At 38.0% G+C, this 72,089-nt stretch overlaps 2 protein-coding genes and 1 non-coding gene across 7 annotated transcripts; all 3 read left to right on the top strand.

Moving 5' to 3' along the window:
* The first annotated feature begins 40,886 nt into the window (after window positions 1-40,886).
* On the top strand, window positions 40,887-69,312 carry LOC140500928 (nuclear transport factor 2-like). Of its 5 annotated transcripts, none has more exons than XM_072604010.1 (5): window positions 40,887-40,990; window positions 47,370-47,482; window positions 54,483-54,554; window positions 65,597-65,695; window positions 67,672-69,312. In XM_072604010.1, the coding sequence occupies exons 2-5, from the start codon at window positions 47,384-47,386 to the stop codon at window positions 67,783-67,785; spliced, it is 384 nt and encodes a 127-aa protein (XP_072460111.1). In that variant the 5' UTR covers window positions 40,887-40,990; window positions 47,370-47,383; the 3' UTR covers window positions 67,786-69,312. The 5 variants fall into 5 exon arrangements, with proteins under 5 accessions (XP_072460111.1, XP_072460115.1, XP_072460113.1 ...); XM_072604014.1 differs by lacking the exon at window positions 40,887-40,990 and adding an exon at window positions 41,554-41,655; XM_072604012.1 differs by lacking the exon at window positions 40,887-40,990 and adding an exon at window positions 41,959-42,043.
* Window positions 59,998-60,100, top strand: LOC140502870 (U6 spliceosomal RNA). The gene has a single exon (XR_011966605.1). It is a non-coding gene; the product is annotated as a U6 spliceosomal RNA (small nuclear RNA).
* On the top strand, window positions 62,240-63,172 carry LOC140500927 (small ribosomal subunit protein uS11-like). Its single transcript, XM_072604008.1, has one exon. The coding sequence runs from the start codon at window positions 62,284-62,286 to the stop codon at window positions 62,728-62,730; it is 447 nt and encodes a 148-aa protein (XP_072460109.1). The 5' UTR covers window positions 62,240-62,283; the 3' UTR covers window positions 62,731-63,172.
* Window positions 69,313-72,089: the final 2,777 nt, after the last annotated feature.

Below are 72,089 nucleotides of genomic sequence, written 5' to 3'. Positions count from 1 at the left end.
GTTTTCAACATTCATTTCTACAAGGTTTTGAATTCCAAATTTTCTCCCCATCTCTCCCCTCCCCCCACCCCAAGACAGCATGCATTCTGATTACCTCTTCCCTCAATCTGCCTTCCCTTCCATCACACCCTTCCCTTCTCTTACCCCATCCCCTCTATTTTCTTGGAGGACAATATAGATTTCTATACCCCATTGCCTGTGCATCTTATCTCCCAATTTCATGTAAAAATAGTTTTAAAATTCATTTCTAAAACTTTGAGTTCCAACTTCTCTCCCTTCCTCCCTCCCCCCCAATCCCCACTGAGAAGACAAGCAATTTGATATATGTTATACATATGTAGTTATGCAAAAGATTTCCATAAATGTCATGTTGTGGAAGACTAACTATATTTCCCTCCATCCTATCCTGTCCCCCATTTATTCTATTCTGTTTTATCCTACGCCTCTTTAAAAGTATTTACTTCTAATTATGCCCTCCTCCCATTTGCCCTCCCTTCTATCATCCCCCCACCCCCATCCCCACTTATCTCCTTCTGCCCTACTTTCCTGTAGTGTCAGATAGAGTTTCATAGCAAATTGAGTATGCATGTTACTCCCTCCTTAAGCCAAATGTGATGAGGGTAAGGTTCACTTTTTCCTTCTCACTTCCTCTCTCTTGAAAAAGCTTTTTCTCGACTCTTTTATGTGAGAGATAATTTGTCCCATTCTACTTTTCCCTTTCTCCTCCCAACATATTTCTCCCTCATCCCTTAGTGTTTTTTTAGATATCATCCCTTTCTATTCAACTCACCCTGTGCCCTCTGTCTACATGTATATAATCCCTCCAACTACCCTAGTATTGGGGAAAATCTCAAGAGTTATAAATATTATCTTTCCATGTAGGAATATAAACAGTTCAATTTTAGTAAGTCTCTTATGATTTCTCTTTCCTGTTTATCTTTTCATGCTTCTCTTGATTCTTGCATTTGAAAAGCAAATTTTCTATTTAGCTCTGGCCTTTTCATCAAGAATGCTTGAAAATACCCTATTTCATTGAATGACTATTTTTTCCCCTGAAGCATTATACTCAGCTTTACTGGATAGGTGATTCATGGTTTTAATCCTAGCCCCTTTTACTTCTGGAATGTCATATTCCAAGCCCTGTGATCTCTTAATGGAGGAGCTGCTAGATCTTGTGTTATCTGGATTGTTTTTCCACAATACTTGAAGTGTTTCTTTTTGGCTGCTTGCAACACTTTCTCCTTGATGTGGGAGCTCTGAAATTTGACTACAATATTCCTAGGAGTTTTCCTTTTAGGATCTCTTTCAGGAGGCAATCAGTGGATTCTTTCAATATTTATTTTACTCACTGGTTCTAGAATATCAAGGCAGTTTTCCTTGACAATTTCATGAAAGATGATGTCTAGACTCTTTTTGATCATGGCTTTCAGGTAGTCCCATAATTTTTAAATTGTCTCTCTTGGATCTATTTTCCAGGTCAGTTGTTTTTCCAATGAGATATTGCACATTGTCTGCTATTTTTTCATTCCTTTGGTTTTGTTTTATAATTTCTTGATTTTTCATAAAGTCATTAGCTTTCATCTGCTCCATTCTAATCTTTAAGGAATTATTTTCTTCAGTGAGCTTTTGGACCTCCTTTTCCATCTGGCCAGTTCTGCTTTTTAGGGCATTCTTCTCTTCATTGGCTTTTTGGACCTCTTTTGTCATTTGGGTTAGTCCATTTTTTACAATGTCATTTTCTTTAGCATTTTTTGGGTCTCTTTTAGCAAGCAGTTGATTTGTTTTTCATAATTTTGTTGCATCACTCTCATTTCCCTTTCCAATTTTTCCTCTACTTCTCTTACTTGATTTTCAAAATCCTTTTTGAGCTTTTCCATGGCCTGTGACCAATTCGTATTTTTTTTGGAGGCTTTGGATGGAGGAGCTTTGATTTTGTTCCCCTCTGTTTGCATGTTTTGGTCTTCCTTGTCACCAAAGTAAGATTCTATAGTCTGATTCTTTTTTTTTTTTTTTGGTTTTTACTCATTTCCTCAGTCATTTACTCAACTTCTGAGCTCTTTGTCAAGGTAGATCTCTGCTTCCAAGAGGGTGGGGGGTGTACTGTCAGTCACTCAATTATCCCCACAATCCGTAGGGCTAGAGCTCCAGAAACAGTCACTGTTTCTGCCCCTGCTGCTGCTGTGGCTGCTACAGGTTCCCCTGCCTCCCTCCCCCTCTGCCACCCTGGGGCTGGGGCTGAACCACTCCACTCTCCCACACTGGTCCCACAGACTTTTTCCACTCTCCTTCCAATTTGTCCTTGGCATTTTGGAATCCTGAAATCTGGAAACTGCCACAGGTGTGAGAGATTCAGTCTCCTCAAAGTCTGCTCAGGTCCTTTCTGTGCCAATGTGGCCGTGCTAGACTGTGCCCTGCCCCCTGTGTGGCATCATAGACACTTCCCAGCAACCTTCCAGGCTGTTTTGAGAAGGAGATTTGCTTCACTCTGTCATTCTGTGGGTTCTGCTGGTCCATAATTTATTTAGAGCCATTTTTTTTTTTACAAGTATTCAGATGTGTTCTAGAAAGCGTGTACTGTTACTCCTAGGAGAGACAGTTATTTGCCAGAGCACTACTCCTTAACTGGGGGCTCAGAGAAAATGAAAGAGAATTATTCTTTTTTTATGACACCGCAGAGCAGAGGAAAAAAACCATGCTTGTATACACCTAAACAGTGAGTCAGTAATCTGACTTGAGGACATTGTGATTCTTTGGACTGAGATGGGAACTTCACTGTTTTTCTCCTCATGGTTTCTCTTTGCTGAGTTTGAAAGGAAAAACTCCATGAAGAAGGGAGGAGGAAAAGGAAAAATCTGGAGACAATAGTCATACCCAAGGGGAGGAGTAGTCCAGATCACAAAAAAGATAAGGGTAAGTATAAGGGAATGACAATCTATTCACCAACATAGTAAAACAACATACTATCATCACTTGTATTTTTGTTATTCAGTCATTTCTCAGTCCTTTTTGACTCCTCATGACCCCATTTAGGGCATCTTGGCAAATGTATTGGAGCAGTTTGCCATTCCTTTCTCCAGTTTATTTTACAGATGAGGAAACTGAGGCAAACAGAGTTAAGTGACTTGCCCAGGATCATGCAGCTAGTAAGTGTCTGAGATCAGATTTGGACTCAGGCAGATGAGTCTTCCTGACTCCAGGCCAAGCACTCTATCAACTGTACTACCTAGCTACCCTATCACATATTCAAGCCTAGGTCCTCTGATTTCCAAATACAAACCTCTTTCCAATGCACCACATTACTGAGCAAAGAGAAGATAATCAAGAGTTTTGACAGCTGAATGAAATATTTAGTTAACCTAAGAACTATGTGATTCTTATTACCTTCTACACCATTTTCCATTACTCTGTCACTATTACTGCAGATATAGAAAGGGCTACGCAGGCTATACAGTATACACACAGAGATTCATATGTATATATACACATATAAAATATACATACATACATAAACACATGTATGCATGAATATGTATGTGCTTATATAGCTATAGATATTACATATATTACATTAAATTGATATACTTAAAAGATTTTATTAATGTCTTTTCTTTTTTTAAACATCATCATAGCTATTCCCATTCTGTCCCTCTCCTCCTCCCAGAGAACCATTCTATATAACAAACAGTATTTTTTTAAGGAGAAAAAAACATCAGCACAACTGATTGATACATTAGAAAATCCCCAGAACTTTTGTAAATGTGAATCCCCTGTGGACATCCCACTTCTATAAAGGGGTGTTTTGAAGGAATCTTCTCAAATGAATATTTTTTTTCAAGTCATTCATGATCTTTATAATTTTGTTATATTCACTTTGAATTTTTTGGTATATGATGATCTGGTATGTGTTCTTTCAGTTTTCATAGTTGTACTTATCATGTGCATCGTTTCCTCGGCTCTGCTTACTTCATTCTGAATCAGTTCATATAGATCTTTCCATGCTTCTCTGATTTCATCACACACATCATTTTTTTTAGAGCATGTAATATTACATTGTATCAATGTATATTCTATTAATGTACCATAATTCTTTTAGTTATTTCCTAATCAATTGCCATGTACTTGTTTCCATTTCCAAATACTGCTATAATTTTTGTGTGTGTGAGTGTGTGTTTGAATATGGGGACTTCTTTCTTGTTGACATCTTCCTTGAGATATAAGCCCAATTATAGTCTCAGTTTCAGAGTGCAAACATTTTAATCACTTTATTTTACTAATTCCAAACTGCTTTCCAAAATATTCGTACCATTACACAGCTCTACTAACAATGTATTAGTGGTACATGCCATTTCACAACCTCTTCAACATTCACTATTGCCATTTTCTCATCTTTTCCAATTTGCAAGGAGTGTAATAAAACTCCAGGATTGTTTTGATTTGCATTTCTCTTACTATTAGCGACTTGAGACTTTCAAACTGCATTGAAATGTAGTTGATTTTTGAGGGGTTATGTGGTTATGAATACTTTGTATTCTTTTGAGAACTGTTCATATCTTTTGACTACTTATCTATTGGGGAATGGGTTTAGCCATATTTTATATATATACATATATATATATACACACAAATTTTACATATATATGTTAATTATTTCTATATCTTGGTTACCAAACTTTTATCAGAAAAATCTGCTATAAAGGTTCTTCTTCCTATTTGACCATTTCCCTTCTTATCCTAGGTGTATTAGATTTGCCTATGCACCATTTTATATTTTTGTCTATTTCTTGGGTTGCTATTGCCAAAAAATACTTCTAAAAAAATTCTTTATTTGGTGATTGTCCCACTGTTTTCTTGTTATTGAATTCATAAAAAAGAATTTAAAGTTTAATAATATTTTATTTTTCCCCAGTTAGATATCAAGAAAATTTTTAGCGTTCATTTTTATAACATTTTGAGTTTCGATTTCCCCCCTTCCCCTCTTCTGAAAGTGGTAGGCAGTTTGATATAGTTTATACATGTGCTATCATGTACCACTATATGTAGTAGTGGCATTGCTGACTCAAAGGGTAGGCAGAGTTTAGTTGCCTTTTGGGTATAGTTCCAAATTGTTCTCCAAAATGGTTGGATCAATTCACAACTCCACCAACAGCATTAATGTCCCAATTTTCCCACATCCTCTCCAACATTTATCATTTTCCTTTCTGTCATATTATCCAATCTGATAGGTGTACAGTGGTACCTCAGAGTTGTTTTAATTTGTATTTCTCTAATCAATAGTGATTTAGAGCACTTCATCATATGTCCACAGATATCTTTGATTTCTTCATCTGAAAGCTGCCTGTTCATATTCTTTGAGCATTTATCATTTAGGAAATGGCTTGTATAATTATAAATTTGACTCAATTGTCTATAATGAGGACTTTACGAGAGACACTCATTGTAAAGATTTTTTCCCAGATTTCTACTTTCCTTCTAACCTTGGTTGCATTGGTTTTGTTTGTATCAAAGCTTTTTAATTTAATACAATCAAAATTATCTATTTTATACCTTGTAATGTGTTCTATTTCTTTTTTGGTCATGAATTCTTCCCCTTCCCATAGATCTGACAGACTGTTCCGTGCTCTTCTAATTTGCTTATGGAGTTACCTTTTGTCTAAATTATGCACCCATTTTGACTGTATCTTGATATACAGTATAAGACATTGGTCTATACATATTTTGTGTCCTATTTTCCTAGCAGTTTTGGTCACGTAGTGAGTTCTTATTTCTAAAGCTGGGGTCTATGAGTTTTATTAAAAACTAGTTTACTATGATCATTGACTACTGTGTCATATGTATTTAATCTATGCCACTGATCCCCCACTCTGTTTCTTAGCCAGTGCCAGATAGTATTGATAAGATATATATTACATATACTTTATAATATAGTTTGAGATCTGATATTGTTGAGCCCCTTTTTTTGTATTATTTTCATTAATTCCCTTGATATTCTTGACCTTTTGTTCTTCCAGATGAATTTCATTATTGTTTTTTCTAGCTCTAACTTGGTAGTTTGATTGGTATGGCACTGAATAAGTAAATTAGTTTAGGTATAATTGTCATTTCTATTATATTGGCTCAGTCTACCCTTGAGCACTTGATATTTTTTCAATTGTTTAGATCTGATTTTGTGTGAAAAGTGTTTTGTAATTGTGTTCATATGGTTCCTGGGTTTGTCTTGGCAGATAGACTCCTTAGTTTTTCATATTGTTTACAGTTATTTTAAATGGAATTTCTCTTTCTATCTCTTGTTGCTGGGCTTTATTAGTCATATAAAGAAATGCTGATGATTTATGTGGGTTTATCTTATATCGTGTAACTTTGCTAAAGTTAATTATTTCAATTACTTTTTTGGTTGATGCTGTAAGATTCTCTAAGTATACCATCATATCATCTGCAAAGAGTGATATTTTTGTTTTCTTGTTGCCTACCCTAATTCCTTTAATTACTTTTTCTCTTCTTATTGCTATAGCTAACATTTCTGGTACTACATTGAATGATAATGATGATAATGGACATCTTTGCTTCACCCCTGACCTTACTGAGAAGGCATCTAGTTTATCCCCATTACAGATAATGCTTGCTGATGATTTTAGATAGATGATGCTTATCACTTTAAGGAGCACCCCCTTTATTCTTTTGCTCTGTAGGAATTAATAGGAATGGGTGCTGTATTTTGTCAAAAGCTTTTTCAACATCTATTGAGATAATCATGTGATTTCTGTTGGTTTTGTTATTAACATGGTCAATTATGTTGATGGTTTTCCAAATACTGAACCAGCCCTGTATTCCTGGTATAAGTCCTACCTGGTCATCGTGTGTGATCCTTGTCATTTGCTGTAATCACTTTGCTAGTATTTTGTGGTGGCATGTGGGAGGTGGATATTGGTGTTTATCTGCTCCGCGACACTGGGGCTGAGGATCTCCCACTGGTTTAATGAAGTGAGGCTTCCTGCTGGCTTGCTGGGATGCTTCCTGCCCTGGAATGTGCTTCCCTTTTACCTGAGTGAGATGGACCTTTCTTGATGAACCTCTAAGTCTCCTGGATTAAAAGACTGTCCTACCCCATCCTTCCACTGGTTTCTCTGTTCCAGGATTTGTTCAGGGGTGCTATTTTATGGTTGTTTGGAGGTGAATATGCAAGAGTTACAGCAATTTACTTCTTACCCTGCCATCTTGGCTCCCAGAAATCCTACTCTATCCCACTGTTAATAAGATTCCTTTGGACTTAGGCTTGTTATCAGATAGCAGACAAAATTCATTGCTGAGTCTTTATTCAAAGGTTTTCTGTTATGATAGAACCTACCAGAGTATATGTTCCTTTGACACAATTTTAAAGGTTGCAGAGTCACCTAAATACCATCATGAGACTTCAGAAGAGGACTTTTGTGGAGGAAGGTGATTTCTAGCATGGGGTAAACAAAAAGGAAAGGAGATTGAACTATTAAATCTCCAAGCTAAGGAAACATTAATTCTATGCCTCTTTCACAACTAAAAGATCCTTAGTTGAGAAAATTTCAGTGAGTTTATATATTTTTTTCTGACTGCATTGCCAAGCACAACAGTGCTGAGAGAAAAACTGGTTATTTATGATCTATCAAGTATAATCAATTTATTCACTAGAACATTCACACACTGAAAAAATGTACTGAGAAAGAATTTAAATGTGCAACAAAAAAAAGGTGCTTAATAAAAATTGATTGACTGATTAACTTTATCTCAGCCTAGACAGCTGACACTGTATACTATACTATACTATACTCGTATATACTATACAAGTGATACATCGGTATAAGATATTTTAGGTTGTTGCAGTTTTGCATCATCGCTACATATGAAAGAAGCTATTCAAGAATCTGCCTAATTTTGAAACTTATTTCAGGAGTGAAAGTAGTGATAACAAAAACAAGCAGTCTTCTATGTCTAAACAGCTCCCCACACTCTAAAAATAACTCCAATTCATTTTGTAAATGTATTTTACAGATCACTCTTTTCAGTTCAGACTTTAGAGTCTCTGTGAGCACACACCTGTGTTGACTCCTTTAGAATTCATTCAAATATAGTGCCATGCTCAGTTTGAATAGCACTTTGATGATAAGTTGAATACTGATTTTTTTTCTCTTTCCTTTTAAAAAGGAAACAAAAAAGATTTAAAAAAGATAATCTTAATAAATTTGCTTCTGTAGGTCTTTCCAGACAGTCAATAGACATCAGTCAGTAGATCTTGGAGATCTGGGATAATAGATTTGGAGTTGGAAGAAACTTTAGAGCATCATCTTTAAATTACTAGTTGAACATCTAGTTCAACTCTCTTATGTGGAGATAAATTATGACCCATAGAAACGAAATTATTTTTCTAAGGTTACGTAAGTCATTTATTTTCAGAGTCTGACAATACCTAGGCTATTGCACCAACTGTCAACTCTGAAAATACCAAAGAGCTCACAGAGGTTATACACCAACTGTTAACCCTGAAAAATGAGATAAAATAAAACCAAGAGATCACAGAGGTTATAGGCAAAAAGACTTCTTTATTCCATTGGAAGAGGGAAACCAGACACATGCCAGAGTCTGCTCTACTACCAAGGAGACCCCAGGCTGGTGAGGCTAAGCCTTGAGGCAACAGCAGTGGTTAGACAAAGAAACAAGCAATCAACTATAGTCATGGCAATGAGGGGATAATGGCAACAATGAGGTAAGTTTGATTCAAAGCAGGGTTTCATGACCAGAACACGATTCCAGCAGGTACTTGTTCAAGCTCAGAGACCACCTGGGGCTGGTGTGAAACAATTCTGTGATTTTGATGCAGCTGAGTTCATTAAGAGGGTGAAGGAAAAGGATTGTTGTCATACCAAGTTCAGGACACAGTTTGCTTTAGTTCTGGGAAAACATGGTGCCTCCTAACACCAGAAAGAGAGGAGGGAAAAGAGAGGGGTGGTCTTGGCATGGAGATTCAGATGGTATTAAGTAGGAAAGCTGGAATTTGAACCCAGGTTTTTTAACTCCACATCCAGTTTCTTCTTCAGGCATGTAAGTTATCCAGGTATGCTTCTGGAAGAGACTGGTAAGTTCCTTTTCCCTCTCATTTCTTCCTGACAAGGTGTGAATTCCCTTTGCATCACAGATGAAGTCTTTGGGCACTGACTTGAGTTCCTGGGTATTCTCCTGACTGAATTCCACCCTTGACTTTGGCCTGTGAAAGAGGGGTTAACCAAGGGAAGGAGAGGGGATATCCACAGATTTGGATTTGATTCTCTTGAGACATGCATGTGTAAACCTTTGGTTCCTTCAGGGAACAATGTATGTTAAGGAATCAGCATCAGATAGAAACAGAAGGAGGCACCAGTGCTGACCCTTCCATAGTGGAGCAGAACTGGAACCACAGGGGTAGACTGAAGCGGAAACAACAGGGAGGTTGTTTCTCAATTATCAAACATATCAGCACAGGACAGGAGTCCAGCAAAACTGAGTGAAAGAGAAGTGCAGGACTCCCTGCTGCAGCTGCAGCAGCTGCTTCTGAGACTATCAGTCCACATATTAAAAGTCACCTACTTGAACTTCCTGGAGCCAAGATGGTAGAGTGAAATGTAAGTGCTCATACTCTCCCCTTGCTGACCTTGAAAAATCCAGAGAATACTGCCCCAGGAAAAGTCCTGGAATAGTGGGATCAGCCAAAACAGCTGTGGCTGAAGGGGACCAGTACAGGACCAGAGCTGTCCCAGACAGTTCCATCTCAGTGAACCAGAAGGAGATCTTGGTCCCCAGGGGTTGGAACCTGTAATTACCAACACCAGGACCCCAGGTGGGCCTTAGCACAGGAAGACACCAGCCACTGAGCCTGCTTGTGCTCTAGTTCAGGAGAGGAGGAGACCTCCTGCAACTAGACCACCTCAGCCCCACACTTCACGCAGTGAGCTTCAGGGTAACTCTGGAGAATCTCAGAAAGACTTCACCTGGCCTCTGCCTTGGCACATATCAGCACCAGGTAGGCTGCACCATTCTAACTTCTAGCTGAAAGAACCAGAGCCCACAACACACAAAGCCTCAAACTCTCAGCACAAGAAATGTGGGACAGAGTCCCCTGTGCCCCAGAAGCATACTTTAAAATCCACACTTTAATAAACTTTAAAAGCCAGGAAAAAGGCAATCATCATGAGCAAGAAGCAAACCAGAAAAGCAAAGATCATAAAATCTTACCAGGAAGACAAAGACCAAGATACGAATTCAGAAATGGACAGCATTGAGATTGTACTCACATCTGAAACTTCAAAAGAGAATATGAACTGATATCAAGCCCAAAGAACATTCTTGGAAGAACTCAAGAAGGATTTTAAAAGCCAAATTAGAGAGGTTGAAGAAAAATTGACCAATGATTTTAAAAATACAATTGACAAAATGGAAAAAAAAAATTTCCTAAAGAGAACAGGTCCTTAAAAAGGAAAATTGGGCAAATGAATAAGGAAGCACAAAACCTAACTGAGAGAATTGGTCAAATGGAAAAGGAAGTAGAAACACAGAAGGAACACAGGGAAAAAAGAATAGTTCTTGAGGGAAATGACACTAGAAATTTTGAAGTAGTTCTAAAGGAAAACAAAAGAAGGTTCAGAGAGTTCCTCCTGAGGGAGAGGACAGGGATAAAAGAGAAATACACAGAAAGAGATGTAGGAGTAGTGAAAGAGCTATAAACCCAAAGAGACATGAAAGAGAAGGATCAGCATCACAGGAAGCCACAAAGTGAAAGAGCAGTGGGGACCTATTCTTCGTTAGTACTGTGAGTCATGTAAGACTGTGGTTTCTGACAAAAAATACTCAATAATTGGGGAAAGTAATTGGTTTCCCTAGCAATGCTCACTTCTAGTGCTCTAGAAATCATATCTTACATTGACATTGTACTGCTACACCTTATCATTTCCATTAAAGTCCTACTCTGATATTTTCTCCTGGTACTGAGGTCACCCTGAAAACTTGAGGGTTTGTCATTCTGAGTCCTTGAAGGATATGTCATTTTTTAAATTAAAAAAAAATGTACTAGTAGGGGCCTGGCCCTGGGCTAGGTGCTAGGAGAACAAATGGGAAGAAAGAAGCAAACCTTATCTTAAGGAAATTACTTTTCTATCAGAGGAGTCAGGAGGCAAATATATAAATATTTGTAGAATAAATGTAAAATGAATAAAGACAAAATTAGAACAAGAGAGCTAGGGAGGAAGGAAAGAAGGGAGAGAATGATCAGTAAGCACTTTATATAGAAGATAAGACTTAAGCTGTGTCTTGAAAGAACAATGGGATTCTAAAAGGCTAGAGGAAGTTCATTCCAAGCATGGAGGATAGCCAGTGAAAGGCACAGAGACAGGAGATGGAGTGTTGTATGTGAGAAAAAAAGAGAAAGCCAATTAGGCTAGAATGTAGAGTGTGAGAAAGAGAATAATATATAATGAGGGTAGAAAAATAGGTGAAGGGCTTTAAAAGCAAAGCAGAGGAATTTGTATTTTATCTCAACCTCAGTAAGAAACCAGTGGAGTTTTTCAAGTAGATTACCACACTCAGATCTGCACAAATCACTCTGGCTGCTGAAAACAAGACAGATCAGAACAGGGAGAAAATTAAGGCAGACAGATCAGCTAGGAAGCCAGTACAATAGTCCAGGCAAAAGGTGAAGAGATCTTGAACTAAGATCGTGGCTATGTAATTCAAGAGAAAGGGTCAAGTGTGAGAGATGTTAATAAAGGTAGAAAGACCAAGACTTAACAATTAACTGGATATGCAAGGTGAGGGAGAGCAAGGGGCCAAGGACAACACCAAATTTATGAACCAGGAAGACTGAAAAAATGGTGATGTCTTCAGTAGAAACAGACATGTTTGGAAGAGATGTAGGTTCAAGCAGAAAGATAAGGAATTATATTTTGAACTAGTATTTAAACTCTAGCAGCTCCTGTCAACCTGGAAAGGCATTTACCATGGTTCTGGTGATAGAGACTATTCTGTGTTCTGAGGGCCATTCTAAGTCAGAGAAGCTCATCTCCAAGACAATAAAGGGACAAATTTTTCAGTCACAACAAGTTTCTGAGACTGTCTTCTAAGCCTATAGGAGCTGAGATTTGTATTGGTAATGAATTGGTAATGAATAACTTACATAAATAAAATCACAGATGCTTAAAGGCTACCAGGGACTTGACCAATCAATCTTTGGATAGCCAATGGCAAACTGCCTTCCAATTTCAATGGGAAACCTCTTCACATTTTCTAAAGTTAAAGGGGGGTGGTATAGATATATTTTTGCCCTTCATTTAATTCATTAACCCCTTATATGGTCTAAGATATCTGCACAACCACTAAGTTTCAGAAGTATCTTTCAAGTACTGGGTTCTCTGGACTCCAATTCAGTTCTTCTTCCATTTTACCATACTGTCTCTCATTGTTATCAATTGATTATCAATCAAGATAAGATTGGAGAGGTAAGGGGTTGTCTCATGCTTAGGACAGTGTCTTAGAGAGAGGTAATGTGGTTAATAGATAGAGAGCTGTACTTGGAGTCACGGACAGCCTCTATGAATGTCAGTTTTCTCATCTATAAAATGGAAATAAAAGTGTACATTCTATTTACCTCATCAAATTAAATGAAAACATTTTGCATACTTTAAAGCATTATATCAATGCTTTCAAACACTAGCATCTGGGACAAGAACTCACTGTTTGGCAAAAACTGTTGGGAAAACTGGAAAATAGTATGGCAGAAATTAGGCATGGATCAACATCTTACATGGTATATACCATGATAAGGTCAAAATGGGAACATGATTTAGACATAAAGGGTGAAACTATAAACAAATTAGACGAACAAGGAATAGTTTTTAAACAAATTAGAAGAACAAGGAATAGTTTACCTGTCAGATCTATGGAGAAGGGAAGAATTTATGACAAAACAAGAGATAGAGAACATTATGAAATGCAAAATGGATCATTTTGATTGCATTAAGTTAAAAAAAAGTTTTGCACAAAGTCAATACATCCAAGATTAGGAGGGAAGCAGAAATCTGGGAAAGAATTTTTACAGCCAATGTCTCTAATAAAGGCCTCATCACTAAAATATATACAGAACTGAGTCATATTTGTAAGAAAACAAGTCATTCCCCACCTGATAAACGGTCAAAGGATATGACTAGGCAGTTTTCAGATGAAGAAATCAAAGCTTATCTATAGTCCTATGAAAAAATACTCTGTTGCTATTTATTAGAGAACCACAAGTTAAAACAACTCTGAGGTTCCAACCAGACACATACCAGATTAGGTAATATGACAAAAAAGGAAAATGATAAATGTTGGAGATCTGGGAAAACTGGAACACTAATGCATTGTTGGTGGAGTTGTGAACTGATCCAACCATTATGGAGAACAATTTGGAACTATGCCTAAAGGGCTGTAAAAGTGTGCATACATCCAGCAATACCACTTCTAGGGCTGTATCCTAAAGGGATCATAAAAAAGGGAAAAGGACCCACATGTACAAAAATACTTATGGTAGCTCTGTGGTGACCAAAAAACTGGAAATCAAGGGGATGCCCATCAATTAGGGAATGACCGAACAACTTGTGGTATATGAATGTAATGGAATACTACTCTTCTATAAGAAGTGGTGAGCTGGGGGGTGTGGCAAAGCCAAGATGGCAGAGTAGAAGGACCAACCTGCTCTAGCTCTCCCCTCACAGCCCCTGAAATATTTGTAAAAAATGACTCTAAAAAAATTCTAGAGCAGCAGAAGCCACAAAATGACAGAGTGAAACAGATTTCCAGGCCAAGACAGAAGGAAGGCCAAACAGAAAGGTCTATCATATCAGCTCTGAGGGGAGCACAGCTCAGCATGGGTCATGTGGACTGGAGCAGGCTTCAGGGCACTGAATAACAGGTAACTGGTGTGGTTCCCAGATTTCTCAACCCACAAATGCCAAAGATACCTTCAAAGGTCAGTAAGAAAGTTCTTTCACCTAGGTGACAGGGGAGAGAGGCCCAGCCCTGATCCTAGGGCAGCAGCAGCCACTTTTGGAGCCCTCGGTCTAAAAGACCCTGGGAGAACCAAGTGGCTGATCTGGGTCTTAGTCCTGACTGGCAGTCCTAGGTTGAGGAGGAGTGCTGGCATTGGTACAGCTGGTAGCAGCTATGGAGAGGGAATCCTACTCAAAGTTCCAGGGCAGAAAATAGTGCTTTTGGTTGCTCACAGAACAGAGCACAAGCCAGGAAAGAAGTAAACTCCTCTCCCTTGATTGTAACACCTTGGAGGAACTGAGAACTTACAGGTCTCTAGAGATATCTCAGAGAAGAGCTGCACAAAACCTCTGAAGCCTAGGGTAGTATACCCTCCACTTGACAAAGGACTCAAAAATCAAGCATCTGGTTGGGAAATGTCCAAAAGGGAGAAAAGATAAGACTATAGAAGGTTACTCTCTTGGTGAAAAGATATTTTCTTCCATCCTTTTGGATGAGGAAGAATAAAGCATACAATCAGAGGAAGACAGCAAGATCAAGGCTTCTACATCCAAAGTCTCAAAAATAAATATGCAATGTTCTCAAGATATGGAAGACTCAAAAAGGATTTTGAAAATCAAATAAGAGAGGTGGAAAACAAATTGGGAAGAGAAATGAGAGTGATGCAAGAAAATTGTGAAAAGCAAGTCAACAGCTTGCTAAAAGGAGACCCTCTCAAAATGCTGAAGAAAATAACACCTTTAAAAATAGACTAACTCAAATGGCAAAAGTGGTCCAAAAAGTCAATGAGGAGAAGTCAATTAAAGAACAATTGGTCAAATGGAAAAGGTGGTTCAAAAGCTCACTGAAGAAAATAGTTCTTTAAAAATGAGAATAGAGCAGATGGAAGCTAATGACTTCATGGGAAACCAAGAAATTATAAAACAAAACCAAAAGAATAAAAAATAGCAGACAATGTGAAATATATCATTGGACAAATAACTGACTTGGAAAATAGATCCAGGAGAGATAATTTAAAAATTATTGGTGTACCTGAAAACTACGATTAAAAAAAAGAGCCTAGACATCATCTTTCAAGAAATTATCAAGGAAAACTGCCCTGATATTTTAGAACAAGGGGTAAAATAGAAATGGAAAGAATTCACCAATCACCTCCTGAAATAGATCCCCAAAAGGAAAACTCCTAGGAATATTGTAGCCAAATTCCAGAGTTCCCAGGTCAAGAAGAAAATATTAAAAGCAGCCAGAAAGAAACAATTCAAGTACTGTGGAAATACAATCAGGATAACACAGGATTTAGCAGCTTCTACACTAAAGGTTTGAAGGGCTTGGAATATGATAATTCAGAAGTCAAAGGAGCTAGAATTGCAACCAAGAATCACCTACCCAGCAAAACTGAATATAATACTTCAGGGGAAAAGTAGAATTTCAACGAAATAGAGGACTTCCAAGCATTCTTGTTGCAAAGACCAGAGCTGAACAGAAAACTTGACTTGCAAATCCAAGAATCAAGAGAAACATGAAAAATTTATTATCCACGGAGCTAAATTATCAGGATACAAATAAAAATAGTGAAAAAATCCCTGAATTCAAGAAACTTCCATTCTAAAGGGGAAGATAACACATATAAAGAACTAGTGGACAGGGAAGGGAATTTCAGTGCAGAAAGGCACAGTGATGATGAGGATTCAATAGAACAGTCCATTAGACTATTTTTTTCAGAGACAAACGCAAAGGTGACTTGATTATGGTTGTAGCGCACTCTTAAGTGACCATCTCAACCCTTATTTACATTAATGAGGCAGGTCCCTAAAGGATGGCTACTACATCCCTTCAGAGCTCTAGGTTTAGCACTGAGGGATTGGGGTTATCTCCCTAATGCCAAGCCCTCACCAGTATGCCTCCTTCACAAGATTCTTGGTTGATATATATTAGCCAACCAGACTTAAGTAGCTTTTAGAAAAGTGTATTTACTAATATGGGAAAGTAATAACAGTTGCTTCAAAATATTCTCCCAAAATACTCTTCCACCAATAAATGCAGAGTCTGAGGAGAAGTGCGCTCAAGCTTAGAAAAGACATCTAGGAAAGGGGTAGCATAGCTCCTGGTTTCAGAAAGTCCTTTCCTCCTATTCATGGGTTGTTCAAGAAGTTTCCCTGAAGCATGATGTGGTCTCTTTGCTAAGCTCTTTATAGAATTGTGAGTCCAGTCTGTCTTTGACTCTTAATGATAAAAGATACTTCAGAGTCGATCTGGGCAGAGTTTTTAGATACACATGAGAAGATAAGACTTCTAAAATCCTTGGGATTTTCTGAAGCTGAAAGTCCTCCTCCAGTCAAAGGAGTGGGGGTGGGGAGGAGGAAACCTGGCCAAGTTCGAAGCTAAGGATTCTTCTTCCCTTCCAGTTATTTTCTCCTTAGAGGGTTCAGCTAGAATTCCATACTAACTAATTTTTCAAATGAATCCTTTCTCAACTGAATTGATAATTGCAGATGACCTTCAATGGTCATCTATGACCAAGTTTCCCAGTCTATTGGAAAAGACTTCTTGTCTGGCAATATTTCATTCCTTCTACTAACTTTCCAAGATTTTTCACACTAAATCAAAGGTCTTTTGACTGGTTGATTGGTTGATTGAATGTGTTATCATTCAGTTAAAGTATCAGAACTAAAATAGAATAGAGTAGTTTCAACCCTACCCTTATGTTGTTGGTGTCATTCACTTATTTCTGACTCTTTGTGACCCCATAGCACTCCAGGCCCATTTATCCTCCACTACCTCTTGAGGTCTGTCCAAATTCATGTTTGTTGTTTCCATAATACTATCTATCAACCTTTGCCATACCCTTTTCTTTTTATCTTCAATCTTTCCCAACATTAGGATATTTTCCAATGAGTCCCATCTTCTCATTATGTGGTCAAAGTATTTAAACTTTAGCTTCAGTATTTGACCAGTCTGAATTAATTTCTTTAAATATTGACTGATTTTACTTCCTTGGTGTCCAAAGGTCTCTCCAAAGTCTTTTGCAGCACTACAATTCAAAAGCATTGAATTATTAACGTGTATAGCACTCCACTTTTCTTATAGCCCAACTTTCACACAGCCATATGTTGCTATAAAAAACATAGCTTTGACTATATGGACTTTTGTCAGCAAGGAAATGTCTCTGCTTTGTATGTTGTCCAGATTTGCCATAGCTTTCCTTCCAAAAAAGCAAACCTCTCTTAATTTCATGGCTGCAGTCACCATCTGCAGTGATTTTTCAACCCAAGAACATAAAATCTGACACTCCTATTTCTTCTCCCTCTATTTTCCAGGAGGTGATGGGAGCAGTCACCAGGATCTTTGTTTGTTTGTTTGTTTATGTTAACCTTCAAACCAGCTTTCACTCTCCTTTTACCCTCATCAAGAGACTTCTTAACTCCACTTCACTTTCTGTCAGAGTGGTATCTTCATATCTAAGATTTTTATTTTTGGTTGCAACCTTAATTCCAGTTTTTGATTCATTCAACCTGGTATTTTCTATGATGTACTCTGCATATAAATTAAATAAATGAGGTGACAATATCCATCCTAGTCATACTCCTTTTCCAGTCCTAAACCAATCTGTTGTTCCATGTTTGGTTCTGACTGTAGCTTCTTGGACTGCATACAGGTTCCTCAAAGACAAATGAGATGATCTGGTAATCCCATCTCTTTGAGGACTTGTCACATTTTGTTGTGATTCACAGTCATCCACTTTAATGTGGTGTCAATGAAACAGAAGTAGATGTTTTTCTGTAACTCCCTTGCTTTCTCCACAATCCAGTAAATGTTGACAATTTGGTCTCTAGTTCTTCTGCCTCTTTGAAAACAAGTCTGCTTTTCTGATAATTCTCAGTTTACATATTGCTGAAGCTTAGCTTGCAGAATCTTAAGCATAATCTTGCTCGTATGTGAAATGAGGGTAATTGTTCAGTAATTTGACCATTCCTTGGTATTGCTCTTCTTTGGGACTGGGACATAAACTGATCTCTTTAATCCAGTGGCCATTGTTGTGTTTTCCAAATTTGCTGACATATTGATTGCAGCACTTTAATAACATCATCTTTAGGGTTTTAAATAGCTCAGCTAGAATTCTATCTCCCTGCAAGATGATGAAACTGAGACAAAGAGGGTTAAGTGATCTGGCCAGGGTCACACAATGAGTATCTAAGACCAGGTTGTCCTGACTCCAGGCCTGGCATTCTATCCACTGAGCTACTTATAGCTCCCTACTCTTTACACAAGGAAGCATTCAGTTAGGGTGGAGGGAACTGAATGGAAATTATTGTGGTATAAAAATAAAAAATAATAATAAATCTATTTTTTAAACCCCAAGGAATGGTATGAATAGCTGTAGGAGTGAAGATCCAGGCTAAGAGGTCATTATCAGATCAGAGGGCACAATAAGGGGAACACTGGAGGAAGTGACTGGATCACTCAACCTATCTCCCCAAACTTCCAGTTTTAATAATAATAGCTAATATTTATATACTCCTTTAACATTTGCAAAGTCTTCACATAAATTATCTCATCTGAGTCCCACAACAACCTTGTGATAGAAGGGATATTATTATCATCTCCATTTTGTACAGAAGAAAACTGAGTCTAAGTGACTTTTTCAGGGTCACACAACAGGTGTCTGAGGCAGCATTCAAAGAGCTTTTCCTGACTTCAGGGAAATATGGTGACTGCTTGTGTTCTCTACTCTCATGCTGTAACAAAGTGCTGATATCTCTCCTCCAGACTCAGTCATATCAACAAGGCAATGAGTCTGGACATATCAAATAACTATTAGTAGAGTAACCTGGATCATTAGGCATACCTCTTGAGAACCTTCAACTGAAGAATTGGAACACTTGGAAAATCTTGGTATCTAACAAAAACTTTCTTGCTCAGCCTGGGAAATCAACATTCTCTTCATAATTTCCCTCTGCTTGCAATTAGATCTTCCAAGTGGAGGGCTTCAGCAAAATGCTTGATAACCCAGCTCTACTGAAATGAGAGTCAGGAAAAGGCTACTCAAGCTGGAAACAAATCAGTGACAGAAAGAGATATAAATCACAGCTGGTATTTATTCTCTGGGGGAGCAGACAATTTATTTTCATATAATACTGACTTGCATGCAGAAATATGCTCAACAGTAGCTGCACAGTGCAGTCTGGGGGTCTGAGCTTTGGAATTTGCTGTTTTCAGTTTTCGGCGTAGTCTCAAATCCCGCTCAGACCCATGGCACAGAAATATAATACATCTGCTGCTGTTAGTCGCACACATCATTACCATCAGTTCATTTTCTGAACATCCAAATGTCCATTTTTTTTCAGAGGACTGGAGTATCAGTTAACCTGATATGTTTGCCTTCTAAGCAACTTTTCAAAAGCACATTAATCTCAGCAGATATGACAAAGACAGTTCTCTCCCCTGCTGGATCAGCAGAAGCAGAGTAATAACCACTGAGAAATGACAAAAGATTTGTTGCAGGTTCCAGCCTGAATTCTATTTATAGCTCAGAGCCTACCAGTGCTATATTTAAAGGCATGCATTTGCATGTGCATGTGTGTGTGCGTGCATGCATGTGAAAATTCTTAAAACTGCAACATTTTAAAGGAGAGCATTTTAATTAGCTAGGTGTCCACAGAAGGCTGCAAACATCCTCTTGCTTTAGAGGCTTGGAATCGACCTTGACATTTGTTCCGTGGGCTTGACTGTAGCCAGGGAAACATAATCCTCATCATGGTCAGTGAGTAGGTGGAGTCTGGAAGATGGGATTTTGTGGTTGCTAAACTGTGCTTTTTTGTTGTTGTTTTTTTTTTACAGAGATACTGGAGGTGTTTCACTCTCTTCTATAATGAACTAATATATGAGAATGTTCTACTGATGCAAACTAGACTGTAATCCTTGCCTATCCCCATCCATGCCACTGGAATCTGTTGTAACAGTATGCTCAGAAGCTCAAGCAGAGTGACTCACCCAGATCCTCTAAGTAGCTCTTCGTCTCTGTCTCTCTGTGTCTGTCTGTTTCTCTTTGTGTCTCTCTCTGTTTCTTTCTCTCTGTCCTTGTCTCTTTCTTTTTGCTGCCTGTCTCCCTCTATCTTTGTCTTTTTCCTCCAAATGGGCAGATTTAGTGTGGGCCTTCACCTAAGAAACTCTCATAGGAATATTTGTGTTACTCATTTAAAAGTTTGCTCATTCTGCATTTTCCTAATAAGAGAGCTTTGTATTAAGTACCCCCACCTGTCTCACTGGAAATTCAGAAGGGGGAAAGTGGATGACATTTTAAGATTTGGCTCCCCTTCCCCCAAAATAACAAACCTAACATAGAAATAATAACAGCTTACTATAATGCCATAGGAGTAATACCTGGATTATAGATTTTCTGTGTTATGGTGAGAAGTGCTCAATATATCAGGAGACATAGGATAATTAAATGTATGAGTACTGACATGTTTTGTAATGGGCAATCTAATAAACAAACCTTAGGTATATACAAGCTATCGGAAAAGACAGAAAATATCAATAGATACATGACTTTATTCATATAAAGCATCTTTATTTAAAAAGTAGTTGCAAGAATTACTGCAAACAGTTTTATTTTACAAATATGGAATAAAAATTTCTGAGTAAATGCTTAAAAGTGGCAAAACAGAGGCAGAGACTGTTACAATTCAAAGAATTACAGACATGGGCCCAGGACAACAAGACCCCAGGGTGAGCAAGACTCAACCTTCTGAAGGCAGAGCGATAGTAATGACATAGTAACGACATAAAACGTAGAATAAGGGCCCTATTTAATTTTTGGCTACAGCAGCCCGATCACCTATACTACTATTAATGGCAAAGCATGGTATAGTGGAGAGAGCATTGGCTGGCTCTGGAGTCAGAAGATATGTATTTGATTTATATCTCTACTATTTACCACCTATATAACTTAAAGCAATTTACTTCCTTTGTCTCTGACCTAATTTCTAAAATAAAGGTATTAGACCAAATGATTCCTAAATTTCATTCCACATCTCATCTGACCTTCTCATTCCAGCCAAGCTTTTGCCATCCACTCTGCAGACACTCTCTTCTAACCACTGAAAACCATTCCTTGAGTAACTTTAGAATCAGTTGCTCTGAAGGAATCTTGACTGGAGATTCAGCGAGTGTACAGGTATATAGCCTACTATATCTACTCTAAGTCATGCTTTATTTCCCAACTGACAGTCCACCCTAACCATCTCTTTGTCTTCCACCTTGCTACCTCACAATATCCCAGTCCCATGTTTTTGTTTCCCAGTGGTCAAGCAATCAAATCAATACCATTGCTATTGGAAAAGACCATGTAAATTGTCTGTTCTGTGACTGTATCCACTATTCCTGTGATTTCTCAAATCAAAATACCCTTGCTTGGTCAATAATCCCTTATATGTTGTCTCCCTCATCTAGAGTGTAAGTTCCTTGAAGACAGGGGCTATCTTTCTTTTGGATTTGTATCCCTAGAGCATAATAGCTCTTAGCACATAAGAAGTGCTTAATAAATGCTTTTTTAAATTAATTCATTCATTAAATATCTAAATCTATGATCACATGAGTACCACTTGAATCTTATTTTTCATATGCACTTTATCTGAATTTTAGGTTGGCCTTGCATAGAGGTGGATTAAATTATTTACCTACCTAAAATGCTTTGATGATCAGTTCACATGCAATAGAATATAAGGTTCTTGAGGGCAGAGACTATTTTATTTTTTGTCTTAGTGTCCCCAGTACCAACTGAAAAACTTGGCACATAGTAGGCTTTTAGTAAACTCTTGCTGAATTAATGTACACATGAATAAACAAAACTGAAAAAATGCTACTGTCCTAAAATATCTCCCCTACTGGTCTTCAAACTGTCTGAAATACACTGTTAAAAATTAATTCTTTTGTTTTTGTATTTCTTATTAAAGTAAAATACCCAGAGCCATAACTAGCAAATATTAAGCTTGGGGCAAGCACATTGAGAATCAGGTGAAAACCTGAGAGAGACATCAGAATGTCAGTTTCATACCACACCTCTCCTTAGGCAAAGGCTCCCAATGATCCAGAAACATGACAAGATAAGGCCCATTTTAGAGAAGTGCCTCCCCGACCTCTACTCTGACTCTCAAAAAGCAGGATGGGGAAGATAATAGCTTCCATTTTAACTTGTTATGTTTGCTAACTATGCTAACCTCAGTTTGTACCTGCTAAAGAGAAAAAAGTGTTCTGAGTACACTCTAATTTGGGGTCTTTAGGGATAATGAATTTTTTTTTAGCTTTTAAGTACAAGCAGTGTAACAACTCTAGGTAAATTCTACCCTGCAAATACCTCTGGGAAAGATATTTTGTTCATCTTCAGCAAATAACTCCTAAGCACACATTTATTTATTATTATTTTTATTCTACTACCACTAAATTTTTATTTTTAATATAATTTCATTTATTGAAAAGTAGAGAGCTAGTTGTAGAGTCCAGATGTAGCCGTCTGTAAAGGAAGGCTTTGGGAGGAGTTTAGTACTTCACCTCTAGCCCTCCAATCAGAAGGGAAAGAAAGCTGAAGACTGGGAAAGTGTTTCTGCTACTGTTCCTTCTTCCTTTTCAAAGAGGACCAGTGACATTACAGTGTGATATCTTGACTTATGGGTGAATTAGATTTAAGTGAGGCAGAGTTGCACAACGTTGTCTGCCTTACTCAATTCCAGAGTCATCTGTCCAGTGGCAAGACAAAAATCAAGATGATTGGTGATGTCCCAGAATACAATGGATGACCTTGGTGTCTTTGAGGTCTGACCAAGCTCCAAGTGCTCCACAGTGCCTGCTTCAGCCACCTTTATGGCCATTGGAACAAGTTCTCATTCTCCCATTCCACATGTGGAAGTTTTCACATGCTTGGTAAAGACATCCTCCTAACTCACAATGGGTTTGAGACTTGTCAGTTACCCTCAACATTTAGCCTATTGTCCATGCTACACCTTCTTGGAGTCACAGGTGAGAGCTGGGTGACCAGTGAACATCAAAGGTGGATGAGCAGCCCTAAAAATCAATCAGCAAGCCCTCACACCAGCGTTGAATAGCAGATTTCAGGTGACCACCTTATCCTGAGAGTGGCATCATATTCTTTGGAGTTCAAACCAAACCTGGAAAGTCCAGGTCCAGCTCTCCAGCCTTGGGAGGAGTTTTTTGCTCCACTCTCCAGCCCTCCAATCAGAGAGGAGAGGAGGCTGAGGGAGGTGGGAAGGTGTTGAGTATCCAATATCTAGGTATATCTGGAAAAGTTTTCCATAAAAATTAGCACTTGAACTAAATAAACAAACAAACAAACAAAAAAAGGATTCCAAGGAGCAGAGGTTAGAAGACAGTGTATTCTAGGCCTGAAGAACAGTCTGTGAAAAGGCAGAGAAACAGAAAATAGCATGCTGAGTCCGAGGAAGATCAAGCAGGCTAGTTCTATTGAAATATAGAGTACATAGAGAAGTAATGGAAAAAAGTCTGGAAAGGGAGGTTAGGACAAAGTTGCTTGATGGTGCAGGTAATAATTTATGGGACTTAGAATCAGTAAGTCTTGATTTCAATTCTTACCTCAGGTACCTGAGCCTAGGTAAGTCTCTTTCAGGCTCAGTTTCTTCTTCTGTATAGTGGATATGATAATAATAGCACCAAATACCATATAAATGTTAGCTATTATTAAATGCCAAGTTTAAGAGCTGGCATCTCAACCTAAAGGCAATAAATAGAAAACCACTGAGATACCTGAGTAGGAACATGATGCTGTCACTACTGTGCTTTAGGCAGCTAGGTGGCTCAGTAGATAAAGTTCTGGGCCTGGAGTCAGGAAGACCTGAGTTCAAATGTGACCTCAGATGCTTACCAGCTGTGCAATCCTGAGACAGTCACTTAACCTCTGACTGTCTCAGTTTCCTCAACTATAAAATGGAGATAATAACACCTACCTCCCAGGGTTTCTGGAAGGATCTAAATATGTGCCCTATGCTTAGCACAGTACTTAATAGGTACTTAATAAATCCATTTTAACTCTTCCTCACTTGCCCTTATTTTGACAGCTGTATAGAGAATTTATTAGAGAGAATAGGAGGGAGAAAAAAAGAGCATGGAAGAGAGAAGTGGAAATGCATTTCATCTGCTTCACAATTTTGCTTAGGATGAGCTCCGTCTGAATCATTCTGCAGAAGACTAGTGAGAGCATATTGTCCGTACACATAATCATTTGGCAATTTGTTTTAGCAATTGGCTTAAAATTCATTACACTGTCCTTCAGAAGCACCCACAGTCATTAGAGTTTTATGTGACTGTTCTAGGCAATGAGCCAAAACTGACTCAAAGGCCAAGGGATAATGGCAGCTTTAGTGACAGGACAAGGGAAGAAGGAGGTCCAATTTTAATCAGAGGAGTGCCCCACTGTAAAACCCAATTAATTCCAATTAATGAAGAAGGAAGCTGACCTGAACTTTAGAATTTGTTTAAAGAGATGCAATTTTGCATACTTTTAAGAAAACCCTGTATAATCATTCTCAATAAACTGGAAACAATTGCTGGTACAAGTCCTGCTTTAATGATTTATAATGAGTTTATAGACATTGCAGCCCCCAGGGAACTCTAAGAGGACTGACCAAATCACAGTGATGCTCTTTGGAGACTGGGTTAAGCAAATAGCAAATGTTTAACAAAGAAATACTGGTTGAAATAAAGGAATTCATTGTTTAATAAGGCAAAGGTCAAAAAGAAAGAGATTGTTTCCAAATGAACATGAGCAGAAGAAAGGTGGAAAGAGTAAGAAACGGTAACAGTGATCACATGACCATATTTTGTCTGTCCTGGAATAAAGAAACTAGAAAAGACAAAGATGTGTTAAAAGTAATTATTTAAGTCCACCGTTGGTGAAACTTTGCTATAACCTCAAACTGCTGCCATTATAATCTCGGCATGCATTTAATTCATTGCTGCTAGCAGCATCCAAAGTGGAAATATATGATGATAAAACATTCAATATAATTCAGCAAGCAAAATATACCAGTTGGTCTCTATCATCTTACTATAAATGAACATATAAGAACAGTGACTTTTGTTATTCTGAAGGAATTCCCTAATGTAATTAGACATATATTTTTTAAAAAGGCAATCTTATTCCACTTGAAACTAATATACTCCCAACTAATTGTTCTTGTTAGGGCACAGTGAATCTCCTACTCTTCTTCCCTTGTCCTTTCCATTTTGTTGAGCAGTACCATTTAGTATGTACTAGCAACAACAACAGCAACTGGACAGCTTTAAGTCATCAGGTCCTATGAAACAGCTTGAGAAGGCCTAGTTGTAAGGTGCACCTTTGGAGGAAGTACCCACCTCAGTGAACTCACATGTCCCTGGAAGTTGAAGCATCTGCCATAGGAGGAGGAAAAAATACTTTTGTCCTATTAAATACTCTTTGGTTGGTATTAACATACTAAGAGCTAAACATTGTATATCAAGAAGAAGACATACCGAGCAATCACCCATCCTCCAAGTTTTGTAGCTGCCACAAGATTAAATCTCTAGAGCTCTGTGCATTTCTTTGATAAGAGTTTAAAACACGGCAGTTTAAACTGATAAGAGAGACTGTTCACATTTTTCTAACAAAGCCTGGAAGGCAGGTATTCCTAAGTGCCATAGCAAGCACTGTTACTGCCTCTTAAGAGGAACTTTGCAGCTGACAAAGCTCCCAAATAGCATACTCTGTGCTTTAGATCTCTTTAGTGTGACAAAATTTTGATTGAGTGAAACAAGCCCTCTAGAGTATCTGTTATATTCACATCCCAAGCACTGAACACAGTGCTTGGGATATAGTTGTTACCACTTGTTAATGCTCATTGATTGATTGGTTCCCACAGTTTTAGTTAAGCAACAGTAACTACATAGAGGAACTGTCAAATGGGACTTACTTTCAAAGCAGAGCATGGTTCTTGAAAGAAAATGCAGAGAAAATAAGATATATTGACATTCACAAAAGATTCATTTATTAATTTTTTTGGATCATACTCTTTTAAAAAGTGTTATAAATACCCAAATTAAGTACAAAGGAAATATAATGGAAGATGCTATCTGCATCCAGAAAAAGAACTGATAAATAGAAGTATGTATAGAATAATTTTACATACACACACACACATATACATATATATATATTATATTTACTAGTAACCATTTCTAGGGCAGGGTAGGAAGAGGGAAAGGAAAAGGGGAAAAAAAGAAATTTACATGATACTTTCATTATATATTTAAAAGGAACAGCAAATTGTACATAATAGATTTACAGTTTCATGTGCAATCATCTTTTTTGTTACATTATGTTATGGAAATGCTTGTTTTATTCCACAAATTAAAAATAAAATAAAATTTTCAAATGTAAAATGTTATTGATGGTTTTTGTTTTTATTTTGCAGTCTTTTCTGGATATATCCTTCCTCCTCTGAAAGCCTCTTCCCAAGCCACACACATTCCTCTCTTTTGTTCACATTATAATCAAACCCAACTCTGTAACAAAGAAAAACAGTTAAGCAAAAACATCAGATGCAGTAACTATGTCTGATAATGTATATAAACAGTTTGCCCTCATAATTCCTTTTTACTTTCTAAGGAGAGAAAAGAGGTGTGATTTCTTTTCTTGTTGTTATTGTTGTTACTTATTTTCTTCCTTTTTAAATAGCATTTTATTTTTTCCCATCACATGTAAAGATAATTTTTAACATTCATTTTTACAAATTTTTGAGTCCCAAATTTTTCTTCCTCCTTCTCTCCCTTCCCCGCTTCCTAAAATGGTAAGTAATTAGACATAGATTGTATGTGTATAATCATGTAAAATATATTTCCATATTACTCATGTTGTGAAAGAAGAAACAGATCAAAAGAAAAAAAACTGTGAAAAAATAAAGTGAAAACAGTATGCTTCGATCTGCATGAAGACTCCACAGTTCTTTCTCTGATGTGGATAGCATTTTCCATCATGAGTCCTTTGGAATTGCCTTGGATCATCATATTGCTGAGAAGAGCTAAGGCATTCAGAGCTGATCTGTGACTTATTTTCTTTATGTGAAACTAAAGCTATTGTGTGCAACTTGCTTTCCTGCTTATCTGTGATCCCTTTTGGTCTTCCTTTGTTCTTCTTTGTGTACTTTTAGAAAAATGTTTCAATGACCTTCCTTTTTTGCTTTATTTCATCTTTTCTTTCTCTTTCTTTCTTCCTTCCTTCCTTCTTTTTTTTCTTTTTTTGCATCACATCCCTAACCCTTTTGCTTTTCCCCCACTGGGAAACAAAAAAGGAAAAATCCCTGTAATAAATATGAATAGTCAAGCAAAGCAAGTTCCCACATTGGCCATGTCCAAAAAGTATGTCTCATTATGGGTCTTGAGTCTATCACCTCTTCATTCATTCATTTGAAAAGCATTTATTAATCATACTCTGGCTGCAGAGTACCATCCTGGAGACCAAAAGTCCCTAATCTCAGGGTGCTTACTGTTAATTAAGGGGATAAAACATGACGAATGTATCATAAAGTTCCTAGAGAGTGCCAAGAGAAGCTGGCATTTCAATTTTGATCAACAAACATTTATTAAGTACCTAACTATCTGCTCAGTCCTATGCTAAGGAACTAGGATAACAGTCCAAACAAAACAGTCCTTGCCCTCAGGGAGTTTATCGTCTTTTGGGGAAACAATGCATATACATGCAAGTAAAAACTGAATTCAAAGTGAATTCAAAGTAATTTGGTGATAAAGGGGGAGAAGTACTAGTGGCTGTGGGGTATCAGGAAAGGGGTTAGGCAAAAGGCCTGAGCTGAGCTTTGAAGGAATCCAGGGATTCTAAGAGGCAGAGATGATATTGTTCTTCAGTCATTTTAGTCATATCTGATTTTTTCTCCATGACCCCATTTGGGGTTTTCTTTATGAAAATACTGAAGTGGGACCATTTCCTTCTTTGGTTCATTTTACAGATGAGGAAACTGAGGCAAACAGAATTAAATTACTTGCCCAGGGTCACAAAGATAAGTATCTGAGGCAAGATATGAACTCAGGTCTTTCTGACTCTAGAATATTATATTCCAGATACAAGAGACAAGATACCAAGATAGAAACTGGAATTTCACATGTGGAATGTAGGCCTATTTAGCTGGAATTTAGAATATGTGAAGGGGAACACTGGAGCCTAATTGTAAAAGCCTTTAAATTCCAAACAGAGGAGGAACATTTTTATTTTATCTGAAGAAAAAAAGTGAGCCACTGGAACTTTTTGAGGAGGGAAATGACTTGGTCAGATCTGTTTAAAATATCACTTTGGTATCTCTATGAAGGATGGATTGGAGGAGAGAGACTAGAAGCAGGAGACCAATTAGGAGATTAATGCAATAGTTCATGCAACAGGTGATGAGGGCTGACCTTGAGCTAATGAGATGTGTTCTGAATAAAGAGACCAATGTTAGGATGTTTTGGACAGAGAATGAACAAACTTGGCAACTGATTGGTATAGGGAATGAAGGAAAATGGAGAGGTGGAGAACCTTTCTGACTGGAAGGATGGAGGTGCCCTTGACAGAAATAAGAAAGTTAAGTGGATCAGGTAGGTTTAGGGCAAGGGATGATGAGTTTTCTTTAACTAGGAGGAGCTTGCAATGCTTATAAGACATTCAGATAGATATGTCTAATAGGCTAATTAATAATGTGGGAGAAGAGCTCAAGAAAAAGATGGGGACTAGATATGTAGCTTTGGGAGTCATCTGAATAGAGATGATGATTGAATACAGGAGAGCTAATGAGATCCCTGAGAGATTGTATGATGCCAGAGGAGTAAAGGGCCCAGGAAAATGCCTTAAGTGCCCCTAGTGAGGATATAAGATACAGATGAAGATTCAGTAAAGGACCTTATTGAGGAGTGATTGGACAGACGATAGAAGAATCATGATGGATAAGCTTCACAAAGATCTAGGGAGAAAAAATCATCTAAGAGGAGAAGGTGTGGGATGTTGTTAAGAAACGTAAAAACAGAAAAGACCATTGGATTTGGCAATTAAGAGAAGACTGGGAACTTGAGAAAGAGGAATTTTGGTTGAGTGATCAGGTCAGAAGCAAGATTGCAAGGGGCTGAGAAAAGAGGAAATAGAGGAAATGAAATTTGTTTTTCCAAGAGTTTTGGCTATGAAGGGAGGAAAGATATAAGATGATGGCTTAAGAGGATGATACAATCACTTAAGAGTTTTTTTAATTGTGGCGGGAGAAATTCTCTCCACATGCCCCATCCCATGGGGCATGCTCAGAATTACCATTCCTAGGTCCAGTGATGACATAGGTGGTTTGGGGTTTGTTTCCAATCATGTGGTAGCCTACCACTGAAAGGACTTTGTGTTTCAGTGTGACTCAGCAAATCTTTAGTGGTCCCCACACTAAAGGGATATTTGAGTTAAAAGAATAGATAGTTTTTAGGTTAACCCTCTTGACTACAACCCTCCTGTAGAGGAGGATGGAGGGATGGGCCGCATCTATTGGCCATTCTGACACATCTGCCATATGAAATGTGGACTCAACTAGGTGAGCTTATGTCTGGTCCTTTAGTAGTCTTTTCTGATTTATACTTCATTTCTTGCTTAGGTGATTCAGCATCATTCTCAAGGTGGAGATGTTCAGAGTTAGAGTACACCATTAGTGTTCAAGAAGTCTGGAGGCAACCGGCTGGACTGGTTAATTTTGGCAGATGCAAGAGTACTTGACCACTGAAATGGCTAAGCAAGAAGTTTAAAGGAAGTCTGGGTTTGGAGTGGTGTGATGGTGGAAAGACAAGGTAAAATATAAAACACCTAACCAGCAATCCTACACACTACTTTAATGGATTTTAGTTTCAGCCTCCCAGTGGTTGTAATTTAAATTACCCAATCTTGTTTTAATTGTTGTTTGTTAACGTATACCTTTTCTGTGTTAGAATAAATTTTTCCTATACCAGATTCATGTTGTACATTGAATAGTTTTTAAACTCTCCTCTTTTGGGGGAAGCACTAGACATAAGTTTATAAATAAATCTTTCCTGGGGGTACCAGAATAGAAAACTTAACTATCCAAAGAATATGCGAAAAGATGCCCCCCTCCCCCCATTAGAATTCCCCAGGACTGAACCCAGTCCATACTGCATGGCTGGGTACAAATGTATACAATAGGAAGTGAAAACAGTACCTCCAGTTCCCTGACTCAGCAGTGGTTCCTTAAGGCTAGATAAGGATGAGAGAGAACTGGATATGCCTTTAAGCATCAAGAAAAGAGCCAGTAAATAGGGAGAAATTAAAGATTAGAGAGAGAAAGGGAAGATTATAGGGAAAATATGCCAGAAGAGATAGGAAAGGATAGGATCTGGCCTTTAAAGGATTGGTAGGAATTTATCAGCTTGGTGGTACAATATATAACATGCCCAGCCTGGAGTCAGAAAGACCAGAGTTCAAATCCAGTCTCAGACACTAGCTGTGTGACCCTGAGCAAGTCACTTGACCCTGTTTGCCTCAGTTTCCTTATCTGTAAAATGAGCTGGAAAAGGTAATGGCAAACCATCCTAGTATCTTTGCCAATAAAACCCCAAATGGGGTCATGAAGAATCAAACACGACTGAAACAAATGAATAACAAAGGAATTTAACAAAGACAAAGAAGGGTATGAAGAATATTCGTGAACTGTTCAATGAGAGCCCAGACCTTAGGAGCATGAGCAGTATACCCTGCCTGATTCAATCTGCCATGTAGAGTCTGGAAGAGCCTGCATCTGGAGGGGCCTGGCTCTCCACTTCAAAGCATGTGTTAAGGTATTCAGTGACTATTTCCAGTCTGCATGCAGTATGTTAATAAAGGGGTCTTGTGGAAGACAGCCTCCCCTGTCCTACACTCTTTCTATGGAACTTAAAGAAACTTCTTTAAACCCATGACTAATTATACCCAAAGAGTTATTAAACTGCCTATACCCTTTGACCCAGCAATACACCTAATAGATCTGTTTCCCAAGAGGATTAGGGAAAATGGAAAAGAAGCTACATATTCTAAAATATTTATACACCTTTCTTTGTGGTGGCAAAGAACTGGAAATTGTGGGGATGCCAGTCAATTGCGGAGTGGTTAAATGAAGTGTTGCGTATGTTCATGATGGAATACTACTCTACCATAAGAAATGATGAGTTCAATGATTTTAGAAAAATATGGAGAAATCTCAATGAAATAATGAAGAGTGAAATGAGCAGAACCAAGAGAACATTGTACATAGCAACAGCTATGTTGTTTTAAGAACAACTTTGAGCAACCAAGTCATTTTGACTATTCTAAATATCCAAATTAACCACAAAGATCCTATGAAGGAAGACACAAGTTTAAATCCAAAAAAAAGAAGAGACATACATGTGTGTGCATATATGTGTATGTATGTATATAGGACAGGTATATATATATCTATATATACATACAGATTTGTGTCTAATGATAGCCATCTCAAAGTTTGGGGTAGGAGGGAAGGGAAAAAAAGAAAGTCACATGATAACTATGTTGTATATTTGAAAAGAATGGGAAGTTGTACATAATGGATCTGCAGTTACAGGTGCAATCCTCTGGTTTTCTACTCCACTTTGTTATTGAAATGCTTGTTTTATTTCTTAAATTCTGAATAAAATAAATAATTTTTAAGAAGAAGAAAAAAGTAAAAAATAAAACTCATGATCAACAGGAAAGAGAGAGTAAAGTTCTCTTTTGGAGTCTTTTTTTACACACTTCCATTTCTGGCTCAGCAGCCAACCAAAAGACCCTTTCATCACTACACAATAAGTGGACAGGAAATTTTCATTGAATACCTGCACATGCCTTGTGGTGAAATACCAGGCCCCTTCATTCTATGCCATCATGAATTTGCATCAAGCAGAGCACACTGTGCATGCTCCTAAGGACTGAACTTTCATTGACCAGTTCCCCATTGTGAAGGTAACTGTAAGCAAAGATGCAAAGACAGCACAGAAGGGGCAATGAGTCAGCTAGTTTGACTAGAGTATAGAGCACATGGAGGGGAGCAATATGAAATAAGCCTGGAAAGGCAGGGTGATGAGAGTTGTGGAATGTTAAGGCTTGAATGGTAAGCAAAGGCATTTGCATTTTACTTAGAAATAGCAACAAGGAACTAAGATTTTTGAGCACAGGAGTAACATTATGTTTATCCTTCATTTTTGAAGAAGACCATGCCATCAGAGAAATGATGATATGACTTGCATTTGACTTTGTATTGAGTAAGGGAGGGCTGTGCAGGCCACCAGCCTCACTTCTCCTCCAGAGCCATCTGAATCCAGTGACCAGATATCCATCAGGATGACTGGAGATGACCTAGGATGCACTGGGACACCTTGGGCCCTTTAGGCCAAGGTCTTTGCAGGTACTCACTTAGGGTGAGGCTATGCCCATAGTAACATGGCCATCTTATGAATACAAGAAAGATTGCTCTAACAGTCGTATGAAAGATTAGAGGGAAGAGAAGGAAGATAAGAAAAATTTTTAGGCAGCTAATGTAATAGTCCAGATAGATGATGATGAGGCTCCTTATTGGATGATGGTAGCAGGGAAGGAGAGAACGGGGAGGATGTGAAAGAGGGTGTAGAAATAGAATCTGCAGGACTTAGTAACTAAGAGGCGACAGAGAGGGAAGAGTGAAAGACCACATTATAAACATGGAGCACCTTGTGAAAGAATGAGAGAAAGTTGTGTATTGTGTAATTAACAGTCCTATAAAGCACAGAATAAACCATTTTGGAGGTGTTAAAAAGAGTGAAGTCAATCTCTTGGAGAAAACTTTATATATGGGCCTGATTTAATAGCCACTGGAAATAACTATTGTTATCCTTCAATCTTTGGGGTCTTAGCATAACTCATTAGAAGTGGCTGGAGATTCAAATATGGTAGCAGAAATTTTTTTGTCAGCTAATGATGTCTAATGAGATGGGAGAAAATATAACAAGCTTTTTTCCACTGACCAAACCATATATTTAAAAAAAATTACTGAGTAAAAATGCAGACTTTGGAAAGATACATAATTAGTTTGAGTTAGTCCTGAGGGGCCTGGATGAATGTAGAAAAGAAGGTGGGATGGGAACAATAACTAAAAATCAAAGAAAATCTAGGTAAAAAATTATAATGGAATAAGAAACTAAACTGGCATTATCAGGGTCACTAATAATTCAAATTTTCTATTAACCAAACTATGGCATTTGTGGACCTTTAAAAAAAACAACAGACCAGAACCCACACATTTCAATATCTTTGACCACTGCCTCCCTTAACCAACTCACCTTCTTAACACTCACTCCTTTTTTTTATCCCCTTCCCCTCCTACTTCCCTGTTAGGTAAGATAAATGACTATACATGGCTATATGTACATATACATACATAGCATGTATACATGTGTATGTGTGTATTTTTCTCTCCTTAAACCAGTTCTGATGAGAATGAGTCAAGCGTTACCCGCTCCCCTCCATTTCACTCTCCATTGTATAAACTCTTCCTTGCACACTATTTTTGATAATTTTCTTATTCTTCCTTTCCCTTCCTCCTTCTCCCAGTACATCCGCCCTCTTTCATCTTTTCATTCTTCTTTTGAAATCATTCCAACATAATAGACATACCTATACCTTCTCTCTAAGTAGACTCCTTCTAACTGCCCTAAAGATGATAAAGTTCTTAGGGGTTACATATATCATCTTCAGATATAGGAATCTAAATAGTTTAACCTTAAATCCCTTATTATTTCTTACTCATGTTTACCTCCTTATGCTTATCTTGAGTCTTATGGTGAATGTCAAATTTTCTATTTATCTTTACCTCTAATATTTTCATCAGGTATGCTTGAAAGTTCTCTATTACATTAAATTTTTTTTTCTCCTGTAGGATTATCCTCAGTTTTGCTGGGTAGATTATTCTTGGTTGTAATCCTAGTCCCCTCACCTTCTGGAATATCATATTCCAAACTCTCTGCTCCTTTATATAGAGATTCTAAATCTTGTGTGATACTAAATGTGGGTCCACAGTATTTTAATTTTTTTTTCTTTTTGACTGTTTTAGTATTTTTTCCTTGATCTGAAAGCTCTGGATTTGAGTTATAATATTCTTAGCAGCTTTCACTTAGGAATTTCTTTCAGGAGGTGATGGGTGGATTCTTTCAATTTCTACTTTGACCTCTGATTCTAAGATATCTGGAGATTTTTCCTTGATGATTTCTTAAAATATGATATCTAAACTTTTTTTTATCATGGCTTTCAGGTAGTCCAAAAAATTTTAAAGTATCTCTCCTCAATCTATTTTTCAAGTCACTTGTTTTTCCTGTGAGACAGCTCATATTTTCTCCTCCTCCTCTTCCTTTTCCTCCTCTCCTTCTTCTCCTTCTCCTTCTCCTTCTAGTTTTCTTGCAAAGTTCTCAATTCTTTTCCCAACTTTTCTTCTACTACTCTTATTTGATTTTTAAAATCAGTTTTTTCTCTTTAAGAAAAAAACTCTTTGGCTTTTCTAGAAATTCTTGTTGGACTTGAGTCAAGTCTTCATTTTTCATTAAGGCTTCTTCTTTTTCTTCCACCACTACTTCTACTTCTTCTTTTCTTCTCCTCATTTCTTTCTTCCAATTTTGTTTTATTGTTCTTGATATCTTATGGAGTCATTTGATTCTACTTGTCCAATTCTAATTTTAAGAAGTTGTTTTCTTTGAAATTTTTTTTCTTTTTAGACAAATACTAAAACACACAATAAGAAAAGAAAAAAACATTATAAACTTAAATATTGACCTTAAATACAAAATAAGAAAAGAAAAAAGCATGTCATGTGCACACAAGAACATAGGAGGGGATTCAAAATATACAGCAATAACTTATCATTTCAAGACAACCTATATATTAAATACAGTGTGTTAAACTGAAAGCTATAAATTTTTTCTTTGCTTCCTTGTAGGTTTTCTTCTGTTCTCTACTGAACATTTTTTACTTTGTTCTTTTTTTCCCTTCCTCCTCCTTACCTGCCATCCCAAGGGTACAACTGAGCATGGATATATTTATATATAGGTATAAATATGTAAAGACACATACACATACATACACACATATATAAACATATACTTTCCCTAAGAGAACCTACTCCTAATCTCATTTTTATGTTTTATCTCTTTTTTCCTATCTCTCCTAACTTTTTTACTTTATTTCTACCTGCTACTTTGCTTTCCTATTACTTAACCTACCCCTACTCCAGCAATCCCTCCCTTATCCTCCCATTCCCCTAAATCTAAATTCCCTTTTGTGTACCCTTTTGACCTATTCCATCCCCCTCCACTCTAAAGATCCCTCATTTATTCTCCCACACCTTTAAATCTAAACACCCTTCTATACCCCTTGTAACCTATTCCCTCACCCTCCCCTCTATAGATCTCTTTTTCATCCTCTTCCCCTCCCTAGGAGTTATTTTCATCAGTGAGGTGTGGTATTGCTTTATCATTTGACCAGTTCTGATTTTTTAAAGCATTCTTTTATTCAGCATTTTTTCAGCATATTCCTCATATTCAGCCTCTTTTGCCAAGCTGCTAATTCTCATTTATAGTTTTCTTGCAAAGCTCTCATTTCTTTTCCCAATTTTTCTTCTACTACTCTTATTTGATTTTTAAAATCAGTTTTTACTCTTCAAAAAAAAATCTCTCTGGCTTTTCTGAAATTCTTGTGGTGCTTGAGTCAATTCTTCATTTTCTTTGAGGCTTTGCTTACAGATATTTTTAAGTCATTGCCTTCTTTGGGATTTGTATCTTGAGCTTCCCTGACATCCTAGAAGCTTTTTATGGTCAGTTTCTCTTGTTTTTGCTTTTAGATCATTTTCACAGTCCATTTCTTTACTTTGGACCTTATGTTAGAATTTGGGTATTCTAACCTTTGGAGTACAGAGGACATCTGGCCTGAACTTGTCATAAAATATTTCAGTGCTTCCAATGCGGTGTGATCTGGGAAGAGGTCTCCTCACTGTGCACCTGATCTGCACTCTGGTTCTTACCCAGGTAATGTGAGATGGTTCCCAATTCTGTGCTTTGTGTGCTAGTACAGGGATTCCATGGGATTTCTTTCTGACCAGATGTTCTGTCCCCTTACTGTCCCTGGGTGTTGAGTAGCTCCCTGTCACTGTTACCTTTGCTATAGTCAGATATTGCTACCTGGTGCTGCTTCTGATGTTCCATGTTCCTGACTAGCCTCCACTCCAGTACTGTCCTTCTGACCAGTCCCCACCCTGGTAGTGTCCTCAGACTCCTCTGACTTCCTACGTTGCCCTAAGCTGAAAAAAAAAATTCACTGTGACTTTGAATCGACATCCCTGCCCACAATCCCATTTGACTCATTTTTAGGGGGACTTTTTGGAGGGGAAGGGAATTGTTGGGAGAGCTTTGAAAATTATTGCTTTTCTTCTGCCATCCTCCCTCTGTCACAATTCTACATCTTAAGGAACTTCTTCAATCTTATAACTAAAAGTCTAGGTATGAGACAAGGGTTTAAACAAGAATGGTGGCAGTGAGAAAAGAAGGGGAGACATGGATTTAAGAAATAATTGACAGAATCTAATGACCAGTTGGATATGGCAGGTGAGAAGCATGATAACAGGAGCCCATGAGCTATAGGACTACAGAAATCACCCCAACTCCTCAAGGTTAACCCCAGAGACCTGAGGAGATATAGTACTTGAGTTGTTGCCTCAATATACCGTATGTAGCCATGCTCAATAGCCCAATGAAAAGTTTGGTGAACCCCTCATCACACAGCACAAAGGAGTACTACAAGAACATATAGACACATATACACATATAGAAATATGTGTACTTATACATACATGTAATGTATAAATGTATGTTTACTCATACATATGTAACTATTTACAATCACCAATATGCAGATGAGCACAAAAGCCCTTAGTGTGGTAGCATTTCTGTCCTGCTTCCAGGCCAGCCTTCAGAGCCATCATCCCTGGAGGCCAGTTCTATGGAGAAGGGATCATCCATCCATCCCCAAGTGCCAACCAACTGACACTCATTGGGCAGTTAAGGCAGTCTAGCTAAAGCAGTAGAGCACTTTGAGGGAGAGACAGGAAGCAGCATGTGCTAGGTGGGTCACTACTAGCTTGACTGCCCTTTCCCCTCAGATCCTGATGAAGACTATCTAGGACCCTGAATCTGAGCCTTTGAAACAACAGAGTTTCCATGCCCATGTAGCTCTCATTTCACAAAGCATCCTCCATAGAGATGCAGCCTGGCCAGTGCTCCTGCAGCAGGTATAGCCATGGTTACTGAAGATCCAGAAGAGAATATTCTTCCCATTAAAATCCTTGGCATCATCAGATGATTCAACATGAGAAACTGATAGGAATTTTTCAGTGGAAATGATATTTTAAAGGAGGCATTACCATCTTTTTTCACTGTACCCTAAGGATCATGAGACCTTTTCATCTGACTTGCAGCTGAAAACCTTGCATAGGCATTGTCTCTTCCATTAGAATGCGAGCTCCTTGAGAGAAGAGACTGTCTTACTCTTTTACAGATATCCCTTCCACATCTTGAGGATTAGAGGCTTGTCATCCCTGTGATCTAGAAAATCTGGGTAAAATTTTTTGGCCTGTCCCTTCATATGGGAGAAGTCTGAATTTTTTATTTTTCTTTTATGGGTTGTTTACAGTATTAAAAGATAAAATATGTTCATATTATACAATACTATATATATATATATATATTTCAAGCATTTCTGAGTTTCTAAACTTTTTCTGTATCATCTGCTGGCCTTCATGAGTCATCTGCAGCTTCCATAAAACTCCCCCAAAATTCCCATTTAATTAGTTATGCCAGCCAGAGATATATCAAAGCCACGATGTGGAAGGGATAACTGTACTTAGATAGCTAGCACTTAACACAATGCTTTGCTCATGGTAAGCAACTAATATATGCTTCATTCATTCATATTACTATGAGTTGCAGGATATGGAATATTGGATATTGGATGACATATTGAGTGGCACCTAGAAATTATTCTAAATATTCAGTGGAAAAGCAACATTATCAACAAAAAGAAGTGCTAGAGTCAAAAGGTGCTTGCTTGGACATATTTGAAAAGTTTTCTTAATCGGTGAGATAGAGTTGGGGTGGGGGGAGTAAGAGACTTAGCTAAATATATGAAATGCAACACTTAGTTGTTCTGCATGTGGGAAACAAAGGAAAGAGTTCTGTTTCCACATGGCTAAAATTCCTCCCAGATTTAAGTGATAACAGTTAATCAGAGTTGTGACCTAACATGGTCAGAAGCTTGTGCACAGGCTTGATGAGCTCTTTGAGCTCATCAGAGGAAGAACATGAAGTCATGTGGCCAATAGATGGTGTGGCGGGAAGTTCAAACTTGGAACAGTATAAAAGGCTTGCTTTGGTCTGAACAAATTATAGTCTTCCTGTAGCACTGCCCTAGGAGGTACCTGTTCATTCAGGGGGAATGAACATGAAAATTACTAAAAGCTTTCCTGATTTCACAGCAAGCATTGTTCTTTGTTTAAGGTAAGCACATTTCTCACATGCATAACAGCTTAAAAGGTTGAAAGCAGGCCATCCTATGTTGCCAAAATCAGTGTCCTAACCAAATATCCCTGGAATTTAGCCATAAGAGGTAGAATCATTCACGTCTGGTTGCCTCAAAATGGAGTCATATCACAGATTTTGCAAATATAGACATCCAGATCCCTCATGTGTATGCGCAACAAGGAACGTGGTGTAGTGGGAAGGAACCTGAATTTATCTCTCTGAGAAACTGGTTTTGCATACCACCTCTAATACTTATTAAACAATATATTAATACATATATTTATATAACAAATAATGCTATAAACGATCTAAATGATCTTGAACAAGTCACTTGCAAGTTCCGTCTCTTAGTTTCTTCATCTGTAAAATAAGAGGGCTGTACCAGATGCTCTCTAAAGTTACTTTCAGCTCGAAATCCTATGACTGCTTACCACATATTTAGCCTTACTTACACTTAAGCATAGTCAAAACTGCAATAGAAACATATTAAACAATAAAGAACAATTTATTTGTCTTAGGTGTGAGGTAAGTACCAGTTTAATTCAACAAACATCTATTAAGCACCTACCATATGCAAGGAACTCTGCTAGGGATTCAAGGAAAAATAAAATAGTGCCTACCCTCAAGAACCTTACATTCTATGGGGTATGCAATATGTTCATGGATAGTTAAAGTCGAAAAACCATGAAAATAGAAGAGACTTTCCAAATGTTCTGGGAATATCTGAGAAAGGATATTTTTGGCTGAGGTAAACTGAAGCTGGATCTTGAAGGACCATGAAAAACAGAAATAAAGAAGGAGTGCAGACCAGTCTCAGAAGAGACAGAAGGAGATGGCATGTCAATTTTGAGGAACATCTAGGCTCAACCCTGACTAGGGTTTACTTATAGGAACAGAATAACTAGCCAGCATTTATATAGCTCCTTAAAGTTTGCAAGATGCTTTAAAAGTATTAACTCCGTTTATCCTTACAAAAAATCCTGAATGGTAGGTGTTATATGAGATAATCCTTATTTTACAGATGAGGATATGCAACTGTGTGCTCTGGTCCTCTTGTAGATGCTGAGATCATCCTGAGTTGTTAAAGCATTTTTAGTTAGGATCATAGGAGTAAGCTCTTTCAATTCTTTCATTTTGCAGAGGAGGAAACTGGGACACTGAGGGGCTAAGTGATTCACCCAAGGTCACACAAGTGGCAGGATTTGGATCCACATCTCTCACTCCAGAGCTGCTGTTTTCCAGGATACCTTGCTAATCAGAATGTTTATGGGTCAAATTATAGATCTTACAGGACGTTTTAAAGCTGAGAAGCCTGAAAAACCATAACCCCATTTAAAAATCTCTTGAGTAATCTTGGGGTTGTCAGTCTCAAAGCAGGTTTCGTTCCACAGATGCCCTAGTCTTTATATTTCCTACAGATAAATATGCACCACTTAACATCAAAGGATTTTTAGAGTGTGATGAGACGAAGTTCAAAGCCCACAGATTACTCACAAGGAAATTGAAACTAATAAAGTGGAATGTGTTCCCCCTCCCCCAAGGTCACACAACTAAACAGAGTGCAGATTCAAAACCATACTGGAAACCCAAACGTCTGGTCTTTCCACTTATTTTTAGCCCACTGTTCATTATATTCATTCTCTCTCTCTCTCTCTCTCTCTCTCTCTCTCTCTCTCTCTCTCTCTCTCTCTCTCTCTCTCTCTCTCTCTCTCTCTCTCTCTCCGTCCCTCCCTCCGTCCCTCCCTCCCTCTCTCTCTCTCCCCACCCCACCCCCCAACAAGAACCACTTTTTCCATCAGATCAAAGTAACTGGCACATATTGGCAAACAAATTAATTGGGGACGCTCATCCTCCGCCACCTCCTCTCCACCCTAAGCGGGCATCTCCAGCTCGCCACTGCCCCCTCCCATCTCTCTCCTCCGCACGCCCCTGCAAATCTACTTCAAACGCTGCTCCGATTTCATTAATCATGCTCCTTAACCTCCAGTTCACGCGTGGGGGAGCACGACCTAGTGAGGGAGTTTTTATGAGGATTCCTACGGGGGCTGGGAGAAAGCTCAGGGAACTGCCACCACCACCCCCTCCCCAGGCTCTTGTACACCTCGCTGCATTCTGGAAATATTTCGCACCCCTGTCCAGAGACAAGGCATAGGGTTCAGACAGCCACCGTCAAGGCTGCTTTCTCTGCTACGGCTCTTGGTCCGGGAGTCCCAAGGCCACCTGGGCAGCGCCACCTACCGGCCACCCGGCGCCCGGGAGGGGGGTACTACCCAACAAGGTCTTGCCGCTACTCCTGCACGATTTTCTTTTTAGCTTCCCTGACTTCTCCGCTCCAGTGCGGCAGGTAAGAAGATGGGGTGCTGGGGGAAGCATCTTAGGGTGGGAGCTATAGGAGAGGATGTGGGTCTGGAAGTTTGAGCCGGAACGGCGCAAGAGGCAGCACCCACGAAAATCGCGGCGATGCAAGGGTGTGGGTTTGGGTTTTGTTTTTTCCTTTCCAATCGTCCCAAAGTTGGACCAGAAGCTGCAAAGGAATCAACTTTGCGTCGGAAACCGAATAGGTCGTAGCGCGACGAGGGAGTTCATTTCTTTATCCCTCATAAAGCAGTGGGATGCTAAGGACTTGGAGATGTCCAGGCAGCGACCTGGGCTGTAGAGTCAGTCCCCCGCAGCGGCTGCCCGCCTTGCTCACGGGAAAGTGAAGCCTTTTGCGGCTGGGGAAGGCAGCCAGACTCGAGGCACTCATTTTCCCTGGAGCTGGAGGAGGAGGCGGTGGTGGAGCGGCATCTCTGCAGCGGCTGGAGAGTTGTACCGCGTGCTGCAGAGAGCGGGGTGCGGAGGGCGTGGTTCGAGGGCACTGCAGCCCCGCCGCACGTGTGTGCTTTGGGGGAAAGGGTTGAAAAGAAGGGGTCGGGGGGCGGCCGAGGTGCAGAGAAGGATGGAGCGCCGCTCTCGGGGGTCTGCATCTGAAGGGCTGGGTAAGAAGAGAAGAATGAGACACTTGAGCAAGTATGATCATCTGGGGAGGGGGCCATTTGCAGATTCTGGAGAAGGGGGAATGTGTGTGTGCGTGTGTGTGTGTGTGTGTGTGTGTGTGTGTGTGTGTGTGTGTGTGTGTGTATGCGTGCGCACGCGCGTCATAGTGGGTGTGTTTGGGTGTGTGTTGTGTGTACAGAGGATTAGGATTTGGGCGTGGGGGCTTGTCACCAAAGCTAAGGAGAAATGGAGTGCGGCTGAAGCCCTCCTTGGTCCTAGCAGCAATAGAAGTATTGCCCGTTTGCCCCAGGCGTGGGGGGAGGTTGGAGCATAATTGTTCACCTCCTAGCAGGCCCCCCACCGAGCTACCGTCTCTACTACCTGGGAGCGGGACAGTGGGGACATGAAAAATGCATATCGTGTATGTATCCCTCTTGCTAGGAAAGAGTCTCGTACGCAGGAGAGCCACTGTCTAGATGTCCCCAGCCTCTGGAGGGGGAGGAGGCGGAGGCGGTGAGGGAGGTGTTAGGGGCACTGCTACAGCTGCTGTAGGTGACGTGCAGGTGTGCGCACGGCCAGGGAAGGGCTTGTCCCCTAACACAGCTTCTGAGGGTAGCCCAATTCTGGGCGCTGGAAAGTGTGTTAGGACTGGGAGGGCGCAGGGGTTTCGGAGGCGGGAGGGCAGGTGCTGATATTAGATTGCCTTTTGGAGTAGGGGATAAGAAAAGAAAGAAAAACCCACTTTGTAATTTGAGGTACTTCGGAGGAGAAGGGAAAGTGGAGGAGATGGCGAAGAGGGACCGAACCTTTTTGGAATGCCCCAAAGTGAGGGCTGCGGGGGCGGTTGTGCAAGCTTTTCCTGCGGCTATTTCTGACTGGGGCGTGGGGGCGGGGGCGGGGGGAGGGCAGTAGGGAGGAGGGGGGAAACCCGCAGAGAATCGGTGCTGCAAAAAGTTTTAAGCTAGGAATCCAAGGTCGACCTCTCATCTTCATCTCTCATTGCGGCCAAAGACGAGGTACAGGTACTCTCTTGCTCCGCTTTTTTTTTTTAATCCCGGGATTCGGGGGCTATGGCTACTGCTGCTTAGGTCCAAGGGAGAGAGGAGGTTTGGTTTTTCCTCTTGGGAAGGGAGGTGGCCCGAAGAGCTGGAGGTGAGGCTGGATCATGGAGCTGGTGTAAGAAGCTTGCCTTGCCCAGTTCTCCTGCGACGGACGGAGCCTTTTTGGTCTCTCGGAGGTAACCCTCCAAGTTGGGTTACTTGTAATAGGGTGAGCTTGTAACACTATAATGGGACCTTATTTTGGTATGGCTGAAGGCAGCTTTCTGAGGTGCAATTTGTAGGCTACAAAGGAAGCAAGAAACATTTGGAATGGAAAGATTCTTTTTCCTCACCTAATTGGCACCTCCAGCTTCAGACACCTTCCTTTCCTAGGGTTCAAAAGACCCCAAGATTGAGGTTAGAGGCACTCATATAGTAATACAGCTTTATGTGGCCCAAATTTCTTCCTTCTTTTCAAATGTTTTCTTTGCTTTGCCCAGACCAAATCCTGTGAAAAAAACCGATAGAACTTGTACTGTAACCCAAAATTAAATAGGCTAAATTAGTTCTTTGCTAAAGGTGGATAAAAGTTGTTTGTCAACCCACAAAGATTCGTTTTGCATGTGTGTGTTTTCAGAGGATATTAAAACTGTGATTTTATCATTTCCTACTTCTGCACTTTACAAATCATAACCAGAACTGTGCTCAGATCCATACTACTTGGATAGGACTTGCTAGAATTTGTGCTTGGCAGACAGTCTTTGAGAATAACAATAATAATATAATAAAGCGCTTTAATTTATAACTTGGTCTGAATTTGCGATTTCATCAGTGTAGGAAGTTCTTAATGTGGAAACTACTTCCACTTATGGAGATCAGCAAGTGCTATCTTCACTCTGAGTAGCACACAGGATCCTTGAGAGCAATGCCTGTTTTTTGCATTTCTGCCATTCTTTTTATCTCAGGTCCTTGGCACAGTGCCTGACACATGATAAGCATTTAGTAAATGCTTGTTGATAGATTGAATTATTCTTTCTATTCCCAGAATCAAATCCCAGCTATGATGAGACCTCATATGACTGCAGTGAAGGGACATGTGTTTAGACATTTTTAAATAGTTCTTCATATGAGAGGAGGGGGAAGAAACAGAATTTAAAAAAGCAGTATTTGCTTCCATTTCTATTAATTGGACTAATTTATGAAAACTTAAGAGATGTCTGGTAACACTGAAAGTGTTATATTTAACATTGTAGCAACTATAATTGAAACCTCCAAACTTCAAGGTTTAATTTCCTTACTGAAAACTTGTTACTTCTCATCTGAGGAATTATTAATATTAATTCATATGTGTGTATTGCTTTAAGATACAAAGTGTTTTCTTTACAGCTAGCGAGGTAGGTTGTGCAAGTGGTATTATCCCCATTTTAAAGATTAAAAAAGAACTTAGACTAGGATTAAGTATCAGACCTGGAATAAAAATTAAGGTCTTTTAAATATAGGGCTTCCCCCACTAACAATGCTGCCTTAACCATGTGGCTCTTAGTTTGAATGGAAAAAAATGTTCTAAAGTCAATGCGGGGGAGAGGGAGGGGAAGCTAGAGTCAGGTCAAGAAACACAGTGTGCCTACGGGATATTTCTCCTTCCTTTCTCTGTGTAGGCAAATATGAGCTCCCCCACTACAAGGTTGGGAGAGGGCCTGGGGAGCTATTTAAAAAATAAAGATCAAAAGGACCCTTTATTACATTTTTGTTTACTGAATTTAATATAGTTCAGCACTGGATGTTTACTGAAGAGTTTTCCAGGCTGCTGGATTAACACAATTTGTCTCACACCTATCTCGTCTTTTCCCTTCCTGCCACTATCCCAGTGCGGTTAATCATTACCTTTCACCTAGAAGATTGCAATAGCATCTTCTATCCTGACCCCCACCCCCAATCTAATCTCATACTATTGTCAGATAAAAAGGAGATGGCCCAGGACAGAGACCTGGAATACATTCATACTATACGTCATCAGAGTGGGATTTAGGTTGAGGAGCATTTAATATAGCATTCTATAAATATTAGTTGGGGTTGGCCCCAAATCACTAAGCTCTCAGGAAAGTAGAGTTTTTCAGCTATGTAACTGGCTTTGAATGAATGAATTAAAAGACATTTATTAAGTATTAAGTGCTGGGGATACACATAGAAAAAGAAGCACATGGGAGATGTGATAACAGTACTTGTCCTCAAGGAGCTTTACTCTGGGAAGACGAGGGAGGGAGGGAAGGAAGGAAGCAAGGAAGGAAGGAAGGAAGGAAGGAAGGAAGGAAGGAAGGAAGGAAGGAAGGAAGGAAAGAAGGAAGGAAGGATGGAAGGATGGAAGGAAGGAAGGAACTGTTACAGGGTGAGTGAAAAAGCATATGGTCCTTTGGATGTCTCACAAGAGTGACCCACTCCCATTGGAAAGGGAGGGAGAGGTGATAAATTTAAGGGGTCAGAGTGGAGAGGGTATTCTGGGTTTCATTTGGCATGGGTGGAGATGTGTGAGATGGTTAGTCTGGCCAGAAGAGGAAAAGAAGAAGAGGCAACTGATAGGAAGAATGGTGAGTGGACTATGGGTGTGGAACAGGGAAGACATGCTGGCTTGGTGACAGCTCTATCTGGAGCCCTCTAGGCACCCTTGATGGGGTCTAGGGCCACTTGCCTCAGAGGAGGGAGAAGTTGACTTATAACACTTAAACAGGATTTTTATAGTATTCAGAAAATTACTTTCTAATCCTCACTATACCCTAAAGGTGGCCCATAAGACCAGGTTATTTAAAAATGCCCCAAATTGGCAAAGGATGAAAATCTCTACCTTTGCCCTTTTTTTAAAAAACCATATTGTTACCTGTTTGCCATTTCGTTTATATAATTTATTCAGAAATCCCAGGCAAAAAGGATTAATCGATCAACAAAAAGCATATATTTATTTAAGGCCTGCTATATGCAAGTCACTGTGCTAGGTGCTGGAATATAAGGACAATGAATGAAATAGTTCCTACCTTTAAAGAACCTATATTCTAACTGAGGAGACAATAAGAGCGTATATAAACACTGCATACACAGTAGAAATAGAAAGTGGTTAAATACAGGGAAGTTTGGGAAGGAGGTCACTAGCAATTAGGGTTGGGAGGAAACTGGGAAAGACTTCATGCAGAAAATGGTGCTCCCTTTATATATCCTAAAGGAAGTGAGGAAGTCTGTGGGATAGATTTAAGGAGCTAGTGCATTCCAAGTATGGGGGATGGCAAGTGCAAATGCAGAGAGATGGGAGATGGTTTGTGGTACTTAAAGAGCAGAGAGGAGATTAATTTGGCTGAATTGGAGAGTGCAGGAAGGTGGAGTGAGGGGAGGGAATGTCCAAAGAGATGAGAAAGGTAGGTTGGGGCTGGGTTGTGTATGACTTTAAAAGCTAAACAGAGGAGTTTATATTTTATCCTAGAGACTGCTGAGCAGGGGGTAACACATAGTCAGATCTACACATAAGAATTCTGCTCTGCTTTGGCAGTAGTGTGTAAGATGGATTGGAGTGGAATGTTGAAGTAATCTAAGTGAATGGTGATGAGGGCCTGAACTGATAGTTATTTCTTTCCCAAACTAATTTGTATTTAACCATTTTTCATGTACTTGTATTTATTAATTTATTTATTTTATATTTATACGCTCTCTCTCCCTCTGTCTCTCTCTCTTTCTCGCTCTCACTCTAGCTTTTGCTCTCTCTTGCTGTCTCATGCTCTCTCTCCCGTGTGTGTGTGTGTGTGTGTGTGTGTGTGTGTGTGTTGCGTATGTCTGTGTGTTATAGGTCTCCCCTATTTGAATGTAAACTTGAGAGTAGAGATTGCTTCATTCTTTGGATTTATATTCCTCAGTGCCTGTAACCTGGAAGGTGCTTAATAAATGACTGTTAAGAAAATGCAGTCACATTATCTGAGCCCTACAACAATCCTGGCAGGTTAGGTAGTTGAGGGTTCTGAGTAGTCTCACTTTACAGATGAGGCAAAAGGGTCAGAGAGGTTAAAAATGACTTCCTTGAGGTCACTTAACTAGCAAATAGAAGCCAAGATTTAAACTTAGGTCTTCCCATTGCTAGTCCAATCTGAACCTAATATCTTGGTTACATTTAACATGTTAAAATCAGCAGATATTCTAGTTACACTTTGACTTCCTGATTTTCTTTTTTAAAAGGTAATCCCTGAAGACTAGTTTCTATCCCTGTGGTTACCTCTGATTCTTTTAAAAGATTGTGGGTATGAGTTATGTTTCAGAACTTTTATTTTTATTCTCATGTTCAACTTGGTATCTTCTGTAAGTTTGGTGGTGGAAAAATTTCATTGAAATTTCTATGCTCTGCTCTTTCGCTTTTCTCCTCTGCCTTTTTAAAAAAAACTCTTTTGTGAGTTTATATATAGGCTCTGCATGTGGCCTGTCACTTTATTTTTAATGAATTCCTGTGGTGGGTCCTGAATAGCATGGTAAGTAGGAAATGAATTGATATATAACTGTTTTCATAGGAAATCATTTACTCAGCATGTAGTGCTCCCACTGCTTACTGTGGAAGAAAGAACGTTTCCCCTTTCCTTTTGTCTTAAAAATTTGTCTGCATTTTCCAGCAATCTTACCAATATGTTAGCATTTTGTGTTGTTGGCACAAGGTCTTTAAAGTAGTCTTTTCTTCTTTGACAGGCAGTGAATGAAAAATGACTGAAAGTCCTATGTGGGAGCAAGTTGGAGCAAGTTTTGTGCATCTCTATTACCGCCACTTTGATGCTGACAGGGTACAACTAAGTGCTCTATATGTAGGTACCAATTTGAATGTGATTAAACTATTTTTTTTCCTTCTTCATTGTTGATCTGCGTGAGTGACAAAGTTTATTTTGGGGACTAGTGGGCTTAGTGCACTTTATAAACTGACAGAAAATTCTTTATGAAAGTAACATTTTTAAAATAAATGTACACATGAACAGAGAACACTTCCTCTCAAACTATATGACTCTTAATTTTTTGGTCCATTGCTATGTTTGATATCCTACAGCAGAGCTATTTACATGTGTCTTACTTTTTCTGTTTTCCATTGGGATGGGGATGAGGGGGGTGGGAAGTTTATAAAAAGTGGGGAGAAAGGAATCAATTATTGTAGATGTTCTCAGTTAATAAATAACAAAGTCTCATACTATGCATTTGGTCTAGGGAACTGAAATGCAAAGAAATGATTAGTTGGTTGTGAGTGAAGTAGGAATTAACTTGATTTTTAATTTTTCAAGTTTTTAGTGTCTCATATAAGCTCACAGCTCTTGGAAGCTGCCTAGTTCTGGCAAATATCTGTACATAGGTACTGAGGACAATGTAAAAAGAAAATATATGGGGTTTACTTTCCTCTACCCCCAGCAATCATAGGGTTCTGATACTCTTGACTAGGGTTTTATATGATCAGCTGCCCTTTCCGTAAGGAAATATTTAGTAATGACCTGCCAGCCAACTGCCCTCCCCTCACTATATTCCTCCCAACCAAACACTGTTATTGAGAGAGTTATACTCTAGCTAAATAAAAAGCTAAGAAGGGAAATAAAGTTCTTAAAACTTAAAGTAACTAATGTCTTTTTAAATAATTAAGCTTCTTTCTTTTTTTCCATTTGGATTAAATTTTATTTTCAGATCCACATTTTTTCCTCTCTACCTCCCCTGTCCACCAGTGGAGAAAACAAAGAAAATAAAACCCTTGCTACAAATATATATGTATATATATATATATAGTCAGACAAAACAAATTCTCTCATTGACCATGCTCAAATAGATAAACAGATATTGATAGATAGGTGTGCCTATCAATCTATCCATATATATCACTAGGTATAGATATACCTATCCATCAATATTTATCTATATATTTGAACATGATAGATAGATGCAGATAAATAGATATATAGATATGTCTCAATCTCTGAATCCATCATTTCTGTCTATCAGGATAACATGTTTCTTTTGAGTGCTCTAGAATTATGGTTGATAATGTGTTGATCAGAGTTTCTCAGTCTTCCAAAATTGTTGTCTTTCCAATATTACTATTATATGTGTATTATATATGTATATATATACCATATGTTTATAGTATACATATACTACTATATTTGCAATATTACTATATTATTGTTCTGCCAACTTTGGTCACTTCATTCTGCATCAGTTCATACAAATTTTCCTTGATTTCATCTAATCCAAGTGGTTTTTCTGAAACTATCCCCTCCATTATTTCTTATAGCATAATAACATTCCATCGCATATATACATATTATAACTTGTTGAGTCATTTCCCAATTAATAAGAGATCCCTCAATATCCAGTTCTTTAACACCACAAAAAAAAGAGAGCTACTATAAGTATTTTTGTACATATGAGTCCTTTCCCTTTTTCCCTTTTTCTTTTATCTCTTTTGGGTATAGACATATGAGTGGTATTTTTGTGTCAACATGTATACGCAGTTTAGTATTTGGGGGCGTGGGGTGATCAGTACCAAATTATTTTCCAGAATGGCTAGATCGTTCATAGCTCAACCAGTAGTACTCTGATGTACCTATTTTCCTTCAGCCCCTCCAACATGTGTCAGTTTTCCTTTTTTTGGTCGTTTGCCAATATGAAGAGTGAACTCCTTTTGAATGTTTAGTTCTAGCCTACTGGTGAGAAACAGATTTGTTTTGCCCATTCCATTACCTTTATGATTAAACAAAACAAAACACTTGTTATAGTTTTGAAATCCAGTTTCTTCTTTTGGATTTTCATATTTTCTATTATTCCTATCACCTCTCTCCCTGTCATTTAATAAATAACTTAAGTTTACCATAAGCATTTTGAATAGACAGCTTCTATATATCTATGACTATCAACTTCTTTGCAATCTTTACCAGTTATGAAAACTTTCACATTATCTCAGTTGCCACAATAGCCAAGTGAAGTGAGCAAGTGTTATTAAAGTCTATGATAGGGAAACAAAGACTCAAAAAGTTGGAATGACATGTCCAATTTCATGTAGCTAGAGTGGAAGAGCTGGGATCAGAAACTAGCCATTTTGACTCAACCCAGGGTTCATTTCAATAATTCTATAGATCTTCTGAAATCACAATATTCATAATCATTTTACACCTTAGGGAGGAGTAAGTGTACATGATCATTAGCCTTACAAGAAGGGAGTTGCATCTTCTCTTGTCAACTAACATTTATTAAGTACTCTCTATGTGCTAAGTGCTGGGGATATAAAGAAAAGCAAAACCTGATCCTTTCTTGCAATGTGTAGGAACCAGGTTCTGAAGGGCTTTAAAAGCCAAACAGAAGATTTTATATTTGATCCTAGAGATAATAGCAATCTCACTGGAGTTTATTGAGAAGGAAGGTAATATGGATAGTCCTGAATTTTAGGACGATCACTTTAACAGCAATTGATTAGAGTGGGGAGATTCATGAAGCAGGAAGACCAACCAGCAAATTATTATAATAGACCAGGCATGAAGTGATGAGGACCTGGACCATGGAGGTTGCCTTGTAGAAACAACAGGACTTGGCAATTGATTGCATATGGGGGATGAGAGAGTGAGGAGTCAGTTATGATAGTTATGATACATAGCTAGCTTAGGACAGTGAGTGAAAAAAGTAAGAAGCCCGGGCCTAGGGGACTGGGAGGATAGTGGTACCCTCCATAGTAACAGGGAAGTCATAAAAAGGAAATAGGTACACTTTTGGACTCGTTGAAATTAAGATATTTGCATTATATCCAATAGGGAGTTGAAGAGTTAAGTCTAGAGGTCATCAGAGAGGATAGGGTTGAATAAATAGATCTGAAAGTCATTTGCATAGATATGACAATTGAAGCCATGGAATCAATTAAGATCACCAAGTGAAATAGTATAGAAGGAGAAGAAAAGAGGGCCCTGGATAGAGTCTTGGGAGATCTTGATGATCAGCAGGCAAGACCTGGATGAAAATACAACAAAAGAGATAGAAAAAGAGAAAATAAGGCATGTAGGAGAAGAAGCAGAAGAGAGTAATGTCACAAAAACCTAAAGAGAAGAGAATATCAAGGAGAAGAGAGTGAACAGCAGTGGCAGAGGCTACAAAGAGGTCAAGAAGAATGATGACTGAGAAAAGGCCATTGGATTTGTCAGTCAAGAGACCATTAGTAAACTTGGAGACAGAAATTTTGGTTGAATGATGAGGTCAGAAGCCAGACTGCAGAGTTAAGAAGATAATGAGAGGAAAAGAAGTGAAGGCACCTATTGTATGCAACCTTCCCAAGCAGTTTAGCCAGGAAGAGAGGAGAGATACAGGACAATAGCGAGTGGGAATGGAAAGATCAAGTAAGGATTTTTTGAGGATAGAGGCAACATGTACTTATTTGTAGGTAGTAGGGAAGCAGCTAGTAAGTGGACAGGGAATGACTGAAAATTTATGAGTAGGGATGCTAGAGCAGGCAATTTGCTAGAGATCAGGTGGAATGGAATCACTTGTACAAATAGAGGGGTTTGCCTTGATGAGAACATCCACCTCTTCATGTGAAATGAAGGAAGTTGGAGATAATGGCAGAAGGCATCTCAATAATGTGAGATGAGCAACAGGGAAGAATAAGGAGTGGTTGTTGGAGAGCAAGGAGGACAGGGTTTGAACAATGGCAATCAGGGTTCATAATTACTAGTATGGGACTAAGAGCAAAGTGGAATTATATTAATTATTGAGGAACAAGTTCAGGTAGGTTATCATTGTCAACTGAGGTTCATTCTCAAGGAATTGGCAGGGCTGCAAAGAAAGGAGAAATGGAAAGTGCCCAGGCAAAGCAAGCCCTTTGGAGCTGCAGGTGGCTAACGAGGGTGTTAGCCTGAAGGTCATCTTGTCACCTGTCTTGTGTGGATATAAGCTGAAATGGTGCTGGCAGGAAGAGCCAAGTGGTAAAGTATCTGTAAAGTTTCATAATTAAGAACCTATGACATCAGAAGATTGCTCGCCTATGGGAATGGAGTTATCTCCTCTATCTTGTAAATCAGAGGTTTCCATCCTTATTTGGCCTGCCACCACCTTTTCAAAAAAAAAAAATTTACTCACCAGCCCACTGGAAATCTACTTTCTTTAATCTTTAATGTTATTTTATTTGTGTTTCAAAAAATATGATTTTTTTAAAATGACACATCTTAAACTTAATAATTTATTGTAAATTTGTTCAGTTTTTCTTCCATTGAAATTTTGATGATGCAATATTATGTCACGTAATCATATAGTAACTATTCTAAACAAGTCATTACAAGCACATATTCCTGCTCCTGCATGCTGGACTTGTCAGCATTCTTGCCTATCAACACTTTCTCATTAAGACCTGTGGGGGAACTTGAACACTGATCAGTTATAACTTGCATTTTGTGTGTTTATTTGGAAAATAACGTAGTCACTGCTACTTTAACTCTGTTACACAACAGATGAAACATGGAGGAATAGTTTTTCAAATTTTTTTTTATCTTCTTTTCTTTCCTTATGCTTCTACTGTCCCTTTATTTTTATTCAGCTACACCTAAGGGTACTGCTTCCCCTCATCATCATTCCAGCACCCCAAGAAAGTGGTATTGCCCACTTTGGGAACCTCTTAATCTAAATTGAGTGAAAGAAACTGTTCTTTTCCATAAGAAAGAAGCCAAATCTTGTGCAACTATTTGACATTCTGTGGCAAAGGGAGGTATCAAAGGTAACGCAGAATGTAATTGGTACAGAATGTGCCAGCTCACCTGCTGATTAGAGTATACAATGGTGATTATATTGATCTGATCATCTGTTCCCAATATGCCCTTGGAGTATGTGTTCTCATTCATTTTAATGCTGTAGTTTGCTTTTTAAAGGATCTATGAGGAATAGATTGGGGCTGTACCTTAAAATACATCTGGGATGATGGGGAAATTGGCATACAGGTATGTTAATAAACCTCCTACAGATGAAGTCATTAAGCAAATGAGCATTTGAATTCTGTACCATCTGTGTTTTCCAAATGTTTCCCTTCTTCCAACCCTGCCCCTCTCCCCCAACCTCCCCTACATCTAAATAGGCTGTAATATAACAATCCAGGATAAGAATCATAGTATATATACTGGTTTGAGATAAGAAAGGACCTACTGCTGCCACTTTAGGTTCAGAAATATTGACAAGTTGCACAAATCTTCACAGTTAAAAAATAAAGTTAACCCCACAAGCCCAATATACACTGCCATGTAATATATAATATAGATGTAGTTGTATTTTAAACATTCTGTCACTGCAAATTCCCCCAGCCCTTGTTTCTTCTCCTTTGAATATGCTGTACTTTTATTTAGAGGAGTAAAAGTCTTTTCTCCAGCAATTAGTCCTGTTAGGATAGGTTAGGTTAGCATACACTAAAAATCCGACTGATTGATGATCTTGGATTGAGGTTATTATAGTTATTTCTTTGTTGGTCCTTGTACAGAGCATATAAATAAAGTTTAGCCCTGGTTTCTTTTCTATATTGAATGTAATCATTTATAAACTTTCAAGAAATGTTAATTGAAAGAGAAACTAGAAATTCAGAATGTTGATTGTATTTCCAGTTCATTTCATTTAAATGTGGGTCTGGTAAGTTACTAAAGACAAATAACCCCCTCCTACTCACCCCAATCCAAAACAAAACCTTTCTGGCATTTTTTAAATGATAGTTAATTGTTACAAGAAATAAAAACAGTAAAATTCCCTTAGCAGCAATATTTTGTGTGTATGTATATTAATTGCTTCTTAGAATTATAGTTAGCCTCCATTTATCCTTATAAGTAGATAGTCTCAAGATAATCTTATTTTACAATTGAAAAACTTAAAGGGTTTTGAGTTTTTTGTGGTGTTTTTTTTTTTTTAAGAAGGAGGATTTGAGGTAGGTAGAAGAATGACTTTTACAAAGACCTAATCATAGAGATAGATTTAGGTCCTCCATTTCTTAGCCCTGCAAAAGCATTCTCAGAAAATTTACACTGAGATTACTGTGGTTAACAAGGCTCAATTTGTTGTTGCACTCCTATGGAGATGTCCACATGACAGGGACTGTCAGACAGTTATCCAGGGCCTTTCTGATTTGTTTCTTCTGTGTTCCAGGATACTGTTCTCAGCCTGACAGGTCCAGAAATTTGACATGATCAGTTTCCCCAGGGAGTGATCAGGCACTAAAGAATTGATTCATAATGATCAAATTCATAAGAGACTTATAGCCAATTTACTCATTTGCATGAAGAACTAAAACATCCCCATGTCAGCACAAAATGTACTTGGGAAAGAGAATTAGGACCAGAAAGTTGCTTGGTGAATATGAAATCAGAACAAAGAGAGTGGGGTGCTTTTAAAAGATATGTTCATCAAGCTATTGACTGCCAGTCCTTCACATTTGAATGCTTGTTACTAGGCTGCATTTCCTGGGAATAGTAATGGATATATATACTAACTTGATCTCCTGGCTGGTCTGTGGGATTTCATTGATTTCCCTGAAAGAGCCAGTCTCTCCTCTTGGCCTTTGCCCATTTCATCTTAAAAAACAAAACAGCAATAAAGACAAAAACAAAAACCTTTGTTGTTGTTGTTGTTTTTAAGGTCTATTCTGTTGAATGCCAAATCATGGATTTCTCAACTCTGGCTAATATAAGAATCCACATACTTCCTCCTCTTCTTTGATGCCTGTACATTTGTTCCCTTCTGTCCTTTAATTTTTACTGTGGTAATGGGAGCATGTTAGAAACTAAGATTTTTTTTCTTTCTTCCTTATTACATCCACTGCACATGCAGACAGAAGCTTCTTGTTTGTCATGGGAAGGAGAACAATTCCAAGGAAAATCAGCAATCATGGAGAAGATGCTGGTATGTGCTTTTTTACAGAATGTAAGGGGAGTTGGGGAGGCAATTTTAACATACAGAACATTGAACTTTAAGTCAGGAGACGTGTTTGAATCATGGCTCTATAAACACAATATCCATGTGACTGCACAAATATTAAATGTTAGTTTAATATGAGCTTTTGGAAAGGGAAGTTATGATCACTAAAATCCATTTTAGATTCCCGAGAACAGATGGCCAATGTAATCAATTTTTGATAGTGTTATTAGAATGGTAGATCAATTAAATGCCCTAGCAATAGTATACCTAGATTTTAATAAAGCATTATGAGAGAGTCTACATATGAGTTTAGTTGATGCAGCAATATGGATTCAAAACTGATTAAATGAATGAGTGGAGTAGCTATTAATGGGTTAATTGATATCTACTTGAAAGAAGATACCATAGAAATTTGCCCTTGGCCCTATCAACATTTTTATTGATGATATGAAAAAAGACCTGGGTGTGATAGTTGTCAAATTTGTATATGACATCAACCCAGAAGAGTAGTATGACATTTAAAAAGTTCAAGAGACATAGTATTTGAATAATTTAATCACTTTATTAATAAGGTTAGCATGTTTATTAATAAAAAGGTCAGTGACACTCTTAAATGCCAAAGACCCTCATAGTGGTGGCCTCACAGTTTACATACCCTTGGAAGAATAGGTGTTTCTGAGGGTGGCAATAAACTCTGAATGGTTAGCAATTAATGAGGAAATGAATATTATAATGGAAGGTGGGCTACATTATAATTAGGGTGGTGAGGGTATGTGATTTGGATCACCCAAGTCTTGGTCAAAGGGACATATCAATTTCCATATTACCTGTGAGACAAAAGGGAAAATCCTTATTTTCCCAGACCTGTCTGAGTAAACACAATGAGCAGGAATCTTCTCACTAGCTCAAACTTAGAGTTTCTTTTACTATCTGATTAGATCTTGGCCTGGGTAGGCCTTTGCCTAAGATTTCTTACACTGGTTAATTTCTGGATGAGAAAATAAAAAAGAGGAAGGCTTTTGTTTCAATACAGTAATCAGTTATTAATATAAGAGAGAAATAATCATTTCTTTCAATAGCACATTAGATGATAGAATCAAGGTTTTCAAAATCTGAACAAACTAAAATGATATTCTGCTTATAAGATGAAATTTGTGTATGGATAGATGCACTTGTAAGTCTCCTACATGAATTTTTTAAAAATCACCTTCACACATATAGCATCATAGATAAACAGTAGTGTCAGGAAAAGGTTTGTGACTTTTAAATGGAATTACAGATTCATTATGATTGAACAGGGTGATATAGTCCCCCCAAAAGTTATTGTGATCTTACTCTGTACTGAGAGACATAGTGTCCAAGACTTTGGAGGTGACCAGATTTGGAGGATTTTGTTCAGTTGTGTGTTCCATGTACTTGGAAAAACATTGGTCAGCTGGAATATATACAGAAATATGAAGCCAGAGACCATGTCATATAAGAATTGACTGGAAGAGTTGGGAATGTTTAGCTTGGAGAAGAGAAGATGGTGAAGTTGGGGAAATCAATAACTCTTCAAATACTTAAAGATTTATTGTTGTTCTGTAGTTTCGGTCGTGTCCAACTCTTGGTGATCCCATTTGGGTTTTTCTCAGCAAAGATATTGGAGTGGTTTGCCATTTCTTTCTCCATACTTAAAAATAGTTATCATAGAAAAAGAATTAAGCTTGATAAGTTTAACCCTGAAAGAGCTAGGAATAATGAGTGAAAGTTATAGAGATGCAGACTTGGTCTTGATGTTTGGAAAACCTTTCCTAACCGTTAGAGACATCCAAAAACAAAGCAGTCTTGTCTCTACAAAGTTCTCCCTCTGTAGAGTACTTCAAACTTTGTGATGTTATTGTGTCCCTATTCAGGTATGGGCTAAATGACTTCTGAGTTCCTGCCTACTCTGCTTCCATCATGTTACTTGTACTGACTGGATTCTAGTGTTCTTATCTGTAAAATTAAGGTTTTAGATTAGATAATCTGACTTCCAACTCTGAATCCTATGACTGTGTAAGTAGAACAGTATAAATTAAATCCTTTTCCCCCAAATGCTAAACTCTAACATTAGTTAAAGACAGCAAAAGCAATTTTCATGTAACCAGAAAATAACCAATATACTTTAAAGCATTCCAACATGTATTTTGTTCATAGCCAACGTAGATTTATCTAATAAGTGATGCCTTTAAAAATTATCAAAAAAGTCTCAATGAAATGTTTTAAATTAGTGCTTTATTTGTAGAGAAGATGACTGGAAGAGGACTCCAATTAGATGAAACAAAAAACGTTCTTCATAAACAGATGCATCATTTTATCAACACCTTCTTGACCAGACAGAAAGAATTTTGACACTGAGTGCCCATACCTAGTTCAGTCCGAATACTCCCCCTACCTGGCACATATATACTATATTTAGGTAGTCTTAATTCTTATATATTTATATTATCAAAATATTTAGTTGAGATGAGAATATAATTTTCTGGAGGAGAGGAATTGTTCATATCTATGGTATATATTAGTCATTACAGGGTAGGGGTCCGTATGTACTGTGGGTAATAGATAATTGTTGTCCAGTTTCTCCATCATGTCTGGCTCTTATGACCCCATTCTGGGTTTTCTTGGCAAAGATACTGGGAGTGGTTTGCTATTTCCTTCTCCAACTCATTTTACAGATGAAGAAATTGAGGAAAACAGGGTTAGGTGACTTGTCCAGGGTCACCAATTAGTAAGTATCTGAGACCAGATTTAAACTTAGGAAGAGGAGTCTTTCTGACTTCAGGCCTGGCACTGTATCCACTGTGCCACCTACCTGCCATGGGGTAATGGGTAAACTAGGATTTGTTTATTCTGGGAATACAGAAAATATCTCACCTGCGCAGTGATTACAGTTTTGTCTCCCATTATTTCTTTCTCAGTTAAGAGTGGAGTATGATCATTGCTTTCTTAAGGGAGTTCACCAATATTCAGAGTAACATAGTAGGAGTCACTATCTACAAAAGCTTGCTGGTCATTTCCAGCCCACATTCCCTTCTCCAAACTCCTAGACCACTTGTTAGTAATACTCATTTGTTTAATTCCCACACTGCTGTTTTACCTTTTATACCATTGTTATCCTTCACAAAGTCTTACTTGGATGCTTGGTCAAGGAGTAAACGTGACCCTGGGTCTTTGAAGGCTATGCAATGGAGCACAAGCTATAATCATTTCTACCATGCTGGAAAGGTTTTAAGTAAGGACCCAGGAAGACTATAACTGTGTCAGATGAAAAGCCTAGCTAAGTGCATAGAGGCACATCACGATGAGGCTGGCTTCATGGTGCTAAATTTTTTTTAGCTACAGTAATCCATGAAGCAAAGAAAAATACAAAATGGCCCCAAGGCCAGTGCAGCACTCTTTCACTTCTGCAGTGATGAGACCAAATGATGCTAAGAATCATATTTTTTAATAAACTGTAAGCAGAAACTTAGCTATTGATACTCTAAAAGTGAGATCTTTGTCTGATGACTAAGTGGAGTCTACAATGAGAGTAACTTTATCATACCAATCTTGACATACTTACTCTAGCTAAACAAATCCAGAAGCTAAACATATCCAGAACACAGAAGGAAATAACATCTGAATTTAAGGATGGACCACAAATTCTCCATGGAAAGACAAAAGTAGGAGCTGATGTGATCATCCAAAGGCAATAAGAAACAATGTTTCTTTGCCACTATGCTGGTCACCCTTAATTTCAGTGCTTATAGATCATTATTTACAAACTTTATTTACAAAGTTATTTACAAACATGAAAATAATCACATCTTATATGCCTACATTTATTGTACAGGATGAAGAGTTGGAAAAATACTACCAAAAATGTATTGACTCCAAATTAAGCCAACATTTACTATATTGTGACTGTAGTATAAAGGTGGGAATGTGAGAATTTATGATAGGACAGTATGATTTAGGAGTAAGGACCGAGAAAAGACAAAGACTTATAGACCATTCAGAAGCTTCACACCTATATATCATGAATATTTTTTTCAAGGCAAGACTTAGGGGACTTATGAGTCATGTGACTAACAAGATGGAGCACTAAAAAGAAATTGTGTGCCAAAATTAAAGCAATTTCAGCTGTCTCCATGGTCTAGGAAACCAAGAACCCAAAAGAACGTTAAAAATTCCATGAACTAATGCTTTATTTGACCTCACTTAGAACCCTCTCCCTTACTGCTATCAATACCATGACCACGCTAGCCACTCTTGGAACCCACAAATTTGCAACAAAATGTAACTCCATACTCTGGGCCTCTCTCTATCCAGTGCTCTGGAGGTCCATGCTCCAAATTGTAGAAATTTGCTGAGACTTCAATAGCCAGCATCATGACAGCATTCTCTCTCATAAAAGATCTTTGTAAGGGAGTAGGGGGACAAAGGGAAGGGGGCAAAACACATCTAGGCTTGAAATAGAGCTCAACCTCCTACCCTGACACCACTGTCCTAGTAGTACAGGCTGCAGCAGTACCAGGATGACAATGCTCTATATTGCTGGGCCCAAGAACTGCAGAACAGAGTACATAGGATACCATGCTGTAGAGAAGGGAGGGAAGGGAGAAGTAATGGATGGGGCTAAGTATCTCTTTACCAAGCCTGATGGAAAGAGCCCAGCATCCATCAGAGGCCAGTTCAGTCTCCCTCAGAAGTCACTTGGGATAAAAGACTTGTGATGTGTGAACCTGGTGATGTGTGAATTGTTTAGTGTAAGAGGAGGTTGAGAAGCTTTGAGATCTAACCCTCATCCCTGGCCTATATTGTTAATGAATATTTAATTTTTTTTTAAATTAAACAAAATCCTATAAAACTGACCAGAGCAATTTATCCAAGAAATCATTCATTATCAACAAGATGGATTTATACCAGAATTCAAGGACAGTTCAACATTAGCAAAAAAGTCAACAGAATTAATCATGTTAAAAAACCAAAACATTCCAAACCAAATGATTACCTTAGGAGATACAGAAAAAGCCTTTGAAAACACACAGAATTCATTTATGCTTTAAAATAAAAACTCTACAAAATACAGGCATGGAGAGACCTTTCTTAATATCATAAAAAAGCATCTCTCGCAGACAAAAACATACATTAAATGTAGTGAGGATACACTAGAACTTTTTCCAGTAAATATCGGAAGCAAAATAAGAATGCTTAAACTTCCCACTATTATTTGATATAGTGCTGGAAATGCTAATAATAATAATGAGACAAGAGAAAGGAATTAAAGGTAGGTGAGAAGGAAATAAAACTGCTGATTTGATGATGAAATGCTTGGAAAATCCTGAAGAATGAGAAAATCTACTAATAGAGACAGCTTCAACAAAGTTGCAGATTACAAAATAAACCTTCAAAAATCAACTATATTGTACTCATATTGACAGGACATATACTAAAATTGGAACAAGAGAAGATTAGCACCACCCCTATCCAAGGATGACAGGTAAATTCATGAAGCCTTCCATATTTTTTGTTGTTTACAAGAAGCACACTTGAAAGGGAAAGATTTATAGAATTAAAATAAAGGGATGGTGCAGAAGATACTGTGCTTCAGCTAAAGTAGAAAGGGGTAAGAGTGGCAATCATGCTGTCGTACAAAACAAAGGGTTCCTTAAATAGAGGAAGAGAAGCTTAAATAGCTGGAAGAATATTCAATGCTTATAACCATGCCAAAATAATAAAAATGACAGTACTACCACTGTTAATTTACATGTTTAATGTTATACTGATCAAATGACTACAAGGGTATTTTGTACAACTTGAAAAAATAGTAACAAAATTCATTGGGAAAAGCAAAAGATATAGAACACCAAGAGAAGTGGTGAAAAGAAATAGGAATAAATGGAGAATGACACTTCAAGACTTCAAACTATATTATAAAGCAATGGTCCTCAAAACCATCTTGTATCAGTTTAAAAATAGACCAATGGAACAGACTAGACAAGGGAGAATCAGAAACAATGGAACATGATAACACCATTGTTTGATAAAATAAAAAGCATAAATTGCCTGGAAAAAAAATCTCCCTTTTTTAATTTAAAGAAAAACTGTTGGGAAAACTGGAAAGCAATCTGGTAGAAAAGTAGGCTTAGACTAATATTTTACACAATTGTCTAAATGGATATGTGACTTTAATATTAGAGACAAATGATTTTTAAAAATTAGAGGAGAAGCAGATGATATACTTTTCACATCTCTGGTAGACAATATATTCATAACCAAACAACGGATATAATTACAAAATATGAAATAGATAACTTTTATTATGTGAAACTGAAAAACTTATGTAGAGACAAAATTTATGTCCTAGGATAAGAAGGGAAGTAGTTGAAAGGGAAAAAAATACTTGTATCAAATTTCTCTGATAATGGTTTTGTGTGCAAGATATACAAATAATTTATATCCATCTATCTGTCTAATTGGCATTCAACAATAGATTAGTGTCCAAATGATATGAACAGTTCTTGAAAGAATTACAAAGTATTCCCAGCCACATCAAAGAATGTTCCAAATGTTCCTAATCATAGGGGCAACTAAGTGATACAGTGACTAGAGCACCGGGAGGACCTGAATTCAAATTTGGCCTCAGACACTAGCTATGTGACACTGGGCAAGTCACTTAATTCCACTTATCTCCAAAAAACAAACAAAACAAATCACTAATAATAAAAGAAATGCAAAACAAAAACAACCCTAAGGTTTTGCTTCATACATTGCAACTTGGCAAAGTTAACTAAAAATGAGAATAGGCTGTGTTGGAGGAGTTGTGGGATAAGCACACTGATAAAATGTTGTTGGAGCTGTGAAATGGTGTGACCATTTTGGAAAGCAATTTGGAATTATGCAAATAAAGTGACAAAAATGTCCGTACCCTTTGAGCCAGAGATGCCATTACTTGATTTATACTCCTAAGGAAGTCATTGATAAGAAGTTCCCATATGCACCAAAATATTTGTAGCATCGCTTTTGGGGATGGCAATGAATTGGAAACAAACTAGATGTCCATTGATTGGGGAATGGATAAATAAATTGTGAGTGCAGTGGAATGAATGAATATAGAAAAATATTAATGACTGTAATGAATGATGAATATGACAGATATAGAGAGGCCTCAAAAGGTCTACATGAACTGATACAGAGTGTAAGTAAGCAGAGCCAAGAAAATGACATACACAAGGACTTCACCAATGTAAATGGGAAGAACAATTCCATACATAAATAAAAAATGAATAAACAAAATTATAAAGATCAAGTATGACTCAAATGAACAAATCCTTCCCCCACCAACTTGATGTTTCATGGAGGTAGGAATTTCACTGACATTGCACATTGCGCAGGCTCTCAGACTTTTTCAGTGCATTGATAGTTCATGCTGAACTTTTCCTCTTCATTTTCTTTTTCTTTTTTGTCTTTTAAAAATATTTCATTGTATAAGATAGTTCTCTGAGAAGGGTGGAAGGAAGACTGACTGCCTAATTTTAGATAATCCTTGAGTTGCTGTGGCCAACAAATGCCTCTCTTGGTGGCACACTTCTTGGTGATGAGCTTCACCAAACTTATTTGGAGAGGCAGTCCTCATATGATCATAGATTAAGGGATAAAAGTGCTCTTAAAAGCCATTCAGGGTGTTGGCGGCCCAAGCGGAGGAACAGAAATGGCACTTCTCAAGGGGAAGGAAAAGAAGGAAGAGCAGGTCATCAGCCTTGGACCTCAAGTTGCAGAAGGAGAGAATGTGTTTGGTGTCTGCCATATCTTTGCTTTCTTCAGCAACACCCTTGTCCATGTGGCTGATTTCTCTGGCAAAGAAACTATCTGTCGAGTAACTGGTGGGATGAAGGTCAAGGCTGACAGAGATGAGTCTTCCCCCTATGCTGCTATGTTGGCTGCTCAGGATGTTGCCCAGAAATGTAAAGAACTAGGCATCACTGCCCTTCACATCAAACTTCGGGCCACAAGGGGAAATAGGACTAAGACCCCTGGCCCTGGTGCACAGTCAGCCCTGAGAGCCCTGGCACATTCTGGAATGAAGATCAGGCAGATTGAGGATGTCACTCCAATCCCCTCTGACAGTACTCACAGAAAGGGTGGTCACTGTCTGTGAATATTGTTTGCTGGATTATTTTTGTCAATAAAAAATGACACAATGGTCTGTTTGCCTCTGGCAAACTCTTCCTGGTGCTGTCTGCTTTGATGTATGTACACTTTTTGTCTCAAGGATTCTATTTGTCGCTTAGGACTCATGTCCTGGGCTTCTTATTAGGGAAAGAGGCTTATTAGCAGTAGCATTACTAACAAAAGGTGAAAAAAAAAGAACTGAGCAGTCAGGATTGCTTGACTGAAATCAGTGCTTTAGTACTACTTTCTGCCAGTTGGATTGTTAATTCCCAAATTATATTCTACATTGCTGACTATCATGATGAAAGTTGATCTTAATGTTGTTCAGTGTTTTTATGCTTTTCCTATACTAGGCTGTGAGTATTTTATACCTCCAACAAGCCAGAATAGGCTTCAATAAACATTTATTGTGATCATAGTAAAAAAAAAAAAAAGCTATCCAGCCTTCTTTTTATAAATGATGAACCTGAGGTTCATAGAGATTCAGTGACTTACTCAAAGTTCATTCACACAGTTAAGTGGCAGAGCTGGAATTTGAACTAAGGTCCTCTGACTCCAATTTTTGTGTCCTTTCCACCGTACCATGCTGCCTTTTTGGACAGTAGGCTTTTTCTTTTGTGTGCAACAAGTAGCTTGCGCTGCCTGAAGACCAAGTCTGTCATATTTTCACCAGATTCTCCAAGACTTTCTGAACATACCCTTAAGAGTTTGGGGAATGTCTCATTTATGCTATTGGCTCAAGCCCCCACCTGTTGGGTTGCCCTAATTTTAGGGATCCACATGCCCCAGGTACATTTAACCATTTAGCAATTGGGTTAGGTTTTTGAAGAAATATTTACTTCAAAAGTATAATGAGAACAAACATAGAAACATTTACCGCAACCCCTAGGTGGCATAATCCTTTCTAGATGACCTTGTTTTCTGGGAAAAGGAAGAAAACTAAATACACAGTTTAGCTCAGTTCTTATATAGCATTCATCTCAACAGGTTCCAAGTCCGAATCACCCCCCATCACCCCAGGCTTTTATCCCTAATAACTCCTTGACTTCTCAAGGCTTCCTTGCTGAGCTGGTGGCTATGTCAGCCCTGGGCTGCAACGTCACTTTAGCTTGAATTTGTGTGTCTGGAATTCCATTCCCCTTCCTTAGAACTAAAAAGAACAAATGAAGCAAAACCCAAGCCCCAAGTCTGTTTCTCAAGCCCACAAGACCTAAGGGAAAGGAAAAGCTATCTCATTTCCCATCCAGCTTGTTGCTGTTAATTATTTCCTATTTATCTCGTGTATATATAGCTTGCTTTGTATATATTTGTTTCCATGTTATTTTCCTCTACTAGATTCTTAGGTAAGTTTCTTGAAACTGTAAGAAGAGAGATTGTGCCTCAGTGAGGCAGATTTTTAAACACAGGCAGTTCTGGCTATATAGCCCAGGTAAAGTGGCTATTCTCAGCAATGTGGTAGGCCAAGGCAGAATGGCTCCTCTCAGAAGCATGTCCTTGGCCTTCCCCTTGCAGGGCCTCCATCTCGGCTGATCTGGGCATGTGCCAAAGCCCCATTACAAGTTTTTATTGATGCTTTTGTTTGATGCCCTGGTTACTTCCCAGTAATCTGTTCTCCCTCTGTTTCCAAAAAAAAAAGTTAAGTAAAACACAGTACCCATGTCTCTGTTTTTACATTTGTAATCAACACAATTCAATAAACATTCATTAAATACCTACTGTGTGTCAGGCACTGTTCAAAGCACTGGCAATACAGATAAGAGAGAGAAAGATAGTCTCTGCCATCAAGGCGGGGAAACATTCAACAAAAGGAAGTTGAAAATGGAGACTATTAGGGTGGAACCCAGCATTGGAGACATAATGCTCTGTGGAGTTGAAAGGAAGCAGAGCTGCTGATGGGAAATGGAAAGCTACCTGGAAAGTCCTGAGGCCTCTTTATAAAGGAAGGCTTTGGGAGGAGCTTATTGTTCTACCCTCCAGTTCTCCCATCAAAGGGGAGAGGTACCTGAGAGAGTTGAGTTGCTCCAGTCAAGTCCAAATCATCATGACCCCATTTGGGGCTTTCTTGGTAGAGATACTTGAGTGGTTTGCCATTTCCTTCTCCAGCTCATTTAACAGATGAAGAAACTGAGGCAAATAGAGTTAAGAAACTTGCCCAGGATCACACAGCTAATAAATGTCTAAGGCTAGATTTGAACTCAGGAAGATGAATCTTCCTGACCCCAGGTGTGGCACTCTATGGGAGTTTAGAAGGTGCTATAAATCAAAAACTGAGTTCATCTGCATAGTGATGAGATTTCAGATGAACATCTTATCCTGGAGGAGACATGATACTGATAGAAAAATCGTCTTCTGGAATCAATATTGAAGACCATAGTCTGTTACTGATCCAATACTTTAAGTCTTTTCGCAAAGAACTGGCTAGAATTGGTGCTCAATAGACAAAACCTAAAAGAACTAGGATCATTTCCCTACCACAGTGAGGTCATCTGAATAGGACTTTTGAGTATATAATTTTAGAACATGAAATGATCCCTATCCACTTATTTTCATCTTGTCTCTTAGGGTTTCTTTCTTCTGTTTTGCAGTAATCCAGCTTTGAGACTAGAGTGGTGAGTTTAGATTTTTTCAGAGTTCTATAACAATAGCAGAAATAGAATAGTTTATGTTAGCCTTTTGAACAAATAAAATGCAATAACGCATTTCCACCTAAAAATTATCCAGGAATTTAGTGGTGCTAATTTCTAAGTAAATGTACCATTTGTTGTTTTTGTTCATGTAAAATTTAATAAATGTTTGCCTATTTGAAGTTCAAATATTTTGTGTCTATGTTTCCCCCTCCTCCCTTTTATTAGAATCTTCCATTCCAAAAAATCCAGCACAGTATCACATCTCAAGATCACCAACCAGCTCCAGATAACTGTATCCTTAGTATGGTTGTGGGTCAGTTAAAGGTAAGGATTTTAAAAATCAATGCTACTTAATGCATGTAAGAAGAGTATTTGGTAAGTACAACATTTCATTACTGTTTCTCATTTCCTTATTATATTGTTGGCAATTCCTCTACACTTCCCTGAATCATTCCTTGATCTCAAAACTGACCTTGTTTTCATTATCCCTTTAAGTTCTTTCCTTGCCCATTAGCCTTGGTTTTTTTTTAAATTTCTCTTTGAATGACCAGATTACTTATGGTAGGTTACTAAACACCTCAATCTTGGGTGAAGTTACCTACTATTTATCACCATAGAATTTATCATTCATAGAATGATCTATCCTAGCTCTTTGGATACATCCTATCAAATCTTTTAGCTTTAATGTGCTAAATAATGATGTGAATCAAATGATGTCTAGGATGGAATAGAAGGGAAATTTACTAGACTTGGGCTTATTATTGAATAGAAATTGGACTGGGAATTGATATGTAAAATCAACCATAGCAGGAGAAAGAAAACCAAGACATCATGGGTTATTCAATTTTATGAAAGGAAATAAAGGAAAAATATAAATGGTTGGGGGAAAAACTGAGAGATAGAATATAAGAAACCTGAAGACTATTTAAGCACTATATTAAGGACTCACGAAAAATGTGTTATGACCAATTAACAATAGTCAAGAAGCTGTCTTAGTAAAAGGAAAAAGATTTCTTTCCCTTAAAAAAATTAAAATGTGATGTGAGAACAGGGAAGTCCCAGGGAAGTAGTCTAGATATAAACCAGATATCAGGAAAGTCAAAGAATACTTTGAAAAACAGCGTGCAACACTTTGACAATCCATGAGACAAATGTGTTTACAAATAAAAAGATGATTGCTGGTTTGGAAGAGTGAAATCGTCAGGTCTTTGAATGACGGTCAACTTTTCTGGGTAGAGAAGGTGCCAAACAGATAAGGATTAGAACAGCAAAAGATGTTATGTGTATATGACTTATAAGTAAATTATCTAAATTATTGGTAAAAAGGAAAGATTCTGAGTCAACAACTATAACTCAGTCAGGAACCTAGTAATTGTTGTAGATAATTTCCTGAGAACATTGACCACTATACTGTCAACAAGAGTCATCAAAATAAGTATAAAAAACATAATCTTGCCCATACTTAATAAATGTACGTCTGAAATATAATATTCTGTAATACTGCATTCTTTGTTACCATACTTCAGAAAAGCTAATGAAACTAATAAATGTACAAAATAGGATAAATGAAGCAATTGTGAAGATAGAATAGGGAGAAGAGGGTAGAAAATTGGTACTCCTCGTTCACCAAAGGTATGAGACATTCATATCTTTTCAAAGACTGTGGAAAGGGAAAGCATCACTATGAAATATGCTTCTGATGTATAGGCCCCCTCTATTGTAAAATTCACAGCAGAATTATGGAAGATTTCTGTCTTGATAAGCAAGAAGTATGTTATTAAGAAGGGATCTATGAGGAATATGTTTATTACAGTCTGATAGTGATGAACATTTAATTTCTACTGATGGTGATTGGATGCTACTTAAAACACTACATAAGCAGAGCCAAGAGAGCAATATATACAATGATTACAATTATGTGATAAATAAGACAACCATGAATTAAAATTAAAAGTCAATATTTCAAAATTAGGAAAAACATACATGGCTCAAAGGAGGAGATATGAGAAGTTATCTCCACCTCATCCTTTATGACTCTCTGGAAAGTTCATAAATGTACATTGCACATATTTTCAGACATTTTCAATGTATTGATCAGTGATGCTGATTTTTCCCTCTTTATCTCTATTTTTTGTTTTAAAATAGTGTTTGTTATATGGGCTGCCTTTCTGGGAGCATGAGAGGGAGGGAAAAGATACTTGGGAAATTGTGATGATGTAAAAAACGTCAATAAAAAGTTATTAACAAGAAAATACTTAAAATAAAAAGAACCAAATAACTTCCCCCCTTCTTTTTAAAAGGTAGATGAAGAACCTGTGATGGGATTCCACCAACTGTTTATTCTGAAGAATATGAATGACAAATGGATTTGCACTAATGATATTTTTAGACTGGCTTTGTACAACTTTGCTTGAGTATTTTGTATTCTTTCTACTCTCACACTTTCCCTACCCTGTTGTTCTTGGCTTGGTTCAGCTTATGGTAAAGAGGTAACATTGGATTTTTCTTTTAGTTTTGCTCTGCTATGTGTTGACAAATAAAAGAACATGGATGGCTATGTAAAACAATCAAAGGGCAACTTCAGGGAAAGGATGGAGAGTCCTGCATCAAAATTTTACGATACTGGGAAATTGACTCAAATAGGAGAAGCACCAAGGTGCTATCTTAGAAGAACAGATGCAAGCAAAATGTACCTTTTAGAAAAAATCCCTGTTTAGGGGACCACATTTTTACCTGTTGGAACTGAGGAAAAAATTCTTTCATACGCATGATTTAATAATAATAATGATAGATACTTCTTATTTTAAAGAAACTCTGGATTGGAAAACCCAATTCACTTCCTTAATGTCCCTGCTTTGTGTTCAGCCAAAAATTACTTAGCAATGCAGTTAATTCTAGGCAAGTTATTTTTGTAGCTGTACTCAGAACATCTGTGGGATGGTGGCTGACACAAAGTAGACTTTTGCGTGTCAGATATTAGAATATAGGAAATTGCTTTTTCACACAGATTTTATAATGTTTGTGTTACTGTTTCATCTAGCTGAATCCTGTTATCCTTACATTCTTAAATGTGTGAAGCTACAAATTTCAGTATATAACTTCAATGAACTAATGAACCAGAAAATTCTGGATATTAGGAATGATGAAATGCTAATATTTTTAAACACCATAAACAAAAGTAAACAATTTTTTTTACCTAGTCTACTATACTAAATGGGCAAAAAGTAGTGGCCAAGACACATGGGTTTATTTTTAATTGTAGAGGGATGGCAACGTCCCTGAGTTTGGTTATGTCATATTGGTTAGAATAATTGCCAAGTATTCAGTAGATTATGAGCACACCATGCTCCTGTACACCAACAGAAGGCATGAAGAGCCAGACTCTTTTGCTTTTTATTCTGGTTTATGAATTTTCTCTTGTGTGTTAAACATAAAAGAAAGTTCTATATATCAATTTTATATGTGAAAATTAACACAAGATATTAATTCATACTGGGAAAAGAATAGAGCAGCATATTCTATGTTTGGTTCCAATAGAAAGATCGTGGTGTCAAAACTGGAAGAGAATTTAAAGTCTAACATACCCAATTCCTTCATTTTATAGAGAAGTCACAGGCTCAGAAAAATTGCAACTTGCCTAATTATTGGCAGAGCTTGAATGTGTACATACATCTTCTGAGCCTGTAACCTTTCCATTCTCACCCTCTTTGTCTCCACTCCACTGCCAGCTGTCTTTCACTGTTCACAGATGCCTGTGGCATCCATCTTTCCAGTTGCACCTATACCTGAAGAAGAATCCTCTCCACAAATCTGTGACAAATACTTACCCAGATACCACTTGAAGACTTCCAGTGAAGGGAGCATTCTACAGATGTTCACTCTGCTGTTGAATCTCTCTGTTAGGAAGTTTTTCCTTACATTAAAGTTAAATCTGCCATTTTCATCTGTTTCTCTTAATTTTGTCCTCTGGAGCCCAGTAGAAGTTGAATCATTCCTACATGTGATGACCATTCAAATACCTAAAGACAAGTATTACATTCTCCCTTCTCACCATTCTTTTTGCCCTCTCTGGATTGTCCAGATTGTCTACCCTTCTAAAATATGAGATCCAGAACAATATGCTACTCCAAATGTAGTTTGACTAAGGCATAATTTTAAGAGCTTGCCACCTCCCTTGTTTTGGGTACTGTGCTTCTTCCCAAAGCACCCTATGGATAGCATTCATTTTTTTTTAGCTACTGTATTACACTGCTGTCTTAAATTGAGTTTGCAGTCCACTAAAAACCCCTACATCTTTCACATGAGTTGTTTTCCAACCATGCCTCCCCTATTTCATATTTTTGACCCATGGAAAGCTATTTTTTTTAACCCAAGTAAAGTTAGATTTACCTCAATTTAATCTTATTACATTTGCTACTCCCTCCCCACCCCCCTGCCATTTTACCCACTGAAATATTTCTGGTTCTTTATTCTCATTCAACATGCCAGCTATGCTTCATAGATTGAAGTCATTTCCAAATTTCATAAGCATGACATCTGTGCCTGTGTGCAATTCCTTGAGGAAAATGTTTAGTGGAATTGGGCTAAGGACAAATTCTTGAATCACTCTATTATATACCTACCTCTAGTTGACCCTAAGCTATTAATGAATATTCTCTGAGCGTGGCCATTCATCAAGTTCCAGATTCACCTAAGTGTTTTGTTGTTGTCTGATGTCTTTTAATCTGGAAGAAAGTGACCTTCTTGAGGACAGTAACTTCTTGTTGTTTTTTGTGTTGCCAGTACCCAGCACAATGCTTTATGTATGGTAAGTACTTGCTAAAATGATTATTGAATTAAATCTTGTCCTCAAAGATCTTTGTCTGTTGATGAACTATGTATACAATGTTCCTCTAACCTATCAATAGAATGACCCAATTGCAAAAAAAAAAAAGTTGACTTGACATCATTTTTCTTCATAAAGTCATGCTGACTCTTAGTGATTACCACTTCCCTTTCCAGATATTCACATCCTTTTCACAAAAGGTTCCATAAATTTGTCAGGAATCACAGTCAAGTTCCTTGTCTTATATATGGTTTTCATGTTCTTCTGTCTTTTGAAAATCAGAGTATTTGTCATAGGGTCATCCATTTAAAGCCTGAAGGGATGTTAAATATTACATTGTCTGGGGCAGGATTGGAACTGGTGTCTTCCAGACTCCAAGTTCACTGCACTGTCTATTAGACTACACTGTTCATTCTCCAGTTCAATGGCCCACCAATCAAATCTACCAGTTCTTTCAGTATCCTGGGATGTGTTAGGACTTGCTGATAACTTCATCAAGGACAAATAGTATACTCTCACTTTCTACCTACTTTGGAATTAATTTCCCTGTAGACAATATTATGCCCTGTCAGTCCAATTATTATCCTCCCAGGTAGAGGAAACAAAAGGTAAATAAAAACTGAGCAATCCAGTCTTGTTGCTGTTATCCATTATCATCATCCATCTTCCCCCAGTAGTTTTTTTCCTTCCCACCTCCAACATAGGCAGCCAGGTGATGCAATAGATAGAATGCTGGGTCTAGAACAAAAAGACATGAATTAGATTATAGCCTCAGATTACTTCCTAAATTGTATGACCCTGGGCAAGTCACTTAACCTCTGTCTGCCTCAGTTTCCTCAACTCTAAAATGAAGATAATAATAATAGTACCCACCTTACAGGGTTATAGTCAGGATCAAATGTGGTAATATTTATAGAGCACTTAGCACAGTGCTGTGTATTTTGTAGGTGCTTATTAAATGCTTATTTCCTTCCATTTTCCTTTTCATGGCTTTAAAAGCTCTTTATCTTTCCTTCACCTTCTTGACTGACTTCAGATTGTTTTAGGCATTGGGCACCTGATTTCTTTTGTGCCAAACTTGGATTACCTGTCCTATCTTCCCTTGTTACTTTTAAAAAAAAAAATGCAAGGTCCATCAGTGAGTTTGTGTGTCTACAATGATCTCTTTTGGGAAGTTCCCCTTAGGGAATGTCATATTTGACAAGATTTGGGAGGCTTTCCATCATGCCCTAGATATGTGCCCTAGGAATATGGCAGACCTTTGATTTTTTAAGTTTCACTGTCAAACAGCCCCCTCACTATTCTTCAACAAATTGTCTCTTATTCCTCTGACCATTATTAGGTGAGCTTGTGGGACTTAAGGATCCACGTAATTTTTCCATGCACAGAAAACTACTCCCTCTTAGAAGAAAGAATATCATAAACTATTACTTAACTCAGAGTATTGAATGATTGTCCCTTCTACCTTTAATTGGCAACGAGTGCATGTCTGCTATGTCCTAATGCAAACGGAACTGTTCCATAAGGACAAATCCAATTTAGATCTGATTATCCGTTGTAATTCTCTTTCCTTCCCACTTAGCTGGTGAATGGGAAAAAGCTTCAAGACTTAACCATACCAAATTTGTGTACCTGTGGAGATACCTATTGCTTTTTACACACATGCATTGTGATTATAATATACTTTATATACAGTAAGCAAAGAAGAACCTTACTACTTTATACTCATTATAATCATCATCATATACATCTATCTCATAAAGATATTCAAAATCATAATTTTAGAGTTGGAATGCACTGTATGAAACTGACTACATATTTGTGCTGAATTTAACAAGCTAGAGTTGCGAACTAATAATATGCTTTCTATATATCTCTATATCTGATTATCTG

This window comes from Notamacropus eugenii, chromosome 4 (assembly GCF_028372415.1).
Source record: "Notamacropus eugenii isolate mMacEug1 chromosome 4, mMacEug1.pri_v2, whole genome shotgun sequence".
Lineage (NCBI taxonomy): Eukaryota > Metazoa > Chordata > Mammalia > Diprotodontia > Macropodidae > Notamacropus > Notamacropus eugenii.
This window is presented reverse-complemented; position numbering and strand designations above follow the sequence as displayed.

What these genes read in the sequence shown, in the direction of transcription:
- LOC140500928 (XM_072604010.1), top strand. Translation starts at nt 47,384, where the DNA reads ATGACTGAAAGTCCTATGTGGGAGCAAGTTGGAGCAAGTTTTGTGCAT. An exon ending in TACAACTAAGTGCTCTATAT is followed by an intron (nt 47,483 to 54,482) that starts GTAGGTACCAAT and finishes CTGCACATGCAG; the next exon opens with ACAGAAGCTTCTTGTTTGTC. An exon ending in TGGTTGTGGGTCAGTTAAAG is followed by an intron (nt 65,696 to 67,671) that starts GTAAGGATTTTA and finishes TCTTTTTAAAAG; the next exon opens with GTAGATGAAGAACCTGTGAT.
- LOC140500927 (XM_072604008.1), top strand. Translation starts at nt 62,284, where the DNA reads ATGGCACTTCTCAAGGGGAAGGAAAAGAAGGAAGAGCAGGTCATCAGC.